Source organism: Perna viridis, chromosome 7, assembly GCF_037379345.1.
Source record: "Perna viridis isolate PV_CMFRI_1.1 ecotype Kerala chromosome 7, ASM3737934v1, whole genome shotgun sequence".
NCBI lineage: Eukaryota > Metazoa > Mollusca > Bivalvia > Mytilida > Mytilidae > Perna > Perna viridis.
Genome location: NC_142451.1, coordinates 32,274,372 through 32,335,319, shown reverse-complemented (window position 1 = coordinate 32,335,319; position 60,948 = coordinate 32,274,372). Strand labels below are relative to the sequence as shown.

At 32.9% G+C, this 60,948-nt stretch overlaps 2 protein-coding genes across 5 annotated transcripts; both read left to right on the top strand.

Moving 5' to 3' along the window:
- Window positions 1–1,090: 1,090 nt before the first annotated feature.
- On the top strand, window positions 1,091–37,192 carry LOC148612341 (uncharacterized). 3 transcript variants are annotated; one of them, XM_088593678.1, is made up of 26 exons: window positions 1,091–1,187; window positions 9,140–9,212; window positions 13,303–13,581; window positions 14,119–14,325; window positions 15,121–15,214; window positions 15,710–15,837; window positions 16,453–16,608; window positions 17,547–17,576; window positions 17,882–18,046; window positions 18,825–19,307; window positions 21,207–21,392; window positions 22,428–22,595; window positions 23,213–23,244; window positions 25,335–25,398; window positions 25,971–26,144; window positions 26,551–26,580; window positions 27,269–27,421; window positions 28,055–28,249; window positions 28,778–28,936; window positions 29,331–29,555; window positions 30,425–30,515; window positions 32,053–32,116; window positions 32,739–32,837; window positions 33,786–33,992; window positions 34,597–34,650; window positions 35,352–37,192. In XM_088593678.1, the coding sequence occupies exons 2-26, from the start codon at window positions 9,161–9,163 to the stop codon at window positions 35,451–35,453; spliced, it is 3,597 nt and encodes a 1,198-aa protein (XP_088449804.1). In that variant the 5' UTR covers window positions 1,091–1,187; window positions 9,140–9,160; the 3' UTR covers window positions 35,454–37,192. The 3 variants fall into 3 exon arrangements, with proteins under 3 accessions (XP_088449804.1, XP_088449803.1, XP_088449802.1); XM_088593677.1 differs by having other exon boundaries at window positions 28,055–28,282; window positions 35,352–35,600; XM_088593676.1 differs by having other exon boundaries at window positions 28,055–28,381; window positions 35,352–35,600.
- A 12,089-nt stretch (window positions 37,193–49,281) lies between these two features.
- On the top strand, window positions 49,282–55,419 carry LOC148612340 (cytochrome P450 2B4-like). 2 transcript variants are annotated; one of them, XM_088593675.1, is made up of 4 exons: window positions 49,282–49,778; window positions 50,681–50,830; window positions 52,625–53,065; window positions 53,586–55,419. In XM_088593675.1, exons 1-4 carry the CDS (start codon window positions 49,445–49,447, stop codon window positions 53,762–53,764), a joined length of 1,104 nt encoding a protein of 367 aa, XP_088449801.1. In that variant the 5' UTR covers window positions 49,282–49,444; the 3' UTR covers window positions 53,765–55,419. The 2 variants fall into 2 exon arrangements, with proteins under 2 accessions (XP_088449801.1, XP_088449800.1); XM_088593674.1 differs by having other exon boundaries at window positions 50,681–51,196.
- Window positions 55,420–60,948: the final 5,529 nt, after the last annotated feature.

The following is a 60,948-nucleotide window of genomic DNA, read 5'->3' as shown; positions in this document are numbered from 1 at the left end:
CGACTAAATAGTGCTCAGAACCCTAGCCGGGGGCTAGGGCGCTTTGTTGCCCACAGAGCAACTGGGATGTGTGCCCCAGGTGGTTGAATGGGGTACCCCTGGCGTGTTACATGCTGGGGTTGTCAGGCTATAATACGGAAAACCTGACCGCAAACCATAGTGGTGCACCGTGTTGGGAAAGATGCCACGTTCCTCGCACGTTAAAGAACCCTACTGTGGTATTCTTCCGGAGTAGGAACCATAGGCTCCGCCACAGGAGGCTAAATTGTCCGACCCTACCCACCCCTCCCTATTTCCAGTGGCAATCAAAATTTATCGACCCCATTGTCCTTGTGTCACATCCCTTTTTCTGTCATCATTTCATGTTCATTTTATCATCAATTTCATGTTCATCATCTGAATATAGCTGAAATATTGCTGCTCGGACGTTAAACCCCAACAAACAAACAAACAAACTGGTTTATCCAGGTTTCAATTTAATGCATATCTACAGTCAAAAGGGAAAGCCACTGCTTCACTAAAAAATGTCTGCTTGTCTTATTAAGGTCAATTTGCTAAGAATTGGAAGTGAAAAAGATCATAGTTGACATGCATAAAACCATGTACATAAGTTATTCCTAATTATTCCCCCTATTTGAATTAAATCATTTCTCACATTAAATCTATCTTGTGTCAAGATTTCAAATTCTAAAATGATTAAGATAAAGAGCGTGGCATAAAAGTATAGATCTGTTTAAAAGTCATGCAAATGATGATAATCACTTTTAAAGTCCAGAGCTACACTGTATCAGTGCAAATGTGATGCACATTGTTCACCTATTCTGTTGTTCTGCACGGTTTTAAAACAGAATAATATTTCAAAAGCTGTATGCATGAGCTGATATTCTCTTGTCTACTGCTTTTGTATTTTTTGTCCATATTCTGCCAGATTCTTTAATCGAATGATATTAAGCTAGCTCACAAATGTTATTGAAGATGACACCTATGTCATTCACCTATTCTGTTATTTTGCATGATTTTTATATGGAATCTTATTGCATGACCTGCTTTTCTGTGGTCTGCCTGACTCTTAAGTTAAATGACTGTTTAAGTGGGGATATTTACCAGAATCAATGGGAGAATATTTTAGTTGTGATTGATTTGAGATTAGGATTTTATGCCACTGATGCTGGATCATGAGGTTTGAGGTAAGATGGAAGCTGTTTATGATAAAGCTCTAGAGAAGTTGGAAAGTTTAATTATTTTGTTGTTTCTGTGCATGTAATAAAATGCAGATGTTATGGATTATATCACATTCATGAAGCTTCACAACTTTGTAATTCTTTTACTTAGATTTAAAGTTTAATTGTATGTTGCTGCCTGCATCCCTTGATTTGTGTGTGGGCATGTTGCAGGATAAACCAAAACACTCAAATTAAGGGTTTTTATCATTTTATTGACAGATTTAGCATGGGGGTTACAGGCTATTATTGACAATTTTATCCAACAAATGCACACATAGTATTAACTTAAGAAAATTCAAAACTTGCATTTGGAATTCTAAATATATAGAAAGCAAAATTAGTGTGTCAGGGGTTTCATTATTTTTTTTGGCAATGCAGGTACCTTTGGTTTTGTAGGAGGTACTTTTCATCATTTCGTTCAGTAAAAATATATGAAATTTTAAAATTCTAGAGGTACCTTTCAGTTGTTCTGAAGGGTGAAAGTACCTGATACTGCTTCTTAATGAATGGCCTTATAAGTGTGTTGAATTTATACTATATACTGTTCTGCAAATCTTGTACATAAAGTTATCTGAAAGTAGACAAGAATTCATAATGCTTAGAGGTTTTATATTAAATGATATATAAGATTGTATCATCTGCCTTTGAATTCAAGGTTTAGTAAGATCTCTGATCCCACATCTTTATGCATTGATAAAGCTACATGAATATTTTATATATATTGGACTTAACATGACAAAAAAGATTTTTTTACAGACTTCCTACTGTTCCAGTTTTAAAATCAATCATTTATTGTCTTATACGATTCTATAAGATGCAGTCATGAAAGTTCTTAAATACAATGGAACCTGTGTAGAGAGATCACCCCATCTGCCATGTAAAAGTGGTCTCTCAAGACAGGTGGTTTCTCAAAAAGGATGATTATCAAGCCCTTGATCAAATGCATAAATCATATTTGTTATTGATTGCATATTTTGTATTGTACATTGTAATATATGCCACTACATTATCAGTCTTTTGCCAATCCAGAAACAGAATTGCTATCAGGTGACTTGTGTTTCCATAGAAGAGCGTTCTTAAGGTGAAAGGGTAAAAAGCGAAACTATACCGAATGCGTCAGAAAAAAGAACACCGAGATGCACAAAATATTGATCAGATATTTTACACTCATCTGTGTGATATTTCTGATAGAAAACACTTAAGCAATGATTTTTTTTAGAATTGACCGATAACTCCACATGATGGTAATGTCCTTGGTCTGAGTTCCGCACTCCATTCTCTTGTGAATTTTTGAAAACTTAAGCCATCCATTGCTTAATAAAATTGAATATTGTATTTTTCATTTGTTGATCTATTAATTTGGAAATTAATTTATCTTCTTTTGTGCCAAGCATATCGGTAATATTTGGAAATAAATTTTCATAGATACCTGTAAATACCTATATAAATACAGCTACATGTACCGTGATATCACATTTCGCAATAAGATCAAGATTACCAACTTATGATATTGGTATATTGAAAAGTCATGAGTCAAATGCCTGAGGGTATACATGTGTTTGTTTTTCAAGTTGTTTACTTATAATAATTATGATTTAGAAAAATAAATTCATTTGATATATGAATTTGATGACTTGTGAACATAAAATATAGGAGTAATTTTGAGATTACAAGGTAAATAGCTTAAGTTGCATGCATTGGGACTGACACATAACTTTAAAAAGCAATAGAAAATTAAAAAAAGGAATTTGGCATTGAAGTTTAAATTTTTTACATGAGTTTTAATTCAATTTTAAAATTTAGGTATAATCCTGTTGGTCCAGGCCATTAGTATAAACAGCTCTATTTAACCAAAAAGTCTTTTTGGCCTCATCAAGTTTGCATACAATATTGTAGAATAGTCCCTTACTATGGCTAATAGAAATGGTGAATGCTGCCAGTTTGGATAGTTTTTAGTTATTTACATAGTTATCAATATGAATACATTTGTGTGTTTAAACGAAGCTGCATTTTTACTTCAAATGTTTACGGTAGTTTTGTAATAAGTATATTAATTTCATGGTGCTGCAACATATTTCAAGGTCTTCTTAAATCTGTTTTTTAAATGGAAATATTAATTAACATAATTTTATTCCACTACATTCCCCAATTTTTATTTCAGCTGTTATGAATAACCTGTTTGAACTAGTTAAATATTATATTAAAAAATCAAAACAAAACAAAACAAAACAAAAGAACTCTGTGCTCATCATTATTCATAAGAAATTTACATGTTAAAAATTGCATGGAGCTTTTGATTATTAATGTAATAAAGGTTAGAGGGGTAAGCAAAGTCATCCCCAAACAGTCTTCCTAAAATGGCTTATTGTAGTTTGTAGAGTGGATTCATGGAATGGAGTGTTGGACTTATAATTTGATTTCAATTTCATAGGTAAGAAAATTGAGGATGCAGCCTGTTCCTATTGAATTAATGTTTTTATACTGCTGCTCTGTAGGAGAGGAGGTATACTCTTTCACATGTGTCTCATTCCATCATTCTGTAAGATTTTTGTAAAACATAGGCTGATGATATTTTCTACAAGGTTCATGTGGGTATACTGGGGGAAGGCATTGTAGTACTTGTATGACATTTACTTCCTATTTGCTGAAAAAACATGAATTTTCCTTATACAGTGTTTCATCAAATTGTTAATGGCTACTATTAATCAGAGGTTGTTGATATATTGTAGTAAGCTTTCTTTAGGGATGCTAAATCGTGCGATGTCTTTTCATATTCATATGACATCTACTTCCTGTTTTCCAACAAAACATTCATTTTCCTATATCATGATGGAAAGCTGGGGTATCACTATTGAGTCTTTGATCACTCTTTATGTATTCAACAGTAGAAACTATTCATTAAATATTTTACCTTGTCTGGCTTTAAATTGCAATTAGGATAAGTATGCTAGTCTTTTTTTCTGCTGTGATATGAAATCTAGAACTACAATTTAAATCATCATTATAGAAAGGAGTCTTGGCATGGAGTCATAGAGTGGAGTCTTGGCATGGATCATACTTTAGGGTTGGAGTCTTCAAGTGACTCTTTGATGTCTAATATATGATCTTTTTCTTAATTAGTCTTAAAGGAAAATGATGATTAACTAAGAAAAAGATCATATATTAGACACCAAAGAGTCACTTGAAGACTCCACTCTATGACTCCATGCCAAGACTCCTTCCTATAAAATACATTGTGCCCAATAGAAAAGACAGTGATAATATTTTATAAAACAAATGATAGCCAGGTCCATTTGCTGCATGAACATATTAATTTCTCTGTTACTGAATGATATACATGCAATTAGTGTAGATTTATATGTCAACAATTGGAATGTAACTATAATGTAGTTATATACTGGCCAAATAGCTTACATACTTGAGGCATTTGAATGAATTCAAAGTATCAGATAATAGCTTTATTTATTTTTTAAGAAGAATGATAAGTTGTGTCACAACTGTTTATAACAGTCAGGTTATTGCTCAATGGATAAAATTGATACCTACTATAAAAGTGCTATTGTTCATGGGGTACCTATTTTTGTGGATTTAAAGGGTAGGCCAAACCACAAATTTTGGTTCCCAACAAAAAAGGAGATTACCATTGATGCGTACACTGAAAACCTCAAAAGCATGCATTCAAGAATCCACAAACTTGTGTTTCTTCCCTAATCCTCGAAAATTGGTATCCACGAATAGAAGTAATTTCACAGTATCTTAAGAGTAATGGATTTAGTTATACCCCCACTGGGAAGGAGAAGGGGGTAAACCTTTTTACCTTTGTTTGCGTTTTCATGTGCCTGTAACAATTTTTTCCATCGCAGTTGTCTTAGAAACGCCTCATGACAATGGCTTCCATTTTTAACACATTCTTCTTGAAGGTATGCCATTTGATGGGATTCATTTTCAGAAAAATTTGACAACAACTAGCTTCCTGTTTACTGTCACAAGAGCAAGCGCATTAAAAATCTAGATCAGCCTGTCTGATTAGTGCAAAGCAGGGTCTTTTTGATTGATCAAACACCCTTGTCTTGAAATACATGAAATTATCTGCCATAGGATGTTAAAACCTAATCAATCAATCAATCAATCTAGTTCACTATAGGACTATGTAACTAGTTAGTAGCTAATTAGTTGTAGGGCTGACAAACAGTAGCATAAAAGACAGTATTCTAAAACACTCAGGTTTTGGATTTAGTAGGTTTCCCTGTGTTTTAATAAGTGGCAGTAATGGAGGTGATTCGTGTATGTTAAAAAACTACCAATTTCACTTTTGTTACAAATTCAGAAACAGTTGCAGACTACGTAAACACTCTTAATTTGTTGTTTGGTTGTTGTACTTTCGAGATAAAAATCATATAGACTGTGTATGAAATTTCCTTTTTGCAAGAGTTATCATTCTTGATTTTGTTTGATTTGGGTAGATGAATGATTGGAGTTCTCAGAAATATCAAACTCGTACCGCTGTGATATCTATGGCAACACCGCCTGCACATAGTCCAGCGCCCTAGACAACTCGGCCAGCTAGGCAATATTAAAATATAGCTTTCGCTGGCCGGGTCATTCCTCCTCATAGGATTAATCTAGGGCTGTAACTTAGTACACGATGTATGGTAGTACGGGACAGTTCATCTAGGTGTTATTATGTAGGATAGAGGATCAAATTAATGATGCATGTCACAACAAATCAATATTATGCAATGTCTCAGAATGTGACAACTCTATTCGCTACACTGCTCCATCGGATCAAATTGATACAGGGAAGATATGTAAACATATAGAAAGGTCTGAAAAATTCCCAACAATGTTAGAACTGTCAAAGGAGTATGTTCAGAAAATATCAAAATCAGCCCCAAAAACTAAAGTATTTCAAATAAATTTGAAAATTGCATAATTTACTAGTTGAATATGTGACTTTCGTGAAAAAACAAAGTTTCATTGCTGTTAATGCATGTATTGCACTAAAATTTTTTAAGTAAATAACGCAAAATTTGAAAATCTAGCCGAATTGTATTAAAATAGCTTATTTCATGAGACATTTTTTTGTAGAAAATATAGAGCACATTTATCAAACTCCTTGATATTTCTACAAAAATAGCCTTCTGTACCATTACAACTCCTGACAAAAGATTTTGTTGTTCATAGCTTGCGCTTTCTATTTTTGGATTAAAAAACTACCCATAATCCTCACATTTTTGTGAAAATTCTTCAAAAACTGTATATATGTAGAATTTTGTGCCCTCCTTATGAAATAATTATCACGCAACAGCATGTATTTTCTGTATATTAGTATTCAAATAGTATTTTAGCTTTAAAATAGGCAAATAGTAAATTTCAAAAAGTAAGTTGAAACTTTGGCAAAATAATAGACCAGAAACTAGTGTTAGTGAATTTACCCCATTGCGATGCAAATTTTTGGTCATTCCCTCCACGGGACTCCAACTTGTACCGCTGTGTTATCTGAGACTTTGTATAATATTGATTTGTTGTGACATGTATCATTAATTTGATCCTCTATCATACATAATAACTCCTAGATGACCTGTCCCTTACTACCATTCATCATGTACTAAGTTACAGCCCTAGATTAAACCTACAAGGAGGAATGACCAGGCCAGCAAAAGCTATATTTTATATAACCTAGCTGCCCGAGTGGTCTAGGGCCCTGGAATTTGTGCCATAGATGTCACAGCGGTTCGAGTTTCACGGAGGAAACGACCAAAAATTTGCATCGCAAATTTGACAGTTCTAACATCGATGGGAATTTTTCAGATCTTTCGCTTTGCCTGAAAAGTAGAAATGATTGTACTGGACTGCACTAGATTACTGTTTTACCCTTGCATCAGATGTAAATATTTGTGTTTGCTGGCTATAGGCATTCACAAAATGACACTTTGATAAAATCTTTAACTTCATAAAACAATTGTAAGAAGTGAACTTCTGTTAGGCCAATTTATTTTACTGTGTAATTTATTATTTCATTATCAAAACAATACACACTGAAAGAGTTTAAGGTGAGTAGGTATAAGTTCTCTTTTCTTCAGCACCATTATCTTATTTAGCTCTCTGCAATAAAATGTAGAGTTATTGTTTTGACCATATGCCTGCCTTTTGATAGATGTATTATGGTATACTGCTGTCCCTCTATTACTCTGCAAGTTGTGCCATAGCACAATAACATTTTGTTTGAAGGATTTAACCACTTTGGTCTTCATGTAAGCTAACTGCCTTTCTTTTAAAGATTAAAATACATTTTAATTGATATAAAGGGACATTTAAAAGTGTCTGCTTTAGACAGGTTTTTAGTTTATTCAGTGTTTGGTTTAGACATGTTTCTGGAATATTCAGGATTTGGTTTGGACAGGTTTTAGTTTATTTGGTGATTGGTTTAGACAGGTTTCTGGTTTATTTGGGATTTGGTTTAGAGAAGTTTTCAGTTTATTCAGTATTTGGTTTAGACAGATTTCTGGTTTATTGGAATTTGGTTTAGACAGATTTTCAGATTATTCAGGATTCTGTTTAGACAGGTTTTCAGATTATTCAGGATTTGGTTTAGACAGATTTTCAGATTATTCAGGATTCTGTTTAGACAGGTTTTCAGTTTATATAGGATCTGGTTTAGTTAGGTGTTCAGTTTATTCAGGACTCAGTTGGACAGGTTTTCAGATTATTTAGGATTTGGTTAAGACAGGTTTTCAGTTTATTCAGGGTCTTGTTTAGACATGTTTTCCATTTTTTCAGTATTTGGTTCAGACAGGTTTTTGGTTTAGACAGTTTTCAGTTTATTCAGGTTTTGTTTAAACATGTTTTCAGTTTATTCAGGATTTGGTTTAGACAGGTTTTTGGTTAATTCTGTTTGGTTTAGACAGGTATTTAGTTTATTCAGAATTTGGTATAAACAGGATTTTGGTTAAATCTGTGTTTGGTTTAGACAGGTTTTCAGTTTATTCAGGATTTTGTTTAGACAGGTTTTTGGTTTATTCAGTGTTTGGTGTAGACAGGTTTTTGGTTTATTCAGGATTTGGTTTAGACAGGTTTTTGGTTTATTCAATGTTTGGTGTAGACTGGTAAAGGTATCAATATTAGATTCAATAAAAATTTATGAACTATATGGAGTACTTGGGTGTTTGATTAGATGAGATACATGTATCATCTAGAAGTTGCAGTTGTTAAGTATTAGTTTTCAAGTAGTTCAGAAGAGTTGGACTATTGTCCTTGAGGTTATATTGTATGGTTTGACAGATTCACCTACAGTTGCATGTTGAAAATTTTATAAATTGTGCTTGCTGAGTTAATCATAAAAATGATGAATATGAGGTGTATTTTGAAACATGTTTGATAATAGTTATGATACATGTATATCATTTGTTAAGGCAGGTCCTTTCTTCGAAGGTTTATGTCATTATCAAAAAGATATACAGTATCTCTGAAAAAAATTCAGTTTACAGGTATACCAAATCAAATAGGTGTCAGAGGTCCTCACTATTAAGTGTTTCTACATGCAAGACATCTTTTGTGTTTCAGCGACTACATTTTTTCATTGGTCTGATAGATACATTTTACATATATTTGCTTGGTGTAAGAAAATGCACATTGTCTAGTTCTGTCATCTTCATCATAGATTAAGATCACATCATCATTAAATTTTAATTGTGCTCAGATACAGCATAAAGTAAATTCTCAAACATATACATAGAACACTACATGATCCTGAAAACAGATATATAATTATCAGGAAAATATCTACCACAAATATTGTTAAAATTCAACATTCAACTTTTTGAACATTTTCTGGTATATCAGGTGATGTATGTAAGAAGATTTGCTTATTTGTTTAGTATTTTTATAGCCTTTATAGCCTTTCCCTTTGCTTTCAGACTGTATGAGAAATTGGAAGCATGAAGAATTTGGTTGTGAACTATCTACTCCTTGTCACTGCCATTTGCAGAGGTAAGGTACATGTGTTGTATGGGAAGAGTAATCAAGGGATCCAAAATTCGATGGAAAGTCAAAAGACTATTTTACAAAATAGATTAGACTGTTAAAATTAGACACACACAAAAAAAGAACAGAAAACAACCAAAACAACATGGTCCAGAGAAACAAGCATCCATAGAAATACCCAAGAATACACCAGAATACCCAAGAATACCAAAGAATGCCCAAGAATGCCAAAGAATACCAAAGAATACCCAAGAATACCAATGAATACCCAAGAATACCAAAGAATGCCAATGAATGCCCAAGAATACCAAAGAATGCCAAAGAATACCCAAGAATACCAAAGAATACCCCCAAAACATTATAGAATAATCATGATAATCAAAGAAAATATGTCTTTTCTATTGAGACGTGATTTCTTTTAATGGAAATTTTTAAAAAATGTATATTAAAACAGTATAACTGGTGAGTTCTGACAGACAGATTGTCAATACGACAGACCGTTTAAATGCATCAAGCAAGAATTTGCTTGACCGAACATTGTAAACTTGTTCATGAAATCAAAGAATGCAGCGCGTGGCTAGCGCTAATCTGCAAACATTTTCTTGAATACTTCGATTTATTGTTACATCACTGTGATTCAAGTCAACATACATCAAAGAAAACAAATCAATTATCGTACAAAATAAGCGTTGCGTAACTGGTCACATTGATAAATTCCAGGTGTTTGTCGGGGAAAAAAATTCAGAAAAAACTGAATAAAAACATTATCTTTCATCAAATAAAATATATTTCAATCAAATTGGAGGTTCAAAAGTATATTTTGAGGTATTCTTGGGTATTCTGGGGGTATTCTTGGGTATTCTGGGGGTATTCTGGGGTATTCTAGGGTATTCTTGGGTATTCTGGGGGTATTATGGAGTATTCTGGGATATTCTTGGGTATTCTAGGGTATTCTTGGGTATTCTGGGGGTATTCTGGGGTATTCTTGGGTATTCTGGGGGTATTCTGGGGTATTCTTGGGTATTCTTGGGTATTCTTGGGTATTCTGGGGGTATTATGGGGTATTCTGGGGTATTCTGGGATATTCTTGGGTATTCTGGGGGTATTCTGGGGTATTTCTATGGTCCGGAGAAACAAAATCAAATGAGCAACCTGGACTTCATTGAAACTAAGAGCTTACACAAAGTGCACCAGAGGAATAAGTGTCCTCTGCTTTTTTAGATAATACCAGTCAAGTTGCTCATAAGAATTTACAAGAAGTGTCTTGTAGACTAAGAAGGAAAGACTATTTTGTTTAATTTGTTAGGTTTGGTAAGATTTTCTTGAAAGTATTTATTGGTGTAAATAAGTATGTTGAATTTTAAAAAATGTAGTTTAAGGTGTTGCTACAGAAAGGAATACCTGAGTAATTATTTTTGTTAGGCCAAATAAAAAATGATGTGTGTTTCCTATTACTCTACTCACCTATTTTTTTCAGCTGAAAATAGTGTGCACGCACCCTAAATATTTTGGAGTAATTTTTCAGTGTTAAAGTCCGTAAATAAATAAAGAAAATGGACAAAATATCCATACCTACCTACCTTTTTTATCAAGGATGATATGGAAACATACTTTTATGCCTTAAATGTACAAATACCCGTCACATTAATAAGTTTTAGTATGCTGCACTTTGTTTCATTGATTAACCTCTCATCAGCAGAATTAGAACAGAATTCTAAATAAAAAAGTAAATTGAATAATTGAAATACTCAAACTAAAAATATTGATGTAGAAAGACATACCCAGCAAGGAGTTCTAACAAATGCAATACATGTAATGATCCCACCTCAGAGTCGTAGGTCTTTTGTACTTTGTAACACTGCAAATTTTGGTAAATAATCTATGTTTGACAGTATATGATAATCTTTATATAGATGTGTGATTAGAATCTGTTGTTTATCCAGAAACTATTATGTGTTTTTTTTTATTTATTTTGTCCATTTTGGTTGTAATTTTAATGCAGTTTTAAGTTCTTGCCTACTGAGAAAAAAAATCATACTAAAATTTTGAGAGTTTAAGTTAAAAGTTCTTGAGTTTAAAACCCAGGCACTCTTTTTATAACCCGCCACACAAAGTGGCAAGATCTTATTTGATACCCTCTAAAATGCATGTCCATCTGTCTGTCTGTCTATTTATGACAACAGTTTTCAGATGATTACTTGAAAATAAATCAGTGTATGTTTTTGAAACTTTGCACAGTTGTTTAGTACCGTAGCATAGAGGCTAGGTTTAATTTTCAAAAGCCAAATAGTAGATTTCAAGTTACCGTAAGCCATTTTGAACATTTGCCATCCCGTTTTTTCACCATTATGTGGCTTTTTTTTCCTCAGATGTTTACTTGAAAATAGATCAATGGATTTTTTTAAACTTTGCACAGTTTCCAAGTGTCTTAGCAAACAGGCTAAGTTCAATTTATAAAATCCAAGTTCTAGTTTTTGAGATACAGTAAGCCATTTTGAACATTTTGCCATCCCCCTTTCACCATTGCATGACTGGACATCACTTAATGTTCCATTTATGTCCTATCTTAGCTATAATAAAAACATCACCATATTTTCTATACCATATAAGTTACATGGATTAAATATAAATACATTTTACAGAGGACAATAATTTCATTTCAAATGATTTGAAAGGGAGATAAGCCATCACAATTATCCAGATGTAGAATTATAAAGATGACATGCTTGTTGTTTTATGATTAAATTTATCTCACTGAGATGTGATTGACATAACAAATTCATGGTGAAGTGTCATTAAAAAGAAATATCAATACAGCTATAAATGAAAATATTTTTACTTCATACAGGTTTAATGCTTGTAATAAAAACAGCTTAAGTCATAAAGAATGGAATCTGTTTGTCATATGGCATGCATCATTCTTGGCTTTAAAGTGTAAATTTTACATCTGGTTGGTGTAATAGAAAATTATTGAATTAATAAGTGTTTTGAATATAGAAATTCTTTGACAAAACCTATATTTTCTTGGTAGACATGGTATTTAACATGCTACATGAGATGCTTTATGTATGAGTTCTATGTTTTACTTGATTTGCATTTATTGAATATGTTCATAGGTGAAATTTAGGATGTTTTCAGCTATAAATGGTCTTATATGATTTTCAGTGGATTATCACACTTCTTGACAGATGTGAGAAAAATATTTCTCGTCTCTAAAGTTCTCAGACGCTGGTTTACCAAAATACAAAAAATAATTCTGTTATGTTACCATGTTACCATTGTACATGTAAAAAGTATCCTGGAACTGGGGGGGTGGAAAAATTTTGTTAATTATGTACAAAAATGAACAGAAGTTAGCATGAAACGGGCTCCCACTCATGTGTATAAATTGCTGGATCTAACTGTACATTCACATTAGAGATAGTGACTTGTCTAAATGACTATGAATTTCACATTTTACAGTGAAAACTGTCTTAACAGAATCCTTTTTAAACTTTAAAAAGTTTTTTGGTTCAGACAGATTCAAAATACATTTAAATTGGTATAAAGGAACTTTAAAAAATGTTTGTTTTAGACAGGTTTCTCAGTATATATATATATATATATGCACAGTATGTACGATATGTCAGTTTAAGTTTAGTGGGAGACCTTTAATGGAAACAGTGGGCTGACTGGGTTAGTACTTCACTGTTGTAGAACAGGAAACTGTTATGTTCAACTTGTATTGGTAAAACTTAATATAATGTCATGAGAACGTTACATTAACAAAAGAGTTACATTAGTGACATTTTAACAATGTCCGTCATTAAGCTTTTCATGACACAAAAAGTGAAAATTAAATAAAAAATACTATACTTTAAAGTACATTGCTGTCATGGAAAAGGAGACTGTTAGGTTCAACTTGTATTGGAAAAACTGAATACAATGTCATGAAAACTATACGTTATCAATAGAGTTAGGTTAGTGACGTTTTGACAATGTCCACGCTTGACCTTTTCATGACAGACCTCTTATATATTTGGTATCCCATTTTATCAAATTTCATGTTCCATTGGCATTTACATCTTACATTTTTGTTTAATTATATATTCTGTAGGGAGCATCGCATGTCAGAATCCAGAGAAAACTGCTGATGGCACTAAGGATAGACACTGTTTTTCTGATGAACAATGCAGTCTGGGATTCAGCTGTAACCAAGCATTGATGAAATGCTGTCAACCAGACACTGTAACAGTCAAATCTACCCAGCCAAATTTTTGTAAGGATGTAGAGAAAAATATTGATGGCAGTGATAAAACATGCAGTCAGGACAGCAAGGCATGTAGCAGTGGCTACAGATGTTTAAATGGAAAATGTTGTGGCAGTACTTCTACAAGTATGTAAAATATTGGTTCATCAGAAACTGCAGTTTGTTTTTTTTTTTCAATTCATTTCTTGCTTGTGAAAACAAATATAACAAACATTTAGAAATCTTAAAGTAAATGAGAAACCCAGATCCTGTTATTCTGTACTAAATTAACCAGTACAAGTAAATATAATATGTCATTGATCTGTGAAATAGTTGTTCGGGTAAGTTCATAGACTGTAAACTGTTGATTCTATATGACTTGTATCATACATCTTCAAGACTTCAATCTTATCAAAAAGAACCACTTATGAGTAAATATGATATTAGAAATATATGCTTTACTTTTTCTAAGCTGTAAAGTTGGGTAAAAACACAAAATAGAAAATAAACCGGTAACTATGCACCATATTGATGTACCTGGTAGTAACTAGATACAAATCGGTCTTTGGTTTTGAGTGTTTACAACTTTAGAAATTCCTTATTAAAAATAATGAAAACGAGACCAAATGATTTACCTGTATGAATACTTAAATGAATTTATCTTAGACTTAATGCTATTTTCAGATATACCTGTATCAAGTTTGCCGAAGAAGGAAAACATGGAAGTATCTGTAATTAATGCTGGATCTGAAAGTTGTCCTCTATTACAAGAAATGTCAGTGTCTGCCTGTTTTGGTGTTAATAACAAAATAAGGTGCAGTTCTCAGGATGATTGTCAAGGGGGACAACTATGTTGTGAAAGTACTTGTGGAAGAGTTTGTACAGAACCTGGTAAGAGGTTGAACATAAATTTACTTGTTGGTATAGCTACACTGTCAAGTCAAATATTTACTGCTTTAAAAGCAACTAAAGAAACTGCAGCTCCTTCAGTAAATACACCCTCCCTACAAACAATGCAAGAATAACTAAAACATGATTTTTATAATTATAAAAGCAACATTCATGACATAAAATTTATGATTTCCAGTAAACTAGTTATAAACTCAAATAAAAATACTTTGGCTTGGCATGGTGTAATATTTTAGAACTGGCCTATTAATTTTGTTTTTCAGTATGAGCATTTTGAATTTCATTATAATAAAAAGAAAAGAAAACATCTATAAAATAAGCCTATTCTATACAGAATGTTTAAGTAGCATTCCAGCTAAGAATCATGCAAAATGTGATCCATGGTTGGGAAGCCTGCATAACTTTATTTTTGATATTTTGTTTAAAATGTTATAGTAAACAAAAATTTACATGTGGCTTTTCATATAACCCTTGTTCCAGGGAGATAAAAAAATGTATAGAATGTACTGTAGAATTTAACATTAAAGGAGACAAGTCTGTAAATGACACTATAATACAATAGAGACTGTTTTTCAATGTGGATTATTTCCTAAGAGCAGACACATTGGAATGAACAATAATACATTTCATCATATAGATCCATAAAGTAACTTAACGACAAAAATAAAAATGTGTAATTTTATTGGGGTGTTTCACATATTACAGAAATTGCATGATACTTACAAAAACTACTACTTAAGAAGTGAAATTGAATGATCATTTTATTTATGTTATCAGTAAAAACACTGAAGAAATGCGAGCAGCAATTCAAGATGGCAGCCATTAAGCTTATGACTAAAGATGACATCTGTACTCCATTGTTTATTCCAAGGTATAAAAACATTGTAACCTTAAGAGAAAAAATATATGAACCAAAAATTGAAATTGCTTCAGAGTTTCCAGTGGTTTCGTTTTTTTTTTAAGGAAAATAGGAACAGTATTTCCTATTGTTGAGTTACAATTTAACAATTTTATGTTTGTACATTAAAAACTTTTAATACTCTCAGTTATGTTTATTACTGTAAGCATACTAATTTCTTCAGATTCTTTAAAATGAACTTAAATTTGTGGCTAAACAATTTTCAGGGTTTTAAAAAATAGCCATAACATTTCATAGTGTGAAGAAAATGAAATTTGCATGATACTATTTTTCAAACTTAATTGAAAAGCTTAGCCAACTTTATTAGCTCAAGCAGGAATTGTAGCACTATCATATATTCATTCCTTTACAATTCTTTGTACACTTTAGATTCAAATGTTTTAATAATTGGATTATTCTGTGGTTTCTATTGATACCCCTATCATCATCTATAACCATCGTTTTCAGATGTGACAATAATGGTAACTACCAAAGAAAGCAGTGTTTAGATTCTCATGGTATTTGCTGGTGTGTTTTCCCAAACGGTACTAAGATCGCAGACACAGAAATCAGAGGAAATCCAGATTGCTCAAAAGGTATATTACTTAAATTTACTGATGCTTATCATTTTCTTGAATTGCTTTAACTAATGCATGATTTGAATTTTATATAAACTGAATGTAAATATTTTGTAACAATTATTTTCTTAGGCTGTGTGACTCGGGTTTTTAATTAATCAAAGATAATTTTTATTTGTATATTTATTTATATTTGTATATATAAAGGCAAATCCTTCAACCTGTCAAAAGTAGTAAGTTTTTCCTCAGAAACATTTCACATTTATGTAATTGCTAATTGCTATTTTCCATTTAGTTAGCATGCCATTCTTAGTTTGATTTTGCCTACAGAAACTTATATTTCTCCTGTTCTAAAGTTCAAAGGGGTGTTTCTTCTACAAAATTCAGTACATCATTAATGTTGGTAAAATTCACAACTACACATCATGCCCTAAATTTTCATGAAATTTGGTGTAACAGTTTCCAAACTTTCACTTACGGCAGTGTGACAGACAGACAGACAGACAGCAGACGGACAAGCTATTGCTTATTGATTTTTTAAACATTCAATAAATTTACCATTAGTCAATTATTAAGGATTTAAGTTTTAAACATTTATGAATTGACTGTCTTACTATCATGTTTTATATTCAGCCAGTAAACCAGGTCGCTGCCCAGGTGCTAGTTTCTGGACTATGGATCTAGTCGATGATCATTGTATGTCTGATGATGATTGTCAAGGCCCTGATGATAAATGTTGTTACAATGGAATGGCATACCAGTGTGTTCCACCAGATGGCATGCTAACAAGTATGTGCTTTATACATAGCTTTGTAAATTTTTATTAGATTTTTATATACATAAAACATATGAATTGATTCTTCTTCAGGCATGGGTTTCATAGAAATAAATCTCAAGCTGAGAATTTCCTCAAATCCAAAGTTTATCATCAAATATTCAACTTGAAGTGATCTAATTGGTTGATATTTGAGTCGAGGAATGGTTTAAGGAAAATATTTATTTTATGAATTGGGCTCTAAGGTATGAAAATTAAAATTTGATAAAATTTGAATACTAAATCACTTCACCACAAAATGTCATCCCTTCACTACAGGTAATAACATCCCTTCTGCATCTGTGTATGTAGTTTTTATATCACAACTCGTAAGTTATGCCAGAGCTTGCCATAACTATGCAGACTTTTTGCATCATGCTAGACTTCTTACAATTAGGCCTCTGGAACAGGGTTATGTTGCTGCAAGATTGAATTCATTACTACAGAAACTACAGAAGTTTTATGGTCGGCATCATGAACTCCTGAATTGTTATGGTGTATCCATCTGCACCATGAAAACTGATTTGTTAAAGTGTCTTACTTTTTCTTTCCTCTTTCATCAACATGGAATTGACTTTTTCTGAGCAACTACGCAGGTGTTTCTAGAAAAGCAGAGGGCGCTAACCCTAACGTTGCACCTGGTCCATGCTCCCAGTTTTTTTATTGGAGTCCAAGTTGCCCATTTACTTTTGTTACTTTGTATGTATTTTTTTGTGTGTCTAAGTAAACAATGCTTTTTTTCTGATTTATTGCTTCTGAGTAATTTAACACCAAAAAGTGGACATTTATAGCATGTGCCTTAGTCCTTCTGTTCATTTGCAATGAGGATAACTGTTGTATTGTGTGCACAACTTAAGAAATAGAATTTCCATATATATTACAGTATATTTTGATATTTTTTTTGTTCTTTCAGCCATAAGAGACAGGCGAAGTCCCCAAACAGGTATTTATATTATTCCTTCAGTTAATAATTAACAAATGATTTGTATGTTCAAATAGAAAACTACAGATCAATGTCTAAAGTAAACTTGGAAATTTTCAATTTATTACTGATATTGCTATTCTATCCACATTGGTGTTGTTTCGAATTTATATTTTTTTCAAAAATCTTCTATGAAGAAATTATTTTTGACATCTTTATTACAAAACTAATCTGACCTCAAAAATTGCCAAAATAAAATTGCCATGAAAACTTCATTAATTGAATGTCTAGTAATTACTAAACATTTATGCATTTTAATTTTACAGGTTGTGGAACTTCTGGAAAGGCAATGAAATGTTGTGATGCTCGACTCTGTTTACATGCCATTTGCCCAAGTAATGCTAATGCAGTTTGTCGTATTGACCCATGCAATGATTGTGCAGTAGAATTTTATGATTATATGAATCGTAAGGTGGATGATTGCTATGCAGGTATGCATATTGTGAAGAAGCTTTATTCATCCTCTGAAAAAAAATTTACTGCTGTTTGGTCTGGATCATTTAATAAATATAGATCCTCCTTCAGGTAGAAGATGTTGAAAATATTTTTCCAATTTAGACAAATAAAATCATGACTTTTGATATGCCAGTGTTAAAAAGAGCATGTTGAAATTTAACTTTTGCTATCAAGATAAACAGAAATATTCAAAATCAAGATGAGACAATTTCTAAATCATACAAGTTGTAGAAATGATGAAATTCATGAAAAAGTTCTAAACCACTCACAGAAATTTGATTATTACACAATGATAAAGAAGTGCACATTCAGTTACTCCCTAAGGATGATAGATGTTTGATCACACCCTGAATAAGTTTTATTTTTAATATCATGCAGCTTTTGAATTAGTGCATATCATTTTGACAAAAGTGTCAGTTTAAACTATTGGAATATTTTTCTTTTTTTTCATCAGCCTTTTTTTTCATTATTGTATTTTAATATATGGAGTGCATAGATTGGTTTATTATCATACAAAAGTAATTTAAATGGAAATGAGTAGAAGAAGCAGGCTTAGACTAGTCCTATTATTTGACCTTTTTCTAAAATATTTTTAAGAGAAAGGAGTGGGAATTGCTCCAGGTGGTATGGCATTATAAGTGAGTAAACAGCTAGCCAAACATTGTGACCTCTAGCATTGCATTTTCTTTGTATGACTAAACCAATATCTTTAAGTAAGAAACTAAAATTTTACTTTTCTTTTTTTTTTGTCAGGAATGACACATTGTGATAAACTAAGAGTTGACCTTATGAATGCCAGACCTTCTTTAACATGGATGGATACCACCAACCCACCATGGTTAGATTATGAATTGTCACACAATGGTCCAATGGGAGCCATTATGCCGATGTGGATGGATACAACCAACCCACCAATTCTAGAAGCGAACTCATTCTCATTGGGTGCACCTCCACCTGGTGGTTCAAAGGGAGATAACTCACAGAGAATCTCAACTCTTGCTCTTGATGATGTTTTATTGCTACAAAAAATCACAGAGGATGGTGGGGAGAAAAAATTCTTACAACAGAGTGTGCCAACATTAGGTACCCTTGGACAGTTTGTTTGTCCTGCCATTTTTCAGTTGAATAATTCCGGGAATTGTCTTCAGAACTGTAACAGAGATGGGGATTGTTCACCGGGAAAGAAATGTTGTTTTGGTGTAGAAGGTTGTACAACTTGTCATGATCCTGTTGAAGGTATTAGTAATATTGTTATGCCTCATATTTAACAGTTCAAGGCTGTTTCTTATACTGTAAACATATTTTCGGTACTATACTAACTTTTGCTATTTTTGCAGGGAACAGTGACACAGGAAAAAATAGTACAAGTGAAACTGATTTTTAACATTGTAACTCTAATCGTATTTGAAAATGCAAAAATTGGTACCATTGAACATAATATTCATTTGACAGATTTAATCTACAAAAATTAGCAACGCTTGAAAATTTTAGAGTACTCAAATGGGTTAATGTTCAATAGTTTTGATAGCTTTTTAATGACTGGAAAACATTTCATTGGAATGATTAGAATATTTGTTTTGAACTTTAACCTGATGGGTTAATCATCCACTTCATATTTTTCTATGGATAAGTTTAGATTTTTGGTGTGGAGTTCTTACCATTTATCGCTTGTTAAGGGAAGTGACAGCTGAACTTATTGATAGGGCATTTCTTGTTCTACTGACACATTGGTTTTTTTTTTTTTTTTTTTTTTTTTTGCTTTTCATTTTTATCATTTTATTTATAATTATGGCCTTGCCACAGATAGTGACCTATAGTGATCACTCTGTATGTTCATCCATCCATTACACTTGTGTCCGAGCTGTAACTTTTTTGTCTTTTGATCTGGGCTTTAAATATTTGGTGTGTGGGTAGATCACCTAAAGACAATATGTACCATGGATTATGGTCTATGACCTTGAACTTTGACCTCAAGGACTCAAGGTATATATGGCTTACTTGCCACGGCAGAGCCCACAGAGATGGATTCCATCTCAATAATTTCTAGTTACAGGTATATAAGTGAAGTGTTGTGTGAATTTGTAATTAAAATGAAACCTGTTGAAATGAACTCCTTTTGGACTTTAAAATTCATTCAGTTTAGACAGATATTTGGTATACCAACATTTAAAATACATTTAAATTAATAAAAAGGGATATTTTAATGGTGTCTGGTTTAGACAGGTTTTCAGATTATTCATGGTTCAGTTCAGATAGTATTCACTGTGTTTTATGTTTTGACAATTTACAGCCTTTTGTAGAATCAGAATAAGAATAATACAGATTTCTGTAATTAGTTTCCTGCTTCCTGGATGTTAACCTAATCCAGTTTGACAAAACAAAAACATGCTATGAGGGTAATTTGAGAAAAAAATTAAGTGTCTGGTTGATTTCAAATCCATGAGGCATGTTGATCATAAACAGGTCAGATGTGTGAATTATATAATCAGTAGTTTAAATAACATAGTCATTTTCATCACAAAATCTTTGTAACCTACATTTCATCAAAGGGAACTAACTTTAAGAAGAAGTCAAATTTTAAACTCCATGGCAGGCACCCGGAAAACTGTTTCTAAAAAGTACTTTTTTAGTATAATGTGTAGCCAATATTTGGTCTTCTTTGTATGGTTTTGGATATATGAAGAGATTCAAAAATTTTCCAATTTTATTTACTGTTAGAACAATTTCATACACATCAAAAGGTGTCGGGTATAAGTGTTACCCCTCCTGTGGTTGCATGAAGTTCATTTTCAGGCATTTTATTCATTAGACTATATGAGTGTTTGTACATTGAAACCTATCCTAATCAAACCCTGCATTAACTGGAGACACTACCATTCTTCTGAAGACCATTCATATCAATTTCAAAGCATTTTTACCCTACTGTTATCCAAACACTTGCTTTGATAAACTGTGCAATTTCTTCGGTCCTGTAGAATTAGGTTATGTATTACTGTACATCATCATAAAATAAATTAGAAATGATCATGATCGAGTTGAAGACATTTTCTAGATAGTGGTGTATACCTTTTTCAATTTTTTCCTTATCTTGATTTTAGAGTTCCAGAATTTTATATTGATTGTTCTATTTTGTAGTTAAATCTCAAGAGTTATGTAAACTTCCCCCAGTATCTGGTGAGTGCATCAGTAAGCCATTCGTCAATAGGTTTTATTTCAACCAAGTGACTGGAAAATGTGAACCGTTTTTGTTCCGAGATGGTTGCCATGGTAATGCTAACAACTTTCTGACTATTGAGGCCTGTGAAAGGGGATGTATACAAGGTATATATACAAGATGTGGTTGGTTGAGAAGAAATTTCAGTTTAAAATATTTTTTAATGGTCAAGGTGAATCATATTTCTAATTACTGATTAATTTATACCCAAAGTTATGATAGATAAAAATGCAGTGATGTTAATAATTATTTGAATATTAAAAAAATAGTATAATTATATTGCTAGGTCAAAAACCAGAATAGAATAGAATTTAATTATGTCGGAGATGACTTATCTATGAAGAGTTGATTGAAGTGTTACTATTGAAATGATATTATAGCAAATAACATAGTTAACTTCAGGTATCATTGATTATCTGATTAACTTCCTTAGGTGGTTTACTGTACACTTGATAAGAAGATTTCAACTTACTGTTAGTCATATACAGATATTTAAGTACCATTCCATATAAAATTCAGGATAGGAATGATAGGAATTTATTCCCTATTATTGTGTATTTTTAAAATTATTTTCAACATTTCTTCTCAGAAATTTGAAGTTTTTTTATTTTGGCACTTTTCTTCTGAGATATTGTTTACTAGGAATGCACTAACACTATGAGAAGGGAAGATATTAGCACATGTCAGATCAATAATTTGCACATATTCTTTGCAAGAAGTTTTCCTTGTAGAGAGGAAGCCTTTGAAAAACACACATTAATTAATGTGGATTTTTTCTTGAGTTTGATACTAGATGTCATCCTCTTCTCTTTGCTCTATTGAGGAAGATATGTTCAACAAAGAAGGCACTCGGGCACAATGCTTCAAAGGGAGATAACTCCTAGACATTTTGAATGGTCATTTTATCAAGGGAAAGCCAACTCTATTTCCTTAAGTTTAGTATGTTACTTACGGTAAATTTTCTATGATATACCTGATAACTACTTAAATTGTCCTAATGTAAGCTGTGAATAAACATTGCAAATTGATTATTTTTTCTAAATTTCAAACTGAAGGTATTATATCATAAAAGACACAGAATTGTTAAATGCAAGTTGAAATAGAGGTCGCATGATAATATGATACTATTATTTTTTTATCAGGTGTACCTGACCAGTGTATTTCCTTCCCTGATCCTGGACTGTGTTATGGCTACTTCCCAATGTGGTTCTATAATATATCATCAGGACAGTGTGAACAGTTTGTTTATGGTGGTTGTCAGGGGAACAGTAATAGATTTTTAACAGAAAACCAGTGTTATTTGTCATGCGGTAAGGATGTCCATCGACATGTAGGATTTTTTAAAGAGCAAATGATTATTGAAAATTGACAATTCATATGAAAATGAGTAACAGCTTCCAAAACTACACCAAGTTTAAAAAATATTATATGTTTTATGGCTCAAATATGTGTTAGACAAGACAGATTCTTAATTAAAATGTTCAACTGATTAATTTATATTCATTACTTAATTTGCCTTAGGTTAAACAGCCTCAGTTGTCTTAAAGTAGTATGTTTGCCTGGAGTTTGGAAGGTCCAAGGTTCAGTCACTGGCTGCATGCGTCATACCAAAGACTTTAAAAATTGGTAGTCACTGCGGCTCCACCAAGTACACCCCAAATCAGCCACATATTAAAGATAGAGTGATGATTGGATGGCTATGGATCAGAATTATGAAGCTGCAGAGTGGAATGATAGCTAACCTTTGGGCTGTTACTTCTATGAGCTAACATAATAAAAAAAAAATCTAACACAAAATTTAGGAATAGTATAAAAAGAGTTCAGTTGATCAAAAGTTCTTGTCCTAAAATGATTGAAATATGTGTTTCAATAGTATGTAATTTATCAGAATTAATTGATCAATCAGTTCACTTTTTTTTTATTTTAGGTAATAGGACAAATATACCATCTGCCTGTCAGGTAAGTAGGTTATAAAGGAAGTTTTTTTTTTTACCAACTTTTAGATAAGATCTCTTCATAGGAATTTCGGAGCTGTTATATATGTGCCATATTTTGGTGTGTATTATGCGCACATTTTTACATAGAAATTATTTCCAGAATATGGGGGCATATTATACATCAATACATAAGAAATGGCCAAATAATAAAAGATTTAGTACTTGAAAAGACATTGCGTAATGTAAACAAACAAACTGGAAGTGAAATGTTACATACTGAAAGAAATGTGATCTAATCATCAAATGCATCTTTAAGTATTAAATTTTTAGTGATATTTTCTTCAAATCATGTTTAAATGACATAATAACATGTTTCAAACAAAGGTTGTACATTATTTCCGCCTTATAAAGCATGGTTAGAAATTGATATGTAACAACTAAAAACCAAAAACTAACCAATCCCCTTTTTGGTCAAACCCTCCTTATCAAATGTTTTACAGCTGAAAATGATTATTCTGATACTTATTTTGATTGTTTCTTACAATTTTCTTTCTTAAAAGTATGTTTTTAAATGCAAAATTGTGAAATTTGAGTTACAAGCAAAACCGAAAATTTCCAATTTTTCCTACTTTTGATTTTGTTTTAGAAGCCATTTCATACATTCTGTGTCAATTTTATCATGTTTCAAAATTAAAATTATCCAATATATGTAGCTACTGATTTTACATGATGTTTTAGTCTGCATAGAAATTTCTTTCTTTCACATTTTCATAGGAAATACCGCATCAAGGTAAATAAATTGGCCGATCAAGTGCAAAATATCGATTTTTTTTGTCTTTTTACTGCAACCTAAGTCTAAAAACTTTTTTCACATGTTTAGACCTTCAAAATTGCACTGCGCACTATACACACCAAAATATGGTATTTTGTTTGAATGTTTAAGGAGGTAGACCTAGGCTAAGGGGCATAACTCGTACAAATCATCTTTACAGTTGTCTTAATAATTTTACGTCGGTCTCATTTAAGCATCAAAGTAACTTGGGTTGATTTCATTCAGTTTCAATTTAATGCTTGATAGGCTTTGGTGAAATTGAATATGATACAAACAAATCATTGATCTCAAGAGTTGTTTCCCTTACCCTAGGTTTACCTACTAAACACATGTCATTTCAGTAAAGTTATGATAATTTAAAGTTTAAATAAGGTTGGCATTGAGCAAATAATTGCTCTAAAATGTTATAACAGAACAAGAGATGGTTTAAAAAAATGTATGTACATGTACTGGATTTCATTTGCTTAAAGCTGCATTAGCTGTCATTTTCATAAATTTTTGTTTCTGTTGAAATATGCCCTAACCTTGAATTATTTCTACTAAATTGTACTTTTCCTGTATAATTTCATTTGATATCGACAAATAAAATGCATTAAGTACATGAAATAGGTGCCTGTATATTTATTGTCTTGCAAGACAAAAAATCAACCTACCGGTAGTTGAATTCGTATGCATGTGACTTCTGGTGACCTTAATTTGGGCATGTGCTATAAGGGTCACGTCTTTAATAACAATAACCTGATTGAAAAGGGAAAGTGGTTATTCAACGGCAAAGGAGACCAATGGACTCAAGTCATAAAAGAAAAAAGTTTGTATATAATGCAACGATCTTTTTGAAATTTACATATTGTGATATAATGTGGCACAAATATTGGCATTATTTATTTGATCAAGAAATAGATGAAATGATATGTCTACTACCATGTTACAGCTTATACAATAATGCTGTTCAGGGAATATAGTTGGTTCTTTGAGTATATAACTATTATAATAACATTAAAGGACACTAAACTTTCTATCATTCCATAGGTATTTCAGTCTATGTCTGTTAGAAAGTTTCAGTTCCATGGTTCAATTAAATACAAGAGGAAGTTCATCAGATAATTGGGTTTTTTGTCAAAAAAATGACCAACTGTATCCTGTGAATATCATAATTGCATTCGCTATATAAACAAATGGTTGAGTTATCAAAGTATCAGAATATAACTGCATTTTTTATTGATATAAAAAGCAGTACCAAATAGCTACAAATTTTAATCCTTGGTCCTTTTTTTTTTCAGAAATTGTCCTGCCAAGATAATTCTATATGTCTAGCTTACAACGATACTTTTGCTGAATGCTACTGTAAGTTTAAATTGTCATGCACTGTTAATGTAAATTACGTGCTGGACTTCGGCAGTGAGGCAGATCATGCTGTAAGGGAATAAGTTTGTATCTTATAAATGTTGTATGGGGTGATATATTTACTTTCTGTTTTACATTTTTATTTATAATTTGACCACGTTGGAAGCAGGGGATATCGTTTGGTGAGTCTTAATTACTCACAGTTTATCTAGTTGGTTTTGTTTTTGTTTTTTTTTTTAAATTCCATCATCAAATGAAAAAAAAAAACACCTGGTTATTTTTTGAAATTTTATGACATAATGTGAAATTGGCCAAAGTAACTCCACACTGTAGAATCAAACATAAAGGGTTTGATATTTGTATGCTAATGCAAGTTACCAACTCAGAATCCAGTACATTGTAGTAAAAATTTCCAAAGTATACACATACTTAATATGACAGGCTGAAAAGGAAAACATTCAAGCATCATTGGTAAAAATGTTGCTTGTTCAATTAAAACACCAAAATTACCATATCAATTTTACTCATAATTGTCTGAAATGACAAATTCAACTTGTTTTATGTCATTTCAGTGAAAACCCAATTAATAACTGATATGAAGTACTACCAGCCAATATGTGATATGAAAGGAACTTTCTATGAAGAGCAGTGTGCTGGTCATGTTTGTTGGTGTGTAGATGTCAACAGTGGAGCATATGTTAAAGATTCAATTAGAATCGGATCAGGAAATTGCAGTTCTTTTGACAGTATGTAATTCTAGTGTAGTATTTTTTTTCTCAATCCCTTCTTTGTCTCTTTTGGGTACCTTATTACCAAAAAACAAAAGTTTACTCAGCCATCCATGGGCCCTTAAGGGGCATCAATTAACATTACAAACATAAATAATTGGAGCTCAGTAAAGTATTAAAGGATTTATGCAAAACTTCTGGCATAAGATATCTGCCTGATTTTTACATGGACAGGCTCTTTACTATTTATGACATTTCAACTGGTAAATGTCTTTTAATCAAGGAAAATCCAACTCTATCCCCTGAAGTGAAGTGTTTTACTCGCTATAACTCATCAGTGTTTAGCAAAAGTATTCACGTAAGAAGATGCTTTGTTAAATTTACATATATCTCTGATTATGCTGAACTTGAATTGATATTTCAGGTAATAGCATTGGAGACTTACAGAAGGCAGGTATGTGCCATACTGATAGTGTTTCTACGAAAAATCTAAAAGTTATTCCACCAAGTTAGCAACAGATTATTGACAAATGATATTCATTGTTATAAAACATCTGGTAACAAAATTTACCAGCTACAGTTTCTTTGTGTATGTACAAAGGATCAGTAGGAAAGGTTTTAGTTAATCCATTATAACTTATGACACCCTAGCTGGTAAATGTGTGATTCTAGATTATGAAGTCATTATATTGAAAAATTGAAAGAACAGAAGACATCTTTTTGTGAATATGATTCTGTGACTTATGATATATGATTTAAATAATACCTGCATCATTTTTAAGCTATAAAAAGCTTACTATTTTTTGAAACTGTGAAAATTAATATATTGTACCCATGTAGATATATATGTTCACTTGACAGAATCCACAAAAATTAGCAACCATGAAAGTTAATACATGTACAATATTGTTTTCAGATGTTTGTAACAACAAGAAAAAAATGTTTAGGACTTAAAATTTTTCCTGAAAAACATGTATAAAAATCAGAGTAGTAAACATACATTTCTAGGACTTCATATCAGCTAGTAAATTTGCAAAATATTTGTATTTGTGTGTTTAATTTTCCCAAAAAAACTTGTGATCTTTTTTCCAAATTTTATTTCATTACATAATATAATATTTGTTGATCTTTTATGTTCACAGTGTGTTTAAATGGAAATTCCCCAACACCATGTATCAGTTCATGTCGGAAGGTCAAGTGTGAAGGTCATCCTGATGCAATGTGTGTCCCTGACCCCTGTAATAACTGCTCTATAACCTTTTTGGATAAGGATCACAGGCCTTTAACATGTGGAGGTATGTTTACCAGTAAAAAAAGTTTGCTTGTTTTTTTTTCTTTTTCTTGTAATGTTTGTGATATAGTACAAGAAATCAATTTTAAAACCTAGTTGGAACAGTGAAATCAACACCCTGAATTTACCATGTCATCAAATGATATTTGATGTTACAGCAAATGTTTCATTAGAACTTTAGCAAATCCATCGCAATTTTTTCTTTCCATTGTCTTCTTTCGATAATGATTTTTGACATGTTCTGATGCATTTCTTAAAGAAACGTTAGTGTGTTTTCACAGATAAATTCAGCAGTAATGCTGGAATGGAGAGAACTGCATAGTACTTAAAGATTTGTTGTAGTCAATCTTGATTTGACAGTTGCAAATAACTATTTACTTGATTTTATCCCCAGTAAACTTAATAAGCAATTATTGAATTTATTACCATCTCTGCCAAGCATGTGCTGTATTGGAGGTAAAATGATGTCTGTTTGACATGGAGGTTAGAATAATGTGTCAGACTGGGGTAATGTACTTCTGGGTGCATGGTGTCCATTTTGGATATGGAATCTTGGAAACTTTGATTCTTTGATCATTTATTCAGACCTTACTAACACCAATTAATTCATTCTAATATAAGATGTTTGTTATTTCAGTTGATAGATGTTCTAGTAGAAAACCAAGTCATCAGGACCACAGAGGCCATGGTGGCCATCTTGGATGTGGAAATCCAAAAACAAGATATGCTTATAATCCCTTATCCTTAAAATGTGATGAATTTTTGTACACCACTTGTGAGGGTCCCGATTTATACTTCCCTAGTAAATATGATTGTTTGGAACAATGTGCAGGTAAGATGTACGGGTGTTTGGAACAATGTGCAGGTAAGATGTACGGGTACTTGGAACAATGTGCAGGTAAGATGTACGGGTACTTGGAACAATGTGCAGGTAAGATGTACGGGTACTTGGAACAATGTGCAGGTAAGATGTACGGGTATTTGAACTAAAAAGCTGTAAAACATAGAAAGGACATTTGTACATAGGACATGGAATTACTGCTATTTTGAAAATATTTTACCATCACTCATTATTAAAGAAAGGATCTAACTGTTCCACTATATCGTAATTTTCTGTTTGACATTCTCAATAAAACTTTAAATTAGTCAGGTGACTTGACACTAAGCATAAGATGTGTACAATCTTGTATTTTTATCTGGGACACATTTGCAATTAGACACAATAGATCTTTTTAATTGATAATCTGTTATATTGAATTTTATATCAAGACATTTTAGCTACTCCTTGAAAACATTGAAATGAAATTTAAATGTTGCCACAAACGACAAAATTGAGTGATTTTGATTTTAATTTACTCAGGTCATGTATGTGCTGGTTCCCAGCCTAAGATGTGTGAAAACACATGTGTTTCTCCTTCCTGCGAAAGTTTTCCTGGTGCCCTGTGTCAGGTAGACATATGTAGCTGTGCACCAATGTTCTTTGATCCAGTTACCAGACAGAAAGTTGATTGTAAAGCAGGTACTTTAAACTGAAATTAGGTTGAGATTTGGTGCTTTATTATTTTATTTCAGCCTTGTTAAAAATATTACAAACATTTCACTTTTTTTAAAATATTTTGTTCATTTACTTAAATTAATTTTGTTCAGCATTGAATAGAATATTATGCTGAAGGGTGAAATCAGTAGGTTTGATTTTCTTTGCCTTTTGAATTTTTTCTTATAATTATTTTTGGTTTTTGCCATCCACAATAACATTGTGTGGGGAATCAGAAAATATTATTTAGATGGTATTTTTGCCCAATATTCCATCAAAAACAGAAGTAGACAGAGGATTTGTTCCTTTATTGTATATCTGAACTAAAGTTGTCATTGTTTTATATTCAGGAAATTAAGATGTTGTTTATTTCTAATAGTGATTCCAGTTTGTCAGCTGAAAAGAACATCAGTAATATACTTACATGTTCAAGAGTCTAAGGCTTTAGCTCTACAGTACATGCCTGTATGTGATGAGATTGGAGATTTTTCCCCTCAGCAGTGTGCCCTGAATGGACAGCAATGTTGGTGTGTTGATGGAATAGGAAACCCTATAAGAGGAACCTTGAAGAGTGTTGTTAACTCTGGAGTGAATTTAAATTGTGGTAAATTGAATTATTGTTGATTTTCATTTAATTTGTGTTCAAAGAAAGATAACTCTAAAGAGCTCTTTAGTGAAATGTTACTATTTTTATCAGTATAATTAATGGTAGGATTAACAGACTTATTGTATTAACATTTATAATTCTCATTACATGGGAGGTTTTATAATTTAATAGTGATCATGGTGTTCATCATGGCAGTCTGTTCATCTGTCCTCAACTTTTTCATTACAGTTTTTTGTGCAACTTTTTATCACAGTAACTGGATATTTTGATGGCGGCTTTTTATAGTAATGCCATACCATTAGATTGGATTTCAGACTGAAAGGACTTAACTCCCTCTTTGACTATTTTATATTTTGACCGTGTACTTACTGTGATGGGGAGCTGTGGTATCTTTCAGTGAACTTTAATAACATTGTTTCTATTTTCTGAGTTTTTATTTTGATACAGATGATTTATTTATTTAAAGCAAAGTGGAAAAATAAGTTTTGAATTCAAATTTTATTATACTTTGTGAACCATGTAATTTTAAAAAAAAAATTAAGGAATTAACTAGTTCTAAAGAAATGTTTTAAAGAAAAGAGATGCTACATTTTCCTTCAGTCTGTCATGCCTTTCATTCATTGATTTTTAACATTTTTTGTCAGTTAAAATTGTAGGTCAAAATTGACACGGCATAAAAAAAATTCTTAAATAGTTATGCAAGTATCTGAACAAAAGCTCTTTCTTTCAATTTAATAACTTTTTTTTCTCTGTAATTTGTATTTATGTCTTTCAGTATTAGTTTACACAGTACATGAGTGCTTTGATTTACATATGAATTGAAGGTATGTCACATTAAGTTAATTTTTGATGATTTTTTTTTCCAGAACGAAACACAACAAAGAATGCCATGGTAAATTTCAAGTTCACTGAAGATTATGATGCATTTGTTAAAGGCAAGGAGGAAAACTTTAGAAAGTGAGTAACTTATGTATTTGTAATATGATGAGTCAGGCAATGGATTCAAAGATAGGCTTGCCAGGCATTTGCCCCCCCCCCCACCCACTAAAATTAGACAAAAAAGTTTTGCATGTAATCTTGATTTTTCACAAATTCTACCCTCAAAATTTGTTTTGTCTCACTTTGCTTGGGATTTAAAGTATTACCCCCCACTAACCTGAAATCCTGGATTTGCTCCAGTGAGTTGTAGTTACTGAAGAGCCTTTATGAGGAGTACTTGCCATCCCAACCTGAAATCAATCCTGAATTTGCCCCAGTGAGTTGTAGTTACTGAAGAGCCTTTACAAGGAGTACTTGCCATTCCAACCTGAAATCCTGGATTTGCCCCAGTGAGTTGTAGTAACTGAAGAGCCTTTACAATGATTACTTGCCATCCCAACCTGAAATCCTGGATATGCTCTTGTTAGTTGTAGTTACTAAAGAGCCTTTACAAGGAGTACTTGCCATCCCAACTTGAAATCCTGGCTTCGCCCCAGTGAGTTGTAGTTACTGAAGAGTCTTTACAAGGAGTACTTGCCATCCCAACCTGAAGTCCTGGATTTGTGCCAGTGAGTTGTAGTTACTGAAGGGCCTTTACAAGGAGTACTAGCCAACATGTCAATATTGTATTTCTGCTTCTGGAAACAAAGTTAGGGGTATTATAAGGATCATTTTCTCCCTGTCTGCCCATCTGTCTGTTCATCAGTCCTTCCATATACCTTAGTATTCTGTTATTGCAGGCTTCGACCTTAAACACTCATTTGATTTTGATGAAATTTTGTCAAATATGAAGATTAGTGATCAGATTTAGATCTGTAGCAATGCAGATAATTCATGTCAGTTCTCAGTTATGAGAGATTAACTGACAAGTGTTTAACACAACTTAATACGTAATAATAAATATTATTTTGGTTATTTTAGAATCTTGGTTCCCTTGATTACTCTTTATCAAGATTTAAATCGACTTGAAAGTGGGATCTTTTAGTGAGCTTGTTAAGAGTTTTTCAAGGTCATGCTAAGTTTTGATTGCTTTGAATTTGTGCCATCAGAGATATAAAAAAACTTTAACACTTAATTATTAAAACTGTACATCTTAAACATACAACTACCTAGATGGTCTCAGGGTAGCATGTTTACCTCAAGTGTGGGAGGAGTTAGGTTCAATCTCCAGCCAAGTCACATCAAAGACTTTATAATTGGTAGTCACTGCTTCTCTGTCAAGTAGCTGTATTTAAGAGGTGGAGTGAGGACTGGTTGGCTCTGAGTGTTCGAATGGGGTGACATATAGATATATACCTATGGCCTTTTGCTTCTTTGAGGTAGCACAATTTAGACCAGCCTCAGCCTGATGTATTAGTCTGTTCGATTGGTCAATAGTTCTCGCCAGAAATGCATGAAATTTCTGCCATTTGAGGTTAAACTATATCAGTCAATTGAATATTAAAAATTATAGTTACTAGTACAATACGTTTGTTCACAATTAACGAATAACATAAGGAGTAATTTTTTATTTCAGATTAATTTTAGATGCCATTTTACATATATCAAGTGATTTTAAAGATTTGATCAAAACTATTATGGTAAGTACATGTAGAATACTCATTGTCCAATTCATGTTTCAATGTTTTTTTAATGAATGATTTTGTAATTTTTAATTCCTGGATCAGGGAAGAATCACAAGTTTGTGGATTCTTTAGTTCGTGGTTTTGAAGATTTCAGTATACACATCAATGGGAATCTACTTTTTATTGGAACCAAATTTTGTGGTTTGACCTTCCCATGAAAATTGGTACCCCACGAACAATAGTTCTTTCACAGTTGTTATCAACATAATGTCTCAAGGTTTCTATGACTGCTAATTTCAAAATGTGTAAATCAACAAGTTGCCTGTGGTTGAGAGTTATAATGTTGCATAGCTTAGTTTCGTGGATGGTCGGGAAGTAGCAAGTTATCTTAAATACTGAGGATATCTTTAATTCTTGGATCTTAAAAATCTGACAGATCCACATTTAAGTTTTAAGAGAATTCTAGATGTAGATTTAAGATTAATGAAATATTAATTATAATTTTTCCTTAAACCAGATTTTCATCCCAAAAATATTGCTTTTAAAAATCTACCTACAACATTTTAAATCTATTTGAAAATATGAATTTGTTTCTTTTCTACTTGCATTTTTAGTGAATTGTCTTTAAATATTTTAGATAAGAAAAGGAAGTATAGATATAGATGTAGAACTTGAATCCACATCCTCGGCCTCAGATATGTTAGTAGCATCTCATGTCAATGCATTGGAAAGTCAGGTATATTTTTAGAGTTGACACTTTACAAAAAGGTATTACGATTACCTTGTCTGTCGGTCTGTTACACATTTCTGCGACAGATTTCTCAGCTTTTATTGGAGGAAATGCTTGAATATTTTTGGTATATTGCTTTCGCATGATGACTTGTATTGTGTCACCCCTTTCCAGGTTCCCTGCTTAATATCTACTACCAGTTTACAGTACGAATTAGTGATTTTTTTAGGACAATACAAAATGGAAATTTCCATTATAAATCTTTCCGTTTCTATTGGAAAGAATGCTTAGATATTTGGTGTATTGCTTTTGCATGAGAACAGGTTCCTGGCTTATCCACTATCTGTTAACTGTATGACTAAATTTGACAGAAGTGTTTGAGTGTGAATAAATTAGCATTACTTAATGTGAAACATATTATTGTTTGTAAATTAAGGCCAACTATTGATTGATTTCTAGGTACTCAAATCTCCCTTGTCTTGTACTTAATTACCTATTTCAAAAGAAATATTAATAAAGTTAAAAAAGGCATCTTTCTTATCATGTTGTCTATGCACTGAACAATATAAAAACACCCTCATCACTGTCTTTCACAAAACATTTACAGCAAGTGATATAGTTAACTTCAGGGAATAAAGTTGGTCTTACCTGGATTAAATGGCTATCACCTGAACTTGTTTAGAAAGGTAACGTGACAATTAGCTAAGATAAGACTTTCTATCAAACTTAGATTCAAATAATTATGAATTAATCAGGAAGTTTAAAATTCCATCCTGTAATGGTCATTTAATCAAGGATAGACCAACTCCATTCTCTGGAATTGACAATATAACTTGCTGGAAAATGAAATGAAAAAGAGCATGGAAATTTTGTAAAGCATACCAAACAGTTATTAATTAGATCGGCAATATCTTTGATTCTTGTTAAAAGTTTGATTGTAAATTTTATTTTTAGATTAGAAAAGGTTTTACAGTTGATGTTAATGGGACACCAATTACAGCAGAAAAGGATGATGTGAGGACAGTCATTACATTCCAACCAGAGTCACAGCCACAAAAAACATCAAAAGTAGATGGAGAGATTCTAAACCAGAATACATTAATTATTGTTATTGTTGTCATATGTGCTGTCCTACTGATGGCATTTATTGTTATAGCTATTGTAAGTATACATACAGGGGCAGAATTGGGCAGGGTATGGGGGACATTTAACCTCGCTTAAATGGGCAAAGTTGGGTTGAAACAGAATAAAATCTGGGAAAGGCATCAGGTGTAAATTGATTCAGATAAAACATGGTTCTAGCAAAAACCCTTATATCTTTTAGTAGCTATAGGGCAAATAATCAGGAAGTGCTCTTATGCTCATATTCAAGCCCTGACGTAGAAGGAAACTTGATCATTTCATACATGATATTTTTGTAAAAAGGGGGGTTGTTATGGAATGAATGTTTCCTTTTTATGTTGTCTCTTATTTAGGAATCTAAATGTTTTGGGCAGTACTTGCTGTGAAGAAATCTTGATGACATATTATAATTATGAATTTTAAGATCATAGGCTCATTATTTGCTTTTCTATGACCTTTTGGAAATTACTTATTTACAATAGATACATGTATATGAATACATGTTTTAAAGTATCACCAGGTCATAATACAGTATTGCTGAGTTTCTCTAGTTATGAAAATGAATTCTATGTTTCACATTTTGCTTAAATAACTTCTTAAAAACTACTTGAGAAATATTAATCTTCCTTTTGTTTTATTGCAGTGTGCTAAAAAGAGATCATCGAGAAGTAAAGGTGGAGATTTAGCACATGTAGAGGTTCGTACTTACATTTCTGAATTCCAAAACATTTAAAGTAAAAAAAAAGTAAATTTCCTAGAAAAATCATATCTTTTACAGTTGTGGTTCAATATTTATGAGTATTGATTATATTATAATTATTCGTCGTGTAACATAGGTGCAGCAGGTATAACATTTTTTATTAGTACATCCAAGTAACTGTTCATTAGTCTGGATGTCTTTCCTCACTGTTTTGATATCTGAATATTCTTTTTCTGTTGAATATCTTTCAAACTTGGATGAAGTGTTGATAACCATGAAGCTTGATTGGATTGCTTTCAGTCCATTGAGAGGTCTGTGCATTTTCAGATGTAGGTTTAAGGAGGTAGACCTAAGGTAAGGGACAGAACTCTTAAAAATCATTGGAACATTTGTATCCAGCATTTTACATCAATCTTATATAAGCATCTAATTAACTTGGATTCATTTTATTCTGCTTCAAACAAAAGCATGAGAGGCATTGGTGAAATTGAATATGATACAAACATATCAGTGATTTCATGAGTTATGTCCCTTACTCTAGGTCTACCTCCTTAAGTAAAAGATCCCTTGTTTATACAGGTTTCTGATTATTAAAAGTTTGGTTAAGACAGGTTTTACTATCTTTTCACAATATACATATTTCAAGTTTTACTTTGGAAATTGTCTAATGGTAATTGACAACTTTTTGAACATTTCAGAATTCAAAGTCAGTTTACTACAAAAATGAGGCATGTGATTTTAAAGATGAAACACAAAACAGGAAGGACACAGATAATAAAGTGGAAAAAGACAACTTGTAGCATAGTGTTAGACAAACAACCAATGAAATCCAAAGCAATTACAAAGTGCTCTTTGAAATCCATGTGATAACTCATTCTGGTACATTTAAGGTGCTCTAGAATAAAAGCCAAAATTACTGGGATCACTTATTCTGTTAATAAGTCCAATTAGTGTGTGAGAGGATTGGATTAATTGAAAAAAAAATAATTTATTTTCAAAGTTCAATACCATTACCAGCAAAAATACACTGAATTGGTTACATGTTTAGCTCATGCCTTTAACAATTAGTTGATATTTAATTTTCAGTTGGTTGACTCTTAGTAGTATGATCTTGAAGATTTATCTCATATGACATAAATTATGTCACAGGGCAGAAAGTATCACCATATCATGTGATGTATCATATTGTTGATTTTTTTATACAACTGCAAAGAACTGGTTTATGTAACAGCAATTTTGTCATTTGATCAAACAGATTCTACAATTCATTGATATTCTGATAGGATATATTTTTGTAAGGATGCAGCCTATGTATTGCATGAAATACAGTACCTGAACCGATCCGTGCAACAAAAATTGTGATTGGTCATCTGTCACTGACCAGTTTCCAGTCAGTCATCGATCTGTCAAACCGTTCCATTAAACCGGTGATCGCATCATGTGACCACAGAGCGAAAACTGTATTTTACGGTTTTTATTGGTTTTTTTTTGGTCAATTTTACACATATTTACATAATGTAATAGACTTAAACATCTATTTATACTTTTATTTGACATTTCTTTTATTTCAAACAGATCTTACACCATTTTATATAACAAAACTGCGATCAGATCGGTCACCGGTCGTTGGTCATAGATCCGTCAGCTATCAATCAGTCAAGGGTCACCGATCCATCAAATCGTTGTGCAGTTCAGTTCAAGGACTGTAGTGATTGTTATGGGACAAAATTCTGTTGTGTCATCATTAAATTGGGAACAATTATCCGTGATATCAGAAATAAGACTCCTTTGTCTATGATATGGGATATCTGTTTATCAAAGTTTTACCACTGCTGTTATCATCTCTTTGTGCATTTTGTTTCCAGAAAAAAAAAACTGAAAACTGGTACTAGGATCTTTGTAAAAATTTTGCTATATATCAAAAGAAAAATGGATAGATTTTTTAGGTTATAGTCATGACCATTGCAGTGTTATTTTTTTTAATTATTTTTTTAGGTTACTGTATTTTACAAGATGTCATATTTTTTTTTTAATTTCATTGGATATTGAAATTTACATTTGTTCACAAGTCTACTAAAAGTGGTGTATTTGTGATTGAAATGTATTATATTTTGTAAAGCACACACCTGTTGATTAATTTTTACTTATATTGTAATATATTCTTAAAAATATTTACCTTGGTCAGTTTACTAATTTGAACAATCAGCTTACTTACCTGGTAAACTAAAGTTTTGGAACAGTTAATGTGGGAGAATTTCCACTTTTGACAATGTCTCATTTGGGAGATTTTTAATGTAAAAGCAAATTTTTTATATAGGAATTCAGTTGTTAATTACTTCACAGAAAATATAGTCATTTTAAGCAATACCTCCCACAAATCTTACCTTTTTATTTGGGAGATTCTGATTTTTTTATTGATTTTGTGGGAGTCTGCCCCCTAAAGGGGGAGGGATAACACGTGTGAGCTTAATTAGTCAACAAACCTGTATTTTGTTAAAAATGGTTCAGTGTTACGAACAATAAATTTATATTTGCAAGATTTTTGTTTTCAAATTTTGGGGGCATATAAATTTAGGAAAGATCTGTCAATTCATCTGTTCAATTATAAGCATTATTTGATTTTTGGTCCAGTGTGCAAGTTTATCTATTTTAATATTATATCCCAGGGGTGAACCCAGGGTTTGAGATTAGAAAGCATTAGTTAATAGTTTTAAAGGCCGAGCATAGTGAGACCAGAACATATTTGGGGGTAGAATTTGTGAAAACGAAAGTTCATGCTGAAAATTTTTTTTTTACCCAGTTCTGGTGAGGGGGCATGCACTGGGTCAATACCCTTTAAATCCACGCATGTATCAAAGTGTGTGTGTATATATATGGGTCTGAAAAATTCCCACCGATGTTAGAACTGTCAAATTTGCGATGCAAATTTTTGGTCGTTTCCTCCGCAGGACTCGAACTCGTACCGCTGTGACATCTATGGCAACACTGCCTGCGCCCTAAACCACTTGGCCAGCTAGACTATAAAAAATATAGCTTTCTCTGGCCGGGTCATTCCTCCTCGTAGGATTAATCTAGGGCTGTAACTTAATACACGATGTATGGTAGTACGGGACAGGTCATCTAGGTTTTATTATGTAGGATAGAGGAATGTGACAACAAATCAATATTATACAAACGTTTCAGAATGTGACGACTCTATTCGCTACACTGCTCCATCGGATCAAATTGATGCAGAAGATAATAGAAACTTATGGAAGGGTCTGAAAAATTCCCAACGATGTTAGAACTGTCAAATTTGCGCAAATTTTTGGTCGTTCCCTCCGCGGGTCTAGGGCGCTGGACTTCTTTGTGCAAGGCGGTGTTGCCATAGATGCCACAGCGGTACGAGTTCGAGTCCCGCGGAGGAAACGGCCAAAAATTTGCATCGCAAATTTGACAGTTTTAACATCGTTGGGAATTTTTTTTCAGCCCCTTCTATAAGTTTCTATTATCTTCCCTGTATCAATATATATATAAATCACCAGATATGTCTGTCTGTTTTTTATGTCCTTGCATATTTTGAGACATAAAAGTTTAAAACTGGTTACTCCCTCCTGTTGTAATGTTGGTCTAATTAGTTCAAAACTAAGTTTTTTTTTTTTTGTCTATTTTAACAAATATTTACCTGCAGAGAATGGAGAATGAATTAGTTAAATATGAACCAACCGTAAAACATTTTAAATAAATCTTCTATTGTCTGAATATAGCTGAAATATTGCTGCTCGGACGTTAAACCCCAACAAACAAACATCTATTGTCCCATTTGTTTTCAACTAACCTTCACCTCATAGATGCCTAACTAGATTGTAGTGTCGACTGAAGCAAACTGCATGATACACAATGTCCGTCGACTTCGGTTTTGCGGTTCCGATTCAGCACAGCATGATAAGTGTAAGAGTATATTTAATATTCTAAGTTAATTTCCATTTCTAGAAAAGAATTATAATACTTTTATTGTAATGGATATCGACAAGAAAATACAGACGCGTAAATAATTATTGTAGAAGTCAAGAGACATCAAAATTTAAGTACATATAACAGGAAACCGAGTGGATTTACATACACATTGTAGCAAACAGAATAATTAAAGATACAATCATATCATACATGTAAAAATTGGGAAAAAGAAAACAAGAACCACTTGCACACACAACTAAAGCCCATGATCCCCTCCCAAAAAAAACAAAAAACAAAAACAAAACAAAAATAACAAACCAAAACAAAACAAAAACAACAGATTTTGAAGTGATATCAGATGCTCCAGGAGGGTAGCATGTCAAGCTCTGTAAATCATAAAAAAGATACTGTAACAATGGATACTTATACGAGTGAAAAGCGTTTTAATATTTATATGTAAATGTCCAAAATAGAAACAATAGGCAGCGTAGAAAGGGCTGCGCCCGCTCATATTGATTGGTTCATTTAATAAACAGGCTAGCATGGGTTCTTACTGCACGGCTACTTCATTTCAGTAGCTTTTCATCGGCACAGTAAATAGCATTTTAGGAATTGTTTATCCTACCCAAGCAAAATAGCTTCCTTTAGCGCTACTTTCCTTACTGAGCAGCGATTTATATAAAGATCTGCTATCTAGTTGGTCTTTCTTGAAGTGTTCTTATTACATGAAACAGGTTCCGAAAAATAAAAAAAAATGAATTTGTGTTTTGCTATATCGGACCAAGCACATGCACTTTTTACATAAGGTCGATCTTATTTTCTTCTGTGTACATTTATGTACATTGTACATGTATAAACAGGAATAAAATAATTAATTTGATATATTTTACAAAACAAAAATTTCTAGACCTAATTGCCTACCTTTTTGTCCATCTTAGAAAAATAATAATTCTTGTGAAGTTTTGCTACTATAGATCTTACTTACCGAAATTTTCAGTAACACAAATCCCCTTAAAATCGAGGCATCATTCCTTTATAGAACTTAGAAGCTACAATAATATAGCTTCTTTGAATACTTTGGTGCATGGAAATTATCAGTGCTAGATTTGGCTTCATATGTCAATATTATGAGTGATTAATTTTTTTTTATCTTGAACTTCCTAAGTATTTTTAATTCTATAAATGCTGCTGATGAAATGTTACATGTACTTCTTGAGATACATGTACAGCAGATCGAAATTAGCAGTATTTATACGTTTGTTATTCTTGTATCCAAAATCTTTCCATACTATTCGAAATTTTTATTGAAATGAATTATGCAAAACATGCACATCTGGCTCGAAGTTTCGATAACCATATAGGCTCGGTATTGCCCATTGAGCGTGGTTTAGTCAGTATTAGCAAATTCACTCAATAATATTTTAAAAACATTTTATGCTGCATCTTAGTTTCCTTTTTTAGAACAACTAAAGATACAATAAAGTTCATGATAGCAGCAAATATCCTATTGTCTAGTTCTTTTCTTAATCCTTTGTAGCATTCTTTGTAATCAATAATCTTTTTATAATGATATTCAATCGACAAATAAAACGGGTAAGAGCGGGTTTGTTATGTTCTATGGGTTTTGGATACTGGAGTTTCTGGCGCTTTTTTATTGTTCGCTAGCTAGAACTTGGTTAAGAATGGCCAGCGAAACAATCCGTTTTATGATATTACTGTTTTGCAAAATTTTGGAAGCCAATTGTTCGGATAGAGCTTATTTGAACAAGATGGTTCAGAATTTAAATTTTCTCAATTTTGTTCCGAGTATGCAACCTGACTTAGCACTTAATTTGAAAAGTAACACGGAGTGTGTGACCAAATGCTTACAGATTCAAACATGTCATATTGTGTTTTACAAAAATGATTTTCATCTGTGTAACTTGTATATAACCACGACTTATAAAACAATTTTTCAAAATCTGATTCAGGATAGCGGATGGAAATCCTACTACCATGATCAAAGTAAGTCTTGTTTTATATCCTCCTTTCAAAACGGACAATATGTAGTGGCCATGCAGGAGCGGATCAGACACTATGAAAAGGAGGGGCCCCGTTCGTTGTTCCTCGGAAAGAACATTATTTGCCATTTTTTTTTTTTTTGTGAATTTTACACATGACAAATTTTCTAATTAAAGGAGGGTACTTACCCCCAGCACGTTCCCATTGATCCGCTACTGTCATGGTGTACGTACGTTCGTCTGTCCGCATGTGCATCTTTTTCGTTACAGTTTTCTCTGCAACGACTTATCACAGCCCCTTGATCTTTTGAGAAAAGCTTTGTATAAGAATGCCATGTATTTGGGATTCGATTTCGAACTGATTGATATCAGATCTGACTCTCTTGTGGGAAACGGAATATACCGTTGCAGTGCGTTTTGCTGACATTTTTTTTTGTTTGTCTACAAAAGACTGGTATGCGCAAAAACATCAGTCTCTGTAAATATCGTAAATCTTAAGTCACGTGGTATATTGTGGGTCGGATACAATGTGCCTTAAATACAATGTATGTCAACTCTAGCTCTTGGAAATGAAAATGAAAGTTTAGTTTGCATAAAGACCTAACACGCAGACCTGCAATTTACAAAAGAGAGATTCACGCTATCATTTGCTAACTTTTGCCATATTTATTGCCATAAAATTATCAAAATCTTCAAAAAATCCGTTTGATTCGCAATTGAGGTACATGTACATCATGTATCTTTATACAGTAAAACCTGTCTGAACCTAACCCCGGATAATTCGAAAACCTGACATTTTTAAAGTCCTTATGCTTTATTTCAATTAAAATGTATTTTGAAACCTCGGTTGTCGAACCCTATTTTTAAGTCCAAAGGAGTTCGGTTTAGCGATTTTGCAAGTCTAAGTCGTACCTATTGTATACAATGCTCGGTTTCTTTGAATACAATATGATACATAGCTTTTTTTCATTGATGCATATTTCGTCACTGTGTGCGTATTAACTTTGCAGGGGCTTGTGATACGAATGGATACACTTTTAGTGCCAGTCTCAGCCGATGCATTAACGCCGTGAATGGCATGCAAAATTACAGCCAAGCAAAAGATACATGCCAGCTTGAGGGCGGATATCTGGTAAAAGTGGATGGCTTAAGCATGTGGCATTTTGTAAAAAGTTTGTTAGGTAAGAAATGATTACCTTAATTAGTTTATGGAGGATCACAATTCTGTTTAACTTGACACACCAATAACTAATGAATGACTAATATTTTTCTGTCTATTTTGAAATAATCTGAATGCACATCGCACACTTGGATATAACCGACTTCGTCCCGTGATTGGGATTATTTCTTCATATAAAGATATAATATTGTAGTCATGCAAAATAAGAAACAGATACATGTCACATCTGTCACAACACCAAGCGAGAGAAATGATGGTGAACATAACAGAGGATGACATCTTATAGGATCACGCACCAAAAAAAAAATCATGATTTTTCGACAATCCGCAACTATAACAAATCATTCAAACGATCAACAATGGCATAGAATATATTGTTGTGGAAAGCATCTTTTACTTTGGTTATCCATTTTTCAGAAAGTGCAAAAAGCAACATATTTCGCCTATATATTTAGTATTTTAAAAAAAATACAACACGTATTCAATGTTATTGGTCAACAAATAATTTAAGTAAATTTTTAATTGGCAAAAACTTATAGGAAAAATCGAAATCGTGCAATGTTGCGTGTATTACAATGTCATATACACTTGTATAAAGGGCGAAATTTTGCCTTTTGAATTTTCTGAAAAATGGTTTACTAAAATAGAAGTGTATGTAGTCTAAAAATCGACTCAACAGAAATACACATGCACCAGATAAATTATACATGTAATTGTCTTGGGAGAATATCAGGAAAATGAAATATCATACTATTTTTTATTTTTCAGAATCGCTAGGGATCATCGATGCTTACATTCAAGGTCGAAGAGACCTTGGTGGAGTATGGAGATATGACGATGGGACTGTTATGTCCTTTCTGAAATGGGGATTGAACCAACCTACAGGCGGACCAAACAGGCACGTGGACTTGTGGAAAAATGATTTTTATCGCTTCCATGATGTCCAAGGACATATGTTTTATGGTTACGTGTGTGAGATATTTTAGTTTGCCATGGTTGGTTGTAATGAGAATTAAATGATTATGAATGTGAGATGAAACGAATAAGTTGCATAATTGGATTCACGTTGTTTATTACAACAATAGGGTTTGTAAGTCTCGTTTTAGTTTCAGTTTCCCTTCCGGAATTTCCGGTGTAGAACGTATTGAAATCCGAAGACCGATATGCATTTAAGTGTGTACTTCCGGGAAATTCAACCGCTGCTTCACAATGCAAAATCTTCTATTTTATGCTATTCTAAACATTTTTATCGCTTAGAACTTGTCATTTTTAATCAGTATTTTTACCCAAAAATGATACTCCGCTTTTAATATTGAACTCAATGCTACGTTAATGACGAATCTCCATACATTTGAATGGTAGACTAGGACCCATTCTTACCAAACCAAGGAGTCACGTGACGAGACTTACATACCCTATAAGTATATTTGTACAATAGAAATACATGTTTTGTGCATGTAGTGCGTATTGTTAAATTAGTGTGTAATTATTGTTCAATATAGGTTAATTAACATTTTTGTGTTGTTTTTCGTGTTATTGTAAATATGTTTTTTAGAATAACATCATTTAAGTAGTGAAAGTTTAATGCTTGAAATTTATATGGACTTCAAATAAATAAAAAAAAAAGGATGATGATGACTTTATTATTTTTGATTCCTAAAGTTTCTACATCAAAAGGTTAAATCCAGACAGATTAAAGTTAAATCTATTGAAGTTCAGTAAACCTGATTCAGAGTTATCTGGTCAGCTTCGGAGAATTAACTCAAAATGAACTTTTAGGTACTCACTGAAGAAATTACAAATTCTCATATAAAAATATACTGCAATCATAGCGTATGTTTTCCATTTCGTTACTTTGCCAAGGAAGCAAACAAATCTGTTGTAAAATTAAACAAGCACTATCTTAAAAAAAGATGGCCGACGCAGTAAAATTTTGTTCTTTTTTGCTTCTAAGACTACATTTCTTTCATGAAAATAACACATGGCACGCAATTTCTAAGGTTCCGATAAATTTTTTTTTCGAACGCAATTCCAAATTTTCGATATAGATATTTCGAACGCCACTAAGTTATCAGTCTTTGGCCAATCGGGAAAAAGAACTGCGATCAGGTGAATTGCGTTTCCATAGAAGAGCGTCCTTAAGGTCAAAGGGTAAAAGCGAAGCTATACCGACTGCGTCGGAAAAAAAACTTGATGAAATCTATATATTATATTGAAACTACGCATAATCGAAACCCTTTGGGGCTTATAAAATGTGTTCAGCCTATCAAGGACAAAACCAAAAGTCGAAAAAAAAGGGACTGTAAAGTGTCTTGTTAGACAGGTTTTCGGATACTCAGGTCTGTTTCTAACTACAAAACGTCATTTTCAGTTAAATACTAGCTTTTCGTCAAAATATTATGCACGTCCAGAGAAACTTGTCTAAACTGAACAGATCCAGAAAAACACTGCTTAATGTTCTTTTTGTATCAATTAAAGTGTATTTTGAACCTTGCTAAACCGAACACCTGTCTAAACTGAACACCTTTATAAGCAGCACACCTGTCTAAATCGAACATTTGCTAAATCGAACACCTATCTAAATTGAACACCTGTCCAAACCGAACATCTGTGTAAACCGAACACCTATCTATATCGAACACCTGTTTAATTCGAACACCTGTCTAAACTGAACAACTGTCTAAATCGAACACCTGTCCAAACTGAACACTTGTCTACACTGTAGACCTGTCTAAATCGAACACCTGTCTAAACCGAATACCTGTCTAAATCGAACACCTGTCTAAACTATAGACCTATCTAGATTGTACAATCGAACACCTCTCTAAACTGAACACCTGTCTAAACTGAACATCTGCCTAAATCGAACAACTGTCTAAACCGAACACCTGTCTAAACCGAACTAATTCTAGTCCAAATGAGGTAAGGCTTTAAATACGAAAGGTTTCACTTTATTAGATTGTGCAAATTATTACAAACTAAACCAATGAGTATGATTAAAATGCATTAAAGAACAAAATTATCGGGATCTGTATCCCTGGAAATTCAGCGCATATTTGTCGGAAGTCCTACTGGGTTTGCAATGATGTATTCTCTGCAATTTAATTGCATTTTTTCAGACGATACAAACACAATCATACATTGTACAAATATCGAATATATAATGAAGAAAATTGTGTTAAGCTAATGTTATCGTTATTATGTTAGTGTAAATGATTAATTCTCTTCTTCAGTTAAGTTTTCATTCCCAAAGTTGTTATTTTAAGTGTAATACAAACAAGAGAGACAAAACATTATTTTATTGCTTTTAATGATTTATTTTGTAATACATGTACAAAATGTGTTTGCACTGATGGATTTGGTAAGAATCAGTTCTGGCATGATTGGATGAATTGACATTGCGTATAGTTTTGTTTGCAAAGTATTGGTACCGTCAAGGTCTTGAGTATGAAATACGAACAAGGAAATATCGACAAACTTAAGCCCAGTAGCGTGTTACAAAACGCACATGTATATATCAGGTTAGTGCTAGAACAATTGTATCTCAACTGCTTGCTAGTATCGATCCGTTGGATACAAGTCATGTATTTACTTAATATCTAATTTTCAGCATACTCACACGTGAATGCATCCTTTTTTTTCAAATACATTGTACGGATTTGGACCCACTAGTCTGGGGAAAACACTTTGTCATGTATAGTCAAGTTCACAAAACACACATGAAATAAAAGATAATTTTTTAACAATTGACGTACTCCCAAACAGAGTGGGGAAACGCTCTCGGACCCACGTTGGATGTGGGAGTAGGCCAGAGCGTCAACAGATCAGCTCACCCGCTACTACGACATACTCTGAGTTCTTCGGTCAGGTATCCCGAAGTCTGGGCTCCGCTACCTCCAACTACTACATGTAACAGACATCTACTAACACAATCCCCGCAAGGGACGGTCGTGCGAGATCCGCATGGATAGTCAAGACCGTAAAAACCTTCAATCGTTCGTATCAATAATAATACTGTCAATAAAATACTAATGCCTTGCAGCAGATTGGATGACATGGTTTGATAATTTCACACTCGACGTTGTGTTTATGGGACGAATTCATCAAGAATTTCTTTGTATTAATGAATATCTACAGAATGATCATCGAGTTCTTCGTATTCACTTTTTATATTTTCAAGTTTCAGAATTTCTTCGTAAAGTCCATGGCTGCTATTATCAGTGCCGTCTTGTCTAAAAAAATCAGTTATGAATTGTAATAAACGGCCTACATGTAGCAACAACTGATCTAATCACCGTTTATTGTGTGCCTTATATTTCAAATTAGTTCTTGACTTCCAAATTTCAGATTTGACTCAGAGGCGAATATATTATGACAAAAACATTTCAATATTGTAGACGGAATTTAAATAATTTTAAATAATTCTATTCTAAATTCGCAATAAATTATTTCAGTACAAAGAATAATCTTAAAGGAAGAATGTTCGCTGCTTACAACCAGCCATTCTTGACAGGTTTTCGTAGCATTAATATATTTTTGCCAAACGACCCACACCTTTCTTTTTATAAATTCATTAAACACACATTAAAATGTTATTTTGAAGATTTTATGAAATCCTTGTTATTTCTTCTGTGTAAGAATAATTTAAACAAAAAAAATCAAGAGAAATCCTTTTCACGTCTAAATTTTAAAAGCTTATATCTGAAAAAAACGAGCACACAGACCCGCCTGTTTTTTTGTTTTCCTTGGTTCTAGCTTAAAAGACCATGAAGATTTCAGAACCCTTTGAAATCCTTGTTATTCTTAAATGGAGTAGCGGTTATCCTTAAAGATTTTTGAGCGCAATAAACGTAAGTGGCTAATGCCGTTGGTTCTGACATTAGCAACAAAAAAATAAAAAAAAAATTTATCAGGAATATACAGTATAGTAATTTGTAAGTTTCAAAACAAGTAGTCCCTTAAAGCCTGCTCGGCCGTAGCTGGCCCACTGTCAACTAAAAGAGAGGGAAAACAGTTTATATAGACAATTTCTTTTGGCATAAAAAGTTGTTTGAAAGTTCTTTCTGCGTCACATTACTTAACGTTAATATATTTAATTTCAAGATTTCAAAGAGTAATCAAGGGAACCAAGATTCTAACGGAAATCAAAATAATGTAATCCAGGGACAAAGACCAGACATTGAAAACAAACACAATGAAGAACATAAAGTACATGTAACTAAAATCAAAAAAACATGTACAAAGTAAATGACCAACTCGGACTCCACTTAAAACTGGAAACATGGACCAGACGCACCGGTAAATTAAATCGCGTCTGTTCATGTGAAATCTTGTAGACTCTCCAAACTGTTCATGTGGTCATGTCGAATCAACCTATCATTTTCTTTTTCAGTGTCATAAGTATGACCAGCTTCGTACTTTAACTTTAAATACACTTCATTATCCTATCTTCCTATATCGCCCCGTGCAGGTCCGGGTGTTAAAAGAATAGGCCTGCAGCAGCGCTAAGCTTGTCGTAAAAGGCGACTAAATAGTGCTCAGAACCATAGCCGGGGGCTAGGGTGCTCTGCCCACAGAGCAACTGGGATGAGTGCCCCAGGTGGTGGAATGTGGTACCCCTGGCGTGTTACATCCTGGGGTTGTCAGGCTATTATACGGCAAACCATAGTGGTGCACCGTGTTGGGAAAGATGCCACGTTCCTCGCACGTTAAAGAACCCTACGGTGGTATTCCCCCGTAGGAACCGTAGGGCTCCGCCACAGGAGGCTAAATTGCCCGACCTTATCCACCTCTCCCTATTTCCAGTGGCAATCAAAATCTATCGACCCTATTATCCTTGTGTCCCATCCCTTTTTCATTTCATCATCATTTCATGTTCATTTTATCATCAATTTAATGTTCATCGTCTGAATATAGCTGAAATATTGCTGCTCGGACGTTAAACACCAACAAACAAATAAAACAAACAATCATTATCCTATCGATATAAACTTGTTATTGTATGGGTCAGATATTCTAACATTTGATGAAAATATTTATGTATTTAAACTTGTTCAAAAATACATTGTTCAGGGCAAACGCTTCTGTTGAACTGCATTTCAATACTCCTTTCATTCTTCCCAACATGATTACATATATTATTATTTTTTTAATTTAATTGCTGTTCATTATCAATATCTATATTGCATTACATAGTAGCACATGAACATAATGTTTCTTATTTCCTAAGCATGCTTGTTGTATGTTTAAATGTATAAATTGTCAGTATTGTTAAGGAGACGGATTAATAAAAGCTAAGTGCTTGTTTCCGAATCCACCTGTCAAACTTTGATTGATCTATTTTATACATATGTTTGATATTGATAAATAAAATATGTTTAAACTAAAAACCCCAAATTATCATGATTCATCAATACCACCATTTATTAACTGATGACTTAAAATACAATGTAAATTGCCCCTTTAATACAACAGGAGGTTTTAGCAACCATAATTTATACAGGGCAATTGCCCTGTATTAATTCTGGCCCTGTATAAAAGTTAATGGAGGAGTTATCAATTTAAACATTTTCCGTGCTGGTGGGAAAAGACCAAATGATGACAATATATAAACAGCAACCTGAAAAGTTGTTGAACTCAATTTAATTTGTTACTCTTAGCAAATTCACAGGAGTTCTTGTTCTCAAGTTCTTCAAATGAAGAAATTTAAATACATGTATTTTAACAATGAACGTTAATTGTAATATGTTAATTGTTATTGTTCAGATTTATTTGTTCGAAAAAAATCTGATTTACCATGTAGATTTGTCCTTTGTTTTTTTTTCAGTCAATTCCTTGACAATTTTAAAAAAAAATATGTCTTTTTTTCATACATTTAATTGATCTACACGTATGTTTCATAAAGGGATCACTTTATGGCTAAGTTCTATATGTGAAAAAAAAAACACATTAACACACAAAAAATCAAAACTGTATAATGATCTACACATTAATAAAATTCGTGGGAAAAGCTAAAGAATGCATTAAAAACCTAATTTGAGAAAGTATCAGCAAACTTGGTATATTAATATAGATCTATATAGAAAAGAACAGTTGGGGTGAATAAATGCATCAAGAGATCTAGAGTGTTACAGTCTTCACTAGGAAATATGTCATACTGAGCTGTATCTAAAGGTTTGTACAGATAACTCCTGTTATTTTAAGTCATCAGTTAATAAAGGGATCATAAAATGGTTATTTTCATATTAATCCTGTATTATGTCCTCGTACAGTCGTATTGGGTTTCGACCACTTGTATTGGCCCTCGGCTTCGCCTCGGGCCATTACAGTTGATCTCAACCCAATACGACTGTACTTGGACATAATACAGGATTAATATGAAAATAACCATTTAATAACCCTATAGTACATGTACCAGACTCGCTGAAGTGCTTGTAATATCACGAAAAATAGAATATACAATTGCATGTTATTTCAATAATCGACACACATTTTAACAGGTTAAAATTTAGCACGCTGGTTTAAGTATTGCATAAGACGACATTGTATAGTTCAGAATGAACAAATACACGTTGATTTAAGAATAGAACCAAATTCAATGTGTGACGAGTATTAATCTCACGACGTGTGGAAATGAACAATATTAAGCCAGCATTTGAATCGTAACCAACACAAAATGTTTGAAATTGGATATTCGGATTTAACTTTATTCATCATTTCTATCATCGCAGTTCTGTTATGGGTAAGATGGAGGAGACCGGCGAAGTACCCTCCGGGTCCTGTATCTTTACCGTTAATCGGGAACATACTTTCAATTTCCGGGGACAATATGATGGAAACATTTAGCAATCTTCGGAAACAATATGGCGACATCTATAGTTTAGCATTAGGGAACTACTGGGTGGTATTCGTTTATGGCAGTGAAAACATTAGAGAACTTCTAGTGAAACAGGGAGAGAAAACAAGTGATAGACCTGATTCTTTTCAGTTTCAAGTTGTAGAAAATAAAGGTATGCATACTCGTTATAAATCTGAACCCCCGTCTAGAAATCAATTAGTTGCTCCGATAATAAGCTTAAAATATTTGCAACAGTAAATGAGGGCACACAAGGCCGGTGTTGTCACCGTTTCAATGCTGAAAAAAGCCAGCGAAGTGAAACAGACAATATCTACCTTATAATGAGTATCTTCATTTTGTCAACTGTTAAATGAATGTGAATTTGTTCTTGACGCTGTATACAAAATAATGTAGTTACCGTTATGATAAAAAATCGATTAACATTTTTGTAAAAGGGCAAAGTACAAAATCTTCCATGAAATAAAAATGTCAACATGGACGAGAATAATACACAAACACACATGGATGTAACATTCATGACATTTGACATTTGAATGACCTTAAACTTAGGACCATGAAATACATGTATGTGACCAAGGTATTTTAATTTCATTTCCGTCTATTCAATACATGTTAGCTACATTCCTTGAGACGTTCACGTTTCCCATTTTAGCGTTTGTGCATCGTTTATCGTGCGTTTACACGTCGTTTTGCGTTCGTTTAAACGCACGATAGGAGCGTTCGTTTAAACGCACGATAGAAGCGTTCCTTTAAACGCACGATAGGAGCGATCGTTTATTTTTGTACTTTGATTTTTATCTTGATTTAATAGTTATTTTTATATTTTTTGCTATTATTAATTTATATAATTTCATTTATCTTATTTTCTATTTTTTCTGTCATCATTATATGCCATTATTATTGTTTATCGTCGTTTGTCTATCGTGCGTTTAAACGTACACTATGAGCGTTCGTTTATCATGCGTTTAACCGCACGTTGGGAGCGTTCGTTCATGGTGTTTCTGATTTTCTCACACGATTCAAGCATTTTACATCATGTTCTGCCTTTTGCAGGAGTTATCACAGCCAGTGGCAACTATTGGAAGCACAACAGAACGTTTGCATTATCTAAACTGAAAGATTTTGGTTTAGGAAAACGTAGCTTTGAATCGAGCATTCAGGAAGAAATGGCGGTTTTTCTACAGACGATAGACCGCCATGACGGTACAGCTTTTGACATGGGCCAAGATATAAATATTAGCATGTCAAACATTGTGATGTCCATTTCTCTTGGAAGACGTTTTGACTATGAAGATCCACAATTTCTAACATTTTGTCAAAATTTAGAAAACAATTTTAAAGACCCGGTATTAACCGGACCAGTCAATTTTATCCCGATGTTGGCGAAATTACCCGGGGATATTTTTGGCGCAAAAAGAATAAAACAAACTATCAAAGAAACTTTTCAATTCTTTGAGAATGAAATACACGAGCACGACAAAACACTCGATGAAAATAGCATCAGAGATTTTATCGATGCTTACCTGGTCGAAATGAGAAAGGACAAGAGCGATGATTCGAAATTTTCAGGTATTATAGAATTTTGCACTATTAAACACGAATTTTATCTACAAAAATGCCTTGATTTACAACCTTGTTTTAATTATAATCACTTGGTTTTTTGCATGCATGTTCATGTCTTTGTTTTGCAAGCCTTAATATCTCAAACATTGCTAATAAACGGAACACAACACAGGGTAAACAAAAATTAATGGTACTATCTTTTCGACATAATATACATCTGGCCATATGTTGAGGAGTATGGAGTTTTTTTTATCAAGTGTATATTTTTCATTCCAATATTTTACGAGTTATACATTACTTCAAAAGTTCTTGTAAAGGATATTTTTGAAATTGATGCAATGTATTTGTAGATAGTTACTTTAGGAATGATTGTTATATTCTTTTAATCTATGAAGAAATAACCTTAATCACGTATAATTGAACTCTTACAGTCGAAATAATTATAACCTGCGTAGCAGCTTATTTTCAAGTTCGCTCCATGCGCATTGAGGTTACTTCAAAATGACCGAAAATATAAAATGATCATTCCTTATAATTTAATTTTAGTATCGAATTTCAGCAAGTAATAAAACCACTGAAAAATGTTGATGACGTCACAGTCATATTCAAAATTTGGTCTATGAACAGATCTGATCAGAAGGCGTGTTACTTCTGAAATTATATTATTGCATTCTTAGGAACTGTGCAATGTTTACCCGAGGAAGGGGCCGGTGAAAATGCAGACGGGGCAAATGCTTTTTTCGTAAAAATAATTAGCAGGGTGATAAGTTCTTTTTAAAAGTCTTTTGGTGGGGCTTAAACTTTTTACAACCAAATATTAAAAGCATAATAACAGAACCAAGTTTATTAACCGAAAGTAAATAAAATAACAGTAAATCATAAAAATCAATAATTTTTTTTGATATGCATAAATGGCCTTTTGCATGATTTTTATACAGACTGCTACTTAAATGTTGACTCTTACAATTCTTTATTTATAGAAATTAAAGATGCATTATAATTTAAGATCTATTTTTATATTGGTCTTTTTGATTGACAATTAACGGGGCTGCAAGTTTTCTTTTAATAATGTGAAAGGGGGGCATGAACTTTTTTTTATTTATGACAGAGGGGCAAAAAGATTTTTGAAAAGCTATTGATTGCTGTGCACCGGTCCCTCCCTCAGATAAACATTGCACAGTCCCTTATCTGAAAACCGTAAAATTCAATGAAAGTACCATTATCTTAAAAATATATACATGTGTCTGTTTTATAACAGTAATTCATATTTAGATTATTTAAAAGCGCTCAACGTAGAACATTTTGCTAATTTTTGTATTAGCTTAATACCGGAACTTTTTTAAGCGTCTAAACAATCAGGTGTTTGTATTTGTAATGACTGTGCGTTCGACAGTAATTAATGCATTAAATTTTACTGTTTTTACTTTTTAATAGGAACACGTTTACTGGGAGTAATTGCTGATTTGTTTGCAGCAGGAACTGAAACGACGGCAACAACAATTAAATGGGCGCTTTTATACCTCATGCATAATGAAGACATTCAGCAGAAAATGTGGGAAGAAATTGATGACGTTGTCGGCAGTGGGCGTTACCCAAGCGTGGCTGATAAACCAAAACTTCCATATTGTGAGGCAGTGATGCTTGAGTCACTCCGGTTGGGCAACGTCGTACCATTTTCCGTGCCTCATAAAGCTACAGATGATATTTTGCACAAGGGAATGATAATACCAAAGGATTCCATTGTAATGCCCTGTCTTTATTCCGTTGCTCATGATGAAAACCTTTTCGCCGATAGTAAAAATTTCAGACCAGAAAGATTCCTTGATGTCAACAATAGAGTATGTGGACAGGAGAAGATAATGACCTTTTCTGTTGGTACGTAACTTCAATAGGAATTTAAAAAAAAGATATACGCAACAAATAATGGAGAAGGTGTTGAAGTTTTTTTCATTGCTTCAAACCCATGGCTTTCTTCCAATATACATGCACATTGTGTTGACCGTGTGCATTATTTGCTATGAGAACAAACATAAAAGTCCGATTATATGTAAGTGTTTTACAAGAATTTAGAAATAATTAAATGTGTATCGAGTCTTAAATTCTTGCATAAGAACAGTACATTTTTCTTTAATTTTGAAATGTCTTCCAATTGTGAAAATGATATGCATTTATATTGATAAATTTGTATTATATGGACCTGCAATGTCACTGCTATTAAAACTTTTTTCTTCTAATGCAATAGCATCGGTGTTTTCCAGACGCCAAGATAAGCAATAAGTGCCCGTATTTAACTGGTGTACATCTGAGTTAACAATATTGTCGGTCTTGGGTAGAAGCTGTGTATCATTTTTTTAATTGACTTAAAACGAGTTTTATTGGATTTATTTTGTTTCAGGTAGAAGGGTATGCCTCGGAGAGTCCTTTGCCCGTCTTGAGTTGTTTCTATATCTGACAGCACTCGTCCAGAGATTCAAGTTTCTGCCCCCAGAGGAAGAAGAACCAGCACCTATAAAAGGAATTTTAGGAACTACTTATTCCCCACTGCCTTACAGGATCAGAGCTGTTCACAGATAAAGTATAGTGTAGGACCATGAATTCTTGACATTTACTAAATACTTATATCATTGTTTTATGGATACTTAATTGGTCAATATTGAACAGTTATTATAAAATTAAAAGGTTCGTCTTGATGTAGATGTAGAAATACTAACAGCAAATTACTTGTTCATTATCAGAGAAGAATAAACAGTCATTATTGGTAAAAACATGGTCATGTGGTATTCATTGAAGTGACATTAAAATGTCAAGAGGGCATTATCATTATTGCATTCACGATGATGCCCCCTTTTCAATGAAATATACTAGAGGGCATGTCAATAAATCGACTGCCCTTGGGAAGATTGATAATGTCCTTGTCTGCGGCCATGCAAGGGTATTATCAAGCTTTTAGGCAATATTACTGTCCCGTAGTCAGTAAATTTTGTCATGATAATGCACTCTACAAAAACAACTTGCATAATTAATGCGATATACGAGACAAGGCAAACACAACTCTATGGAACCAAAACCAGTGTCTTGGGCCCTTTTATTAAAAACGGGTTTCATTCTATCATTTCACACATTTTTAGCCAACACTTGACATATAATTAACAAAATTTGCAATAAAAAAGAGGGGAGTTCAATATCCAGAACTACCCTGTGGACACGCTAAATGAATATTTGATTCGTGTGTATTTCATTCGATTCGCTACATTGTGTATGTAGGTCGTCTTTGTTACCTGTGTTCACGTTTAAGAAGGTAGACCTAGGGTAAGGGACATAACTCTTGAAGTCAGTGATATGTTTGTATCATATTCGATTTTACCAAAGCCTTTCAAGCTTTCCTTTGAAACAGAATGAAATCAGTCAAAGTCACTTTGATGCTTACATGAGATTTGGTGTAAAATGGTGTATACAAACGTTCTAATTATTTGTAAGAGTTGTGTCCCTTACCGCAGGTCTACCTCCATAAGCCATGTTCTAGATATTGACGTATTTGAAGTATCCTACTGCTAACTCTTCGGTCTTGTCTGCCGATATTTATTTTTTAATTCTAATGTATTTGTTTGCTTTCTATACTAGCCTTCTTTTCTTGTATTTCTCCGTCAAATATTTACCTATTGTTGTCTCACATTCTACGACCAACAGTCGGTATTATTTGTCGGTGTTAACACTGTTAACATGTTTATTATCATTTTGATATTTTCATATGCCTCCCATCCAACCCCAGACATGAAAAGAAAACTATAAATTTTGCTTGAGTTAATGTTCTTTATCCCAGTAAAGTTCGTTTATCTCCTGCTCTCTCACGAAAAACTTTGCATAGTATAAACAGCATTAAAGAGCAAGCGGACATGTCTGAGAACACACATAATAACTCAAACATGGAAAACAAAATGATTTAATGATATTTTTGTGATTAAAAAAACAATCCTGGTCCCAAGGGTCTGTGAGTATAACACGCTCCTATACATCAGGTGATATATTTATTGAAAGACACCTTGCAAGGTTCTTACACAGTCAGTGTTCTATTGCTGTCGAAAGCATGTTGCAGAATATGCAAAATACAATAAATGCATGTATTTATCAAAATTGATTTTCAGTCTATAAATGTATTAAACATTTATTCTATTTAAAAATTGTAAAAATACTAAGACGCACGTAGTTTGAGAATAAATGCAATTTTCCAATCTCTAATGACTTAATTTTTATAATTCCCCGTAGCTCAGTTTTTATAGCAGACCACGTATTAGTATACCATTCTCTGTGTCATTTTGTTTGAAGACAAGTAATATAAATAATGCATCTTTGAAATGACCCACTATTATTCATAACCTGGAATCTTCATATTTAGTTCAGTATTATTGTGTTCTCTTGTGAAGTCATAGATACTGTAGGGCACATATAACACTTTAGAAACTAAGTATCGTATAGGTAAACAAATCATTCATTTCATATCTTTTATTTGGAAGCTAATAAGCTGTAGTCTATTTAAAAAAAAATGGAAGAGTGCATAATCCGGTAGATATGACATTTTCCCCCAAAATGGCGTTAACAACTAAAGTAAATAAAATATTTTAGTGATTTGTTCAATAATGAGATCTCTGTAACCTTAAAACTAACATTCTAACGTATGAGGTTGGCCTGTACAAGAAAGTATGATATATATTTGTATCCTTATTCCAATGCCCCAAAATTATTGTATATACTGAATATTACATGTCAAAATCTGTATCACATGCTGTATCAACCCGAAAATGCTGTATCAACCCAAATGCCACTGGCCCGCGGGTGATATAGGTCGAGGGTTGATGCAGCATGTGATACAAATTTTAATATGTCATGTTCATTCATCATACATTTTAACCATACTTCAAGTATGGTGTGTGAAGGATGTGATATAGGGTATGCGATATAGGTCAAGGGGTGTGATATAAGGTATGCGATATAGGGTAGACGATATAGAGTATAAACAAACACTTACAATGCACAAACAAAATAATTATATTTTTATCTAAATATATAATATAGACTTTTATCACACAGTGTTCAATTTTATAGGAACAGGATGAATGAGTAGTCAAGGGAAGATTTTAGCGGAAATCAAAAGAACGCAGTCCAGGGAAAACAGACAAATACAATTAAGAACGTACCAAAAGACAAATAAAACTCGAACTCCACTACAAACTGGGAGTATGGACCTGGTGCACCGGTAGGGTATGCGTCCTCTGCTTTCTAAGAAACATTTACCGAGTTGCTCACGAGAAGTCAAGTTCGGAATGGACAAAAAAGGAGAAGAAAACTATATAATTAGAATTTTATAGGAAATTCTGTCAATGTAAACTCTAAAGTGTAACATCACCAAGCAGAAATTTTTAATACAAATCATTGTATGAAGAAGAAAAAATACTGCTTATGAATTTTATGAACATGTCAACTCATATTACTGAGCAGTTTCTGCCTGAGACTCCTGAATACCAATTATTTTTAAAATATACCGATTTCATCAGCGAAAATCTTTAACGTTTCTTAACTTGCAATTTATCAATTTCAAATTATTTTCAGAATAATAAATATGAATCTGAGTGCGTATCATACTTCGAAAATTTAAAGTTACATTTTAACATTTTCTATTTAAAAAAAATAGACATGTGTCAAAGTTTTTCGCACTTGTATTTGCTTTTCATGTCATTTAAAAATTAAAGATTTCTAGGCTAATCATTGTGGGATGAAAAAAAAATTAAAAACTGCACATATGCATATATGTTTAAGTTTGTAGAATTTATCGGTGTTTCATGTTTTTTTCTAAATTTTTGTGTATGAGTAGTTGTTATTGAATAATTAAAATTGTAGTTTGAATTGCCAGTCACTTAACAAACAAAAAATAAATATCGTTATAACAAAAAAAATTGATTAACTAACAATTAGGCTTCTGGAACAGGGTTATGTTGCTACAAGATTGAAGTCATCACTACAGAAGTTTTATGGTCGTCATCATGAACTCGTGGATCGTTATGGTGTATCCATCAGCATCATGAAAACTGATTTATTCAACGGGTCATAGTTTTCCTTTCCTCGCTTGTCTACCCCGGACTTGACTTTTTATGAGCAACTCGGCGGGTGTTTCTAGAAAAGCAGAGGACGCTTACCCTACGGGTGCACCTGGTCCATGCTCCCATTTTTTAGTGGAGTCCGAGTTGCTCATTTACTATTGTTACTTTGTATGTATGATTTTAGTTACTTTATGTTCTTTGTTGTGTATGTCTGTTTTCCATATCTGGTCTTTGTCCCTGGATTACATTCTTTTGATTACCGCTATAACCTTGGTTCCCTTGATTACTCTTTCGATCTTGTGTCCCACAATATCGCTGCGCGTGTAAATGTTAGATAAATATATCTCACAATTGGAGATAACTTCTGAAAAATGGAATCTTTTTGAATATAATTCATTACAAAAATAGAATTAATGTGTGTAGATTTACGAGGACTGCGTCAAGAGAAGTATCTCGGTCTTCTAACACTTTTAGCAGAGCCGGCTCTTTTGACAGTTTCAACGAAGCCAGCTTCCTTAGAACTTTTCTCATAGAGCAGGCTTTCCTTAGATTTCTTCCAGAACCGGCTCTTCTGTCAGTTCTAGCAGAGTTGGCTTTCGTAGAACATCTCTCGTAAGCTGGCTCTACCAGCACAGAATAAAAACTGGCTCTGCTAGAACTGTTCTATGACACTTTAGGAACAGTGTGAAGCTAGCCGTCAATACCAGCCCGCATGAAAGCTAGCCGTCAATACCAGCCTGCATGGAAGTTAGCCGTCAATACCAGCCCGCATGGAAGCTACCCGTCAATACCAGCCCGCATGAAAGCAAGCCGTCAATACCAGCCCGCATGGAAGCAAGCCGTCAATACCAGCCCGCATGGAAGCTAGCCGTCAATACCAGCCTGCATGGAAGCTAGCCGTCAATACCAGCCCGCATGGAAGCTAGCCGTCAATACCAGCCCGCATGGAACCTAGCCGTCAATAATATTCATTAATATTCATAAGATATGGGTGTTCGAACAAAATTTTTAAAAATTTGAAATAAGCGAATCGATTTAGCTATTCTTAATATTTTGCGTGTAGAAAATAAGAATAATGATAAAACATACGTGTAAATCTGTATACTATGGCGTACATATAAATTTGCAATGATGTTATGAAATATATAAAAAATACGTTAAGTGTAATAAACTAAGGTATCGAATACGCAATAGGGGTGGATCTAGGATTTCAGGTTAGGAGCGGAATAAGAACGCTAAGTAAGAAAATTATGTAGGTTTGAGTTTTTAAAAAGTCAAGACTTCAGACAAAAAAAAAATTTTAAGGGGGGGATTGTGGCCCCAATGAATCAGCGCCCGCTCAGTTACTTTTTTCATCATGTACACGTTCATATTACTCTTACAATTATCTTCTAATCCTAAGACTTAGTTAAGTACAATAAATAATATTCAATATCACATCCGTTTTGAATAATAATAAAAAATACTTTGACCCTGGGAACTATGATAATTTCGCTTATTGTATCCCTTGAAGGTCATTTTGCTAATAGAAAAAAAACTTTGTCTGATAATAAACTTAAAAATTTCTTATAAAATTTTAAAAGAGAAATAATGACTTTTCAATAATAAAGTATACTACATGAAATTTGCCGAAATTTTGAATTACTTGGAAGATTCATAAAGTTTTATGCACTTTCAAAATGATTGTATTAAGAAACTATTTATTTCTACCACAAAATTTGTTGTTACGGAGCTGTAAATCCTCAATTATAAACATTTCAATTTAATGCATGAAGTTCTGTGGAAGTAACTCCTGGCTGATTTCAAATTTAACTCGTATTAATGATGTAGGCATATATTTTCATGGTTTACAAATCTATTTCTTTGAACTTTTCCCAATGGTTTGAAACAGGTGAAAGGGTGAATAGTATCAACGTTGTGAAATGTTTTAGGTGTTATTTGAATAGAAATAAAAAGCTAATGAATAAAATTTATGAAACAAAAAGTTACATGTACATGTACTTGTTACATATAAGTCAGATCTTTCATTTCAATAATATAAGGCATATAAAATTGCATGGTAACTATTTGAATACGTTGGAATATATAGAAACGTAAACTGTTCAAGATACTTACCAGTGCTGATAGCATTTCAAACTTTCCGTTGTACATGTATTTATAGCGCGGAAGAGATTTTGACAAAAGATACAAATTTGTTACCAAAATAACTCCTTGTAGTATCCAGTTGAAATCTCGAGTATGACGAATTAAATATGATGTGTAGCTTTTTTTTCAATTCCTTTTTCTAAAACAAACCTGTATATATTTTCTCACAGTCAAAATAACGAATTGGTTCATTCTGATATTTACTTTTATTCAAATTCGATTTACACAGAGGGCTTCATCATTAGGATTTGACCCCTGGGTCGCTACTACTAGGGCTAAGCCTCCACATACTGGTGACCTATAATACAACCAAAGATACATGTACCTCGCCCCGTCTTGTAAAAAGGAGTAAGATCTAGTAGCGCATCTGCAAAAAAAAACGACGAAAAAAAAATAATGAAACAAATTCAAAGTCAACCTGGGGGACCAAGGTCTATTAGTCCGTTAGTCCATCTTGGGACTGAGATTTTAAGCATACTTAGGGACTACCAATTCCCAAAATATTTTGAATTTCCATATCTTCCTTTGTCCTTTAGACAATTTTAATGAAAAGCTTCGCCGAGCGCAGCATGATACGACCGCAGTTCTCGAACCCTGAACAGTTGGGTCAAGTGTGGACACTATATTAGTTTTTGACACACTTAAGCGTAAGGACTTATAATTTATATGGACACAACACATGGTTTTGACACTATATTGTAAAAAGATTTCAAAGTTTCAAATCAGACCAAATAAAAAAAGTCGATTTTTGGAGTGTGGCTCCCTTGGCACATTAAAACTAGAAAAAACATAAGAGATATCTGAAATTTATATGCTAAATGCAGGCAAAGATTTTTATGAGGAATCCAATAAGATTGTATTTTCGAAATCGGACCAAAAATAAAAAAGTAGTTTTTTTCGTTGTGGCCCCTTTTGCCCCTTATAACTCGAAAACCGTATGAGATAGTTAAAATCTTATTGAAAATTTTAGGCAGGCATTTTCATGAGGGGTCCAATTTTTTTTTTAAATCGGACGAACAATTTTTGAAAAGTGGATTGTTTCGGTTGTGGACCCTTTGGTTCCTTATAACTCGAAAATCGTAAGAGATATCTGAAGTCTGATTGTAAATGCAAGCAGGGGTTTGTATAAGGAATCCATTTAATTTTTTTAAATCGGACAAAAAATGAAAAATACGATTTTTTTTCCTATCACTTGAAAACCTTTAGAGATATCTGAAATCTGATTGATAAAGAATTGTTATAACGAATCCAATAAAAAAAGGATTGTAAAATCGGAACTAGAAAAAAATGAATATTTTGGGCGTTGCCATACTCTGACCCCCTATGACTTGAAAATGGTCCAAAACATATGGAATCAGCTTAAACATTTGTTTACAATAATTCAATAAGGAAAACAAAAAAAATAATAATTAAAATCGGAATAAAACAAATATTCTACGTGGGTTTTAATAAAAAAAACTATTTTTACCCTTTTTGGTCCCTTTTTCTAAAACGGTAGGGGCCACACAATCCACATTTAAT

Excerpts from the sequence above, each read along its gene's own strand:
- LOC148612341 (XM_088593676.1), top strand. The coding sequence starts at position 9,161 with ATGAAGAATTTGGTTGTGAACTATCTACTCCTTGTCACTGCCATTTGC. Across the intron at positions 9,213-13,302 it reads TGTCACTGCCATTTGCAGAG|GGAGCATCGCATGTCAGAAT; the intron begins GTAAGGTACATG and ends TATATTCTGTAG. Across the intron at positions 17,577-17,881 it reads CAGGCGAAGTCCCCAAACAG|GTTGTGGAACTTCTGGAAAG; the intron begins GTATTTATATTA and ends TTAATTTTACAG.
- LOC148612340 (XM_088593674.1), top strand. The coding sequence starts at position 49,445 with ATGTTTGAAATTGGATATTCGGATTTAACTTTATTCATCATTTCTATC. Across the intron at positions 49,779-50,680 it reads TCAAGTTGTAGAAAATAAAG|GAGTTATCACAGCCAGTGGC; the intron begins GTATGCATACTC and ends TGCCTTTTGCAG. Across the intron at positions 53,066-53,585 it reads GATAATGACCTTTTCTGTTG|GTAGAAGGGTATGCCTCGGA; the intron begins GTACGTAACTTC and ends ATTTTGTTTCAG.